At 42.5% G+C, this 72,089-nt stretch overlaps 1 protein-coding gene and 1 long non-coding RNA gene across 5 annotated transcripts; both read right to left on the minus strand.

The window, feature by feature from the left end:
• Positions 1 to 14,037: 14,037 nt before the first annotated feature.
• Positions 14,038 to 57,209, minus strand: LOC115202444 (up-regulator of cell proliferation). The gene is made up of 10 exons (XM_029766589.1): positions 57,102 to 57,209; positions 37,695 to 37,862; positions 37,109 to 37,225; positions 35,726 to 35,818; positions 30,807 to 31,104; positions 29,497 to 29,539; positions 29,027 to 29,296; positions 28,683 to 28,949; positions 28,202 to 28,471; positions 14,038 to 16,949 (listed from the first exon to the last, which is right to left on the minus strand). Exons 2-10 carry the CDS (start codon positions 37,799 to 37,801, stop codon positions 14,356 to 14,358), a joined length of 4,059 nt encoding a protein of 1,352 aa, XP_029622449.1. The 5' UTR covers positions 37,802 to 37,862; positions 57,102 to 57,209; the 3' UTR covers positions 14,038 to 14,355.
• On the minus strand, positions 31,120 to 33,036 carry LOC115202470 (uncharacterized). 4 transcript variants are annotated; one of them, XR_003879986.1, is made up of 3 exons: positions 32,934 to 33,036; positions 31,743 to 32,813; positions 31,120 to 31,658 (listed from the first exon to the last, which is right to left on the minus strand). It is a non-coding gene; the product is annotated as an uncharacterized LOC115202470 (long non-coding RNA). The 4 variants fall into 4 exon arrangements; XR_003879988.1 differs by lacking the exon at positions 32,934 to 33,036 and having other exon boundaries at positions 31,743 to 32,696; positions 32,736 to 32,881; XR_003879989.1 differs by lacking the exon at positions 32,934 to 33,036 and having other exon boundaries at positions 31,743 to 32,114; positions 32,154 to 32,881.
• Positions 57,210 to 72,089: the final 14,880 nt, after the last annotated feature.

Raw genomic sequence — 72,089 nt, forward strand, 5'->3', positions numbered from 1 at the left:
TCCCTTCTTTACCGTCCTGTCTCCCCACTATCTCTCTCCCTTCTTTACCTTCCTGTCTCCCCACTATCTCTCTCCCTTCTTTACCTTCCTGTCTCCCCACTATCTCTCTCCCTTCTTTACCTTCCTGTCTCCTCACTATCTCTCTCCCTTCTTTACCTTCCTGTCTCCCCACTCTCTCTCTCCCTTCTTTACCTTCCTGTCTCCCCACTATCTCTCTCCCTTCTTTACCTTCCTGTCTCCCCACTATCTCTCTCCCTTCTTTACCTTCCTGTCTCCCCACTATCTCTCTCCCTTCTTTACCTTCCTGTCTCCCCACTATCTCTCTCCCTTCTTTACCTTCCTGTCTCCCCACTATCTCTCTCCCTTCTTTACCTTCCTGTCTCCCCACTATCTCTCTCCCTTCTTTACCTTCCTGTCTCCCCACTATCTCTCTCCCTTCTTTACCTTCCTGTCTCCCCACTATCTCTCTCCCTTCTTTACCTTCCTGTCTCCTCACTATCTCTCTCCCTTCTTTACCTTCCTGTCTCCTCACTATCTCTCTCCCTTCTTTACCTTCCTGTCTCCCCACCATCTCTCTCCCTTCTTTACCTTCCTGTCTCCTCACTATCTCTCTCCCTTCTTTACCTTCCTGTCTCCCCACCATCTCTCTCCCTTCTTTACCTTCCTGTCTCCCCACTCTCTCTCCCTTTGCCCTCTCACCCCCTCTGTCTCTCTCTGTCCGCCACCTCTCTTCCCTTCTGTTTCCTCCCTCTCCCATGAGGTTGTTAGGACCCGACACGACCAGTCAGAGGAGAGAGGGAGACGAACACACAGAGAGAGAGAGAATAGGTATAATGCGGGTGAAGATTGGTTAGAAAAAGATGGATGAGAGAGATGGAGAAGAACAGAGGAAGAGGAAGGAACACACACAGAGAGAGAGAGAGGAGAACAGAGGAAGGGATAGGAACACAGAGAGAGAGAGAGGAGGAGAACAGAGGAAGGGTAGGAACACACACACAGAGAGAGAGAGAGAGAGAGAGAGAGAGAGAGAGAGAGAGAGAGAGAGAGGAGGAGAACAGAGGAAGGGGTAGGAACAGAGAGAGAGAGAGAGGAGGAGAACAGAGGAAGGGGTAGGAACAGAGAGAGAGGAGGAGAACAGAGGAAGGGGTAGGAACAGAGAGAGAGAGAGAGGAGGAGAACAGAGGAAGGGGTAGGAACACAGAGAGAGAGAGAGAGAGAGGAGAACAGAGGAAGGGGTAGGAACACAGAGAGAGAGGGAGAGAGAGAGAGGAGAACAGAGGAAAGGGTAGGAACACAGAGAGAGAGAGTCGTCATGATTGAGCCATCTGCTGAGAGAGGAGACCAATGAGCCTGTTACACACACACACACACACACACACACACACACACACACACACACACACACACACACACACACACACACACAGAGAACACCACTCTGGCTGTCTCTGACTGGCTGGCTCTCTCGCTGGCTCGCTCTCTGGCTGGCTGTCTCTCTCTCTCTCTCTGCTGCACCCTGCCACTCCACTCAGGTTTTATTGGCCTGACTGGCTGGCATCGTGGTGTGCCAAGCGGGAGATGAGACTGTTCGGAGTATCGACCGGTCTCTCTCTGGCTCTCCCTCTCTGGCTCTCCCTCTCTGGCTCTCCCTCTCTGGCTCTCCCTCTCTGGCTCTCTCTCTCTGGCTCTCTCTCTCTGGCTCTCTCTCTCTCTCTCTCTCTCTGGCTCTCTCTCTGGCTCTCTCTGGCTCTCTCTCTCTCTAAACTAACTGACACTAAGGACAATATGTAGCCAACCTTCCCTAAAACAAAAGTGACCAAAATAGAACACCATTCATTCATTGTAGTCCGTTGTCGACACCAAGCAGTGGTAAATGATGGGCGTTCTTATCCCAAACAACGTACTGAATCAACCTTTAAAACCTGTTGAGGATCTTATCCCGGTATTGGGATTCATTGTCATGTGACCATGGCGGGGAATTCAAAACTGCAAGAGTAATCATTTCAAATAATCAAATAATCAACTATTTTCCTCCATTTGAAAGATATATCTCCTAAATCTAACCACGCTGTCTGATTTTCAGAGGCTTTACGGAGAATGCATAAAGTTAGGTTATGTTAGGAGAGTACATTGACAATAGCTGTGTGTAAAGTTTAGCCAATTCAAAGAAGGGCATCAACAGACAGAAAACTAGCTAGAATTATGCACTTACCTTTGACAATCTGCATCAGATGACACTCATAGGACATTATGTTATACAATACATGCATTTTTAGTTCCATCAAGTTCATATTTATATCCAAAAACAGCATTTACAGTCGCGGTGAAATTCAGATTTTTTTTCGGCTCGAATGCTCCCAGTGAATCCAGCATTACAAATCACGTTATTACTATTCGAAAACATTGGTAAATTATAATATTGTCATTCAAAGAATAATATATTATCATCTCGTAATTGCTACCGAATGGCCAGATCTCAAAATAACTTTACTGGGAAATCACATTTTGCAATAAACGTGGTACTATGCTATTAACAATAAGCTAAGCTATAAGCTAAGCTATACAGTTAGCATCTTCTAATATCGATAATAACATTGTAAATATCCCCTTACCTTTGATTATCTCCATCAGAAGGCGCTGCCAGGGATCCCAGGTCCAGAACAAATGTGGTTTCTTTTGACAAAGTTCATAATTTATGTCCAAATAACACCAAATAGTTAGCGTTCAGTAGGCTCCCACAAAACGTGGTGGGTTGTGTAAAGTCACGCCGAAAAGCTAAAAAAAACCTAGTAAATAATCTATTTACGTTTGTTCAAACATGTCAAACGTTGTTTAGCATTAATCTTTTGGTCCATTTTTAACGTGAAACATCAGTAAACATCAGTAATATTTTCACACAACCTATCAAGTGTCTAGAATAAACGATTATGACAAAGACACTCTTCTCAGATTTATGCGCAGGCGCAAAAAATGAAGTGATGACGTGTCAACTTACAAGCATTCTAATTCGGTCTGTATTCATCACAGATGCTTCAAACAACTTTATAAAGATCGTTGACATCTAGTGGAAGCCGTAGGAGTTGCGAACTGAATCCTTTCTCACTATGGTATCTATAAAACAATGACACTAAATAGTACAGTCACAAAATTCACTTTTTTTTGTATCTATTTTTCACAGGTTTTTGCCTGCAGTATGAGTTTTGTTATACTTACAGACACCATTCAAACTGTTTTAGAAAATTCAGAGTGTTTTCTATCCAAACCTGAACAATAATATGCATATTCTAGCTTCTGAGTTGGTGTAAGAGGCAGTTAAAAATGGGCACATATTTTTTTCCAAAATTCTCAATACTGCCCCCTAGATCAAACAGGTTAATAGATTCCTGAGCGGGCTCGTCTAATTGGTCGGTTGGGGCTGTAATGGTGTTCCAGAGTGCCGTTTCATCCTTTTACAGATTAGCATGCGGCTAAGTGGAGGAAGGATCTCTTTATATGCTAATGAGGGGGTAATGTATGCACAGAGGACTACCCATACTGCACTGGGAGGGGATGAGAGGACTCAGTGTGGGCTAGGACTACCCATACTGCACTGGGAGGTGATGAGAGGACTCAGGGTGGTCTAGGACTACCCATAATGCACTGGGAGGGGATGAGAGGACTCAGGTTGGTCTAGGACTACCCATACTGCACTGGGAGGGGATGAGAGGACTCAGGGTGGTCTAGGACTACCCATACTGCACTGGGAGGGGATGAGAGGACTCAGGGTGGTCTAGGACTACCCATACTGCACTGGGAGGGGATGAGAGGACTCAGTGTGCGCTAGGACTACCCATACTGCAATGGGAGGGGATGAGAGGACTCAGGGTGGTCTAGGACTACCCATACTGCACTGGGAGGGGATGAGAGGACTCAGTGTGCGCTAGGACTACCCATACTGCAATGGGAGGGGATGAGAGGACTCAGGGTGGGCTAGGACTACCCATACTGCACTGGGAGGGGATGAGAGAACTCAGGGTGGGCTAGGACTACCCATACTGCACTGGGAGGGGATGAAAGGACTCAGGGTGGGCTAGGACTACCCATACTGCACTGGGAGGGGATGAAAGGACTCAGGGTAGGCTATGACTACCCATACTGCACTGGGAGGGGATGCGAGAACTCAGGGTGGGCTAGGACTACCCATACTGCGCTGGGAGGGAATGAGAGCGAGGGGTTAGCTGGGAAGAATATTTAAAACTGTGGTGTTTAGTCTGAATGAATATACACTAGAAGTATGTGGACACCTGCTGGTTGAACATGTCATTACAAAATACTGGGCATTAATATGGACTTGGTCCCCCCTTTGCTGCTATAACAGCCTCCACTCTTCTGGGAAGGCTTTCCACTAGATGTTGGAACATTGCTGCAGGGACTTGCTTCCATTCAGTCACAAGAGCATTAGTGAGGTCGGGTACTGATGTTGGGCAATTAAGCCTGGCTCCCAGTCTAACTTTGTTGTTTCTACTGCAGCTATTGGAGGAGTGGAGAGCCTAATAGTGGTGGAATCTCTAACTGTGGGGAAATGTGGTACAAGTCATCAGGCCAAAGACCATGGAGGGATTATGTGTGTTCCTCTTCAAAACAAAGGATCTGTGAAGAATAGGCTTCTCATAAGAACTTTCTCTGCACTGCTGATTAATGAACTCTCTTCTGTATGTTAATAATGGTCTGAAGACTGATTTTATAGAATGGTAGTCTAAACTAGGTCTGTTACGGTAACCGGCGGTCACAAGTCATGCAGTCAAATACAACGAGACCGTTTAGTCATGGTAATTAGGCTTCTCTAAGCTCTGATGCTGCTGATGGTCATTAGTAGTCTACCAAACTTGCTAACTGCCTGGTACTCAGAATTCTATTGTCCCTCTAATCACTCTGACATTAATGCAAATGTATTCGAAAATCTAATCAAACATTTCATGAGAGCCCATGAGCACATGTTGTTCAACATTTCTATAGGCTATGCAATTGCGTGAGAAAACAGAGTGATGGCCTCTACTAAAAAGAGGAGGATCCCATCAGCTTTCTATAGGCTAGGCCTACTATATTTATTTCTCAACATTCTTAATACTAAGCACATTGCTTCTCTTTACAACAGGAGTATAGCCTACCTGGATGGCATGAAAATGAACCACAGGAAAAGCGTCCTCCATTAGCTATTTAAGTGCATAGATGACATGTATTTTTCCCGCTGCCCCTGTTTAGAGACAGGTGCATGATAATGGTCCATTCTAAATCAAGACAAAGTTCACACATATACTATTTAGTATATGTAAAGACCAGATTAAATCAAATGTAGATGTTCCCAAGGTCTGCATCAGTGGAAGCCAGGAGATGCTAAATGTGTTTATGTTAATTAACAGTAAATTACCTTGAGACCGGCAGTTATTTGCTTGACAATCACCGGCTGATGAAATTGTGACCGCCACAGCCCTACTCTGAACTATGGGTATGAGAGAAACGCACACAAACACATTCAGAAACGCACATATACGCATGCACACACGCAGACACCAATGATGCATATACTACCTGGATTGCTGAGGCTGTATTGACCATTGAGAGGCTTTGAAGCCACCGGTCGGCCATATTGGCACTCCCCAGTAGGAGCAGTCCTCCATAGGAATTAATGGAATTCTACATTATTCAATGACAATATGACATGTATTTAAGTATTTTTGTTGTAGTGGGGGACAGCAACATTAGTACTCTAATTCAACTCATAATATAATTTACAATTATGCATTAAGGTGTCTAATAGAATAAATGTGTCAAAAACAAATACATACAAATACATCTATAGCTGTCAATCATCCAGGGTTTATAAACACACTGATCTGAACCAGTCTCCCATGGAAGAAACCAATGTCTTAATTAGACAAAGAGGAAACTCCTGTTTGGGCACGGAGGTGACACTGATTTTGAAGTCTCAGGCGGGGCTACCTCATCACGTGACCATGAGCAACCAATCATGACCAACTCATGTCAGCTACGCAAGCTGACACACAATTTATTCATATGTCAATCAATGAGGTGTAGAATAGGAAGATATCATTCAATAGCTGCTGTCAATCAGTTACTTTTACATTTCTAAATATATTTATAATGTCTGTTTGCTTCTTCTGCTTTTATTATTCTGAACATAAACAATGTGTACTTCCTGCTAATTCAATAAATAATTCAACCGAGATTAAAGAAACAATTTCCTATCTAGTACATTATTGTTCTCTACTCTGTTTTATCTAACATGGAATCTAGAAGGACAAGACACCTCTGTTTTATACTTTATCTAATATTAACATGGAATCTAGAAGGACAAGATACCTCTCTGTTTTATAGTTTATCTAAAATTAACATGGAATCTAGAAGGACAAGACACCTCTCTGTTTTATACTTTATCTAATATTAACAAGGAATCTAGAAGGACAAGACACCTCTCTGTTTTATACTTTATCTAATATTAACATGGAATCTAGAAGGACAAGACACCTCTCTGTTTTATACTTTATCTAATATTAACATGGAATCTAGAAGGACAAGACACCTCTCTGTTTTATACTTTATCTAATATTAACATGGAATCTAGAAGGACAAGACACCTCTCTGTTTTATACTTTATCTAATATTAACATGGAATCTAGAAGGACAAGACACCTCTCTGTTTTATACTTTATCTAATATTAACATGGAATCTAGAAGGACAAGACACCTCTCTGTTTTATACTTTATCTAATATTAACATGGAATCTAGAAGGACAAGACACCTCTCTGTTTTATACTTTATCTAATATTAACATGGAATCTAGAAGGACAAGACACCTCTCTGTTTTATACTTTATCTAATATTAACATGGAATCTAGAAGGACAAGACACCTCTCTGTTTTATACTTTATCTAATATTAACATGGAATCTAGAAGGACAAGACACCTCTCTGTTTTATACTTTATCTAATATTAACATGGAATCTAGAAGGACAAGACACCTCTCTGTTTTATACTTTATCTAATATTAACATGGAATCTAGAAGGACAAGACACCTCTCTGTTTTATACTTTATCTAATATTAACATGGAATCTAGAAGGACAAGACACCTCTCTGTTTTATACTTTATCTAATATTAACATGGAATCTAGAAGGATAAGACACCTCTCTGTTTTATACTTTATCTAATATTAACATGGAATCTAGAAGGACAAGACACCTCTCTGTTTTATACTTTATCTAATATTAACATGGAATCTAGAAGGGCAGGACAATTCTCCGATGACAAAATCACAATGACTTGCCAAAACAAAAAGATTTGCCAAACAAAAGGGATCCAAACAAACTGCAGGAAAACAACCTAGTTGGGAGGCTACTTTCATATAGCTTCTCTGATATGTAATCACCTGTCAATCATCCACATCTGAGAGCAACAGAGTTGGGGGTCAATTCCATTTCTATTCAGTCAATTCAAGTAATACACTGAAATTCCAATTCCACGGTGTTGATCTCAGGCTGTGTTTACAGTGGCAGCCCAATTCTGATCTTTAGGTGCACAAAAATGGAGGATATTAGATATGACGTCATCGTTTGAGCACTATCCACAGACTTTTCAAACTACGGCGCGTGACATGGTTCAATGTGCCTATAAATCAGCATCTCCTTTTTTTCTTTTTTTTAAATTGCTGCCGTCTTGGAGCTAGAATTGGGATCATGTATACTGTGTTAATTCCAATAGTAAAAAATAGTAACGGAGAGCACTGGACATTACGGTAAACAAATTAAGTGTTTGTGGTAAGTACGAGGGCTGCCATCTTTATGCCCCTTCGGCATTATTGGCAAAAAAGCTGATCTGATTGGTCAAAAGACTAACTTTGTCTCATTACTTTGGCTGCATTTACACAGGCAGACAAATTCTGATATTTTTTTCATTAATTGGTCTTTTGACAAATCACACACACATCACCTATTTTTCAGAGCGGTCCAAAGACCAATTATATATAAAAAAAAATATTCAGAATTGGGTTGCCTGTGTGAACGCAGCCATGGAGAAGCGTAGAGAAACGTGAATTTCAGTTTGTTCCTCCAAGAACTTGGCCCTGCCTGCTGCTGCCCCCTAGTGGGAGGATGTGAGTAGTGGAAATAGAGAGATGGAGGAGAGGGGAGAGAGAAGAGAGATGGAGGAGAGGGGAGAGAGAAGACAGAAGGGAGATGGAGGAGAGAGGAGAGAGAAGAGATGTAGGAGAGGGGAGGAGAAGAGAGATGGAGGAGAGGGGAGAGAGAAGAGAGATGGAGGAGAGGGGAGAGAGAAGAGAGATGGAGGAGAGGGGAGAGAGAAGAGAGATGGAGGAGAGGGGAGAGAGAAGAGAGATGGAGGAGAGGGGAGAGAGATGGAGGAGAGGGGAGAGAGAAGAGAGATGGAGGAGAGGGGAGAGAGAAGAGAGATGGAGGAGAGGGGAGAGAGAAGAGAGGGGAGGAGAGGGGACAGAGAAGACAGATGGAGGAGAGGGGAGAGAGGACAGAGGGGAGAGAGAAGAGAAAGGAGAGAGAAGCGAGATGGAGGAGGGAGAAGCAAGATGGAGGAGAGAGAAGAGAGATGGAGGAGAGAGAAGAGAGATGGAAGAGAGAGAAGAGAGATGGAGGAGAGAGAAGAGAGATGGAGGAGAGAGAAGAGAGATGGAGGAGATGGGAGAGAGGACAGAGGGGAGAGAGAAGAGAAGGGAGAGAGAAGAGAGATGGAGGAGATGGGAGAGAGGACAGAGGGGAGAGAGAAGAGAAGGGAGAGAGAAGAGAGAGAAGAGAGATGGAGGAGAGGGGAGAGAAGAGAGATGGAGGAGAGGGGAGAGAGGAGAGATGGAGGAGAGGGGAGAGATGGAGGAGAGGGGAGAGAGGAGAGATGGAGGAGAGGGGAGAGAGGAGAGATGGAGGAGAGGGGAGAGAGGAGAGATGGAGGAGAGGGGAGATGGAGGAGAGGGGAGAGAGAAGAGAGATGGAGGAGAGGGGAGAGAGAAGAGAGATGGAGGAGAGGGGAGAGAGAAGAGAGATGGAGGAGAGGGGAGAGTGAAGATGGGAGAGAGGACAGAGGGGATAGAGAAGAGAGATGGAGGAGAGGGAAGAGAGATGGAGGAGAGGGGAGAGAGAAGAGAGATGGAGGAGAGGGGAGAGAGAAGAGAGATGGAGGAGAGGGGATAGAGAAGAGAGATGGAGGAGAGGGGAGAGAGAAGAGAGATGGAGGAGAGGGGAGAGAGAAGAGAGGGGAGGAGAGGGGACAGAGAAGACAGATGGAGGAGAGGGGAGAGAGGACAGAGGGGAGAGAGGACAGAGGGGAGAGAGAAGAGAAGGGAGAGAGAAGCGAGATGAGAGAGAAGCGAGATGGAGGAGAGAGAAGAGAGATGGAGGAGAGAGAAGCGAGATGGAGGAGAGAGAAGAGAGATGGAGGAGAGAGAAGAGAGATGGAGGAGAGAGAAGAGAGATGGAGGGGAGAGAAGAGAGATGGAGGAGAGGGGAGAGAGAAGAGAAGGGAGAGAGAGGAGAGATGGAGGAGAGGGGAGAGAGAAGAGAGATGGAGAAGTGAGAGAGAAGAGAGATGGAGGAGAGAGAAGCGAGATGGAGGAGAGAGAAGCGAGATGAGGAGAGAGAAACGAGATGGAGGAGAGGGGAGAGAGAAGAGAGATGGAGGAGAGGGGAGAGAGAAGAGAGATGGAGAAGTGAGAGAGAAGAGAGATGGAGAGAGAGAAGCGAGATGGAGAAGCGAGATGGAGGAGAGAAGAGAGATGGAGGAGAGAGAAGAGAGATGGAGGAGAGAGAAGAGAGATGGAGGAGAGAGAAGCGAGATGGAGGAGAGAGAAGAGAGATGGAGGAGAGAGAAGCGAGATGGAGGAGAGAGAAGAGAGATGGAGGAGAGAGAAGCGAGATGGAGGAGAGAGAAGAGAGATGGAGGAGAGGGGAGAGAGATGGAGGAGATGGGAGAGAGAAGAGAGATGGAGGAGAAGTGAGAGAGAAGAGAGATGAGGAGAGGGGAGAGAGAAGAGAGATGGAGGAGAGAGAAGCGAGATGGAGGAGAGAGAAGAGAGATGGAGGAGAGGGGAGAGAGAAGAGAGATGGAGGAGAAGTGAGAGAGAAGAGAGATGAGGAGAGGGGAGAGAGAAGAGAGATGGAGGAGAGGGGAGAGAGATGGAGATGAGGGGAGAGAGATGGAGGGGAGAGAGATGGAGGAGAGGGGAGAGAGATGGAGGAGAGGGGAGAGAGATGGAGGAGAGGGGAGAGAGATGGAGGAGAGGGGAGAGAGAAGAGATGGGGGAGAGAGAAGAGATGGGGGAGAGAGAAGAGATGGAGGAGAGAGAAGAGATGGAGGAGAGAGGAGAGAGAGAGAGAAGGGGTTGTACCTCTGACACTATGGTCCGCACCAGTTACCTTGCCAGTAACACAGTGATGAAGATATTCAGGTGGTAGTCCACTGTGATGAGGGCAGAGAATGCCACACAGCTTCTGCTCCTAGATGTGCTGTTGGGGGTACTGGAAGAGGGCTGTTGGGGGTACATGAGGACTGGAGTTGGGCTGTTGGGGGTACAGGAGGACTGGAGTTGGGCTGTTGGGGGTACAGGAGGACTGGAGTTGGGCTGTTGGGGGTACAGGAGGACTGGAGTTGGGCTGTTGGGGGTACAGGAGGACTGGAGTTGGGCTGCTGGGGGTACTGGAGGACTGGAGTTGGGCTGTTGGGGGTACTGGAGGAGGGCTGTTGGGGGTACTGGAGGACTGAAGTTGGGCTGTTGAGGGTACTGGAGGACTGGAGTTGGGCTGTTGAGGGTACTGGAGGACTGGAGTTGGGCTGTTGGGGGTACAGGAGGACTGGAGTTGGGCTGTTGGGGGTAAAGGAGGACTGGAGTTGGGCTGTTGGGGGTAAAGGAGGACTGGAGTTGGGCTGTTGGGGGTACAGGAGGACTGGAGTTGGGCTGCTGGGGGTACTGGAGGACTGGAGTTAGGCTGTTGGGGGTACTGGAGGAGGGCTGTTGGGGGTACTGGAGGACTGAAGTTGGGCTGTTGAGGGTACTGGAGGACTGGAGTTGGGCTGTTGAGGGTACTGGAGGACTGGAGTTGGGCTGTTGAGGGTACTGGAGGACTGGAGTTGGGCTGTTGAGGGTACTGGAGGACTTGCAAAGAAAAAGCCATATCTCAGACTGGCCAATAAGAAGAAAAGATTAAGATGGGCAAAAGAACACAGACACTGGACAGAGGAACTCTGCCTAAAAGGCCAGCATCCCGGAGTCGTCTCTTCACTGTTGACGTTGAGACTGGTGTTTTGCGGGTACTATTTAATGAAGCTGCCAGTTGAGGACTTGTGAGGCGTCTGTTTCTCAAACTAGACACTCTAATGTACTTGTCCTCTTACTCAGTTGTGCACCGGGGCCTCCCACTCCTGTTTCTATTCTGGTTAGAGTCAGTTTGCTCTGTTCTGTGAAGGGAGTAGTACACAGCGTTGTACGATATCTTCAGTTTCTTGACAATTTCTCGCATGGAATAGCCTTTATTTCTCAGAACAAGAATAGACTGATGAGTTTCAGAAGAAAGTTCTTTGTTTCTGGCCATTTTGAGCCTGTAATCGAACCCACAAATGCTGATGCTCCAGATACTCAACTAGTCTAAAGAAGGCCAGTTTTATTGCTTCTTTAATTAGAACAACAGTTTTCAGCTGTGCTAACATAATTACAAAAGGGTTTTCTAATGATCAATTAGCCTTTTAAAATGATAAACTTGGATTAGCTAACATAACGTTCCATTGGAACACAGGAGTGATGGTTGCTGATAAATGTAGATATTCCATTAAAAATCAGCCGTTTCCAGCTACAATAGTAATTTACAACATTAACAATGTCTACACTGTACTTCTGATCAATTTGATGTTATTTTAATGGACAAAAAATGTGCTTTTCTTTCAAAAACAAGGACATTTCTAAGTGACCCCAAACTTTTGAACAGTAGTGTACATCAAGCATACCTGAAGAGTATTAATGAAGTTACATTACTGATGGTCACTAAGCAGTACTTCAGAACATACTGTATACATCAACCATACCTGAAGAGAATTAATGAAGTTACATTACTGATGGTCACTAAGCAGTACTTCAGAACATACTATATACATCAAGCATACCTGAAGAGTATTAATGAAGTTACATTACTGATGGTCACTAAGCAGTACTTCAGAACATACTGTATACATCAACCATACCTGAAGAGAATTAATGAAGTTACATTACTGAAGAGACCAATACATGTATAATACCTGTGTATGAAACAACAAATTATTCTCTAAATAAAAAATTACATTAAGATTAAAAAGTAAAAGGTCAAATAACAAATAACAATAACAAAAACAAAAACAAAGGGCAAGTCAACCACTAAATGATGCAGTTCCTTCATAATCTGTGATTAAGGCATGTCAAGCCATACTTTCGGATAGATGGAAAAGTAAATGAGAGAAATATAATTATTATAATTGAAAATATATAAACAATGTCAGACTAGCTCATTAGTTACCTGTGTATTGTGTTAATAAGGTCAAACAGCTCAATCTGTTGGTTAACCCATTGGTGTTGATGCTTACTTTTCTTCCATTTGTTTGATTACTACATTTACTTAGAATGATTTTCTTACTACAGACCTGCGGCAGCCAATAAGATGCTAGGCTACCTGCAGCCCATTCTTCCATTTTTATAATTACTACATTTACTTAAAAAATATCTTACTACATCATGAGTTTTATAGATGTACTTTGATTAGAATATTGTGTTCCTTTCACATACAATTCTATGTGTTAGCTATTTCATTATGGAACATCAGATCTGTAAATTGCTAAGAAGTCATATCGTTTATGAATGTATTTGTAAATATGACTGGCTCCTTTTATTTTGATTCAGTGATAAAACCAGTTATTTCTGGTTGTCAAGTCTTTGAATGTTCAGTTGTATGTTAACATGTTGGTTAACAACAGTCATTATATACAGTAAAACTCCACTTTATTTCATGTTGAAAGACTCTTTCAAGCTCTTCATTGCATCATCAGGTGTTAATGCCTTCCAGTCCTCTGGGATATCATGTACCCTTTATATTTCTCATATTCTTCATCTGTCAGGAGTTGTTTTAAAATGGAGAACTGGAAAGCCCCTCTTGTGCTGTAATCCTCTGACCCTTCACCTTTCTTCACTTCATCAACCACATCAGGACCAATCATTTTGGTCACATAATCCTGTACAGCTGGCTCTATACAGAGCTTTGTGAAGTCCTCAGCTATCTTTAGGCACTGGTCTGTTGTAAAAATAAGTCTCTGAACTCAGTAAGGTACTTGTTCTTAGACTGTTCCAGATACTTCCTTGGGTCATTGACTTCAATTAATTCATTATGCATCTTCTGAAACTCTCTGGCTGCTCTGCCACAGATGTGTTGTTTGAGAGAAACCTCACATTCCTCACTGGCTTTAACTTCTGTGTGTTGTTGCAATGTTTTGTTAATTATTCTAAGCAGTTCTTTGATGTGAGTGTCATGGTAATCGGTTTTGCTTTTCACCCTCTGGGTTATAAACTCCTGACACTGTCTTATGATGTCATCACAAAGATCTTGTAGTTTTTTCCTGTGATTGTTGGGATCATCATACTTTGCTATGTTTTTTGCCTGCTGCCACCAACTCTCTGGATCCAAAACAAAAGCTTTTCTCCCACAATTCACCAGACTGTTTCCAACCACCATCTTGTTGACATGACTCCCAATAGTTGTCAGATTATCACGTAACATGAGGAAGGTAGCTTGAGCCACATCTCTTCTTGGGAGTCCTTTGAAGTATATCTCAGACAGAGTGTTCCTCCACATGATTTCAAACTCTTCACTGAGTTCCTTATCTGATAGAACAGATTCTTTCTTTCTACAGTTCTGTAGCAGAGTCAGAATCTTCTTTTCCATTGTACTTGCCTGAGAACTTTTGATGTTGTCCAGTTCTGTCATTCCCTCTTTGATTTCAACAGCTTCTTGCAATTTGTTCTTCACTGTGTTTTCTGTCTCTCGTCTCAGTGTTTTAGCACTGGACACGAAATCCTCCTTGTATTTTTCCACCAGATTGACATGGCCATCTTGCTTTTCAAAGTATTTTACCAGATTGTCTTGGATTTCCTTTTCTCCCTCTGCAAGCTTCTCAGATGCTTCTCTCATCAAGTTTTGTAGCACATCTCTTATGAACCTCTGGGGATGTTGATCTGTCATGACAATACTGGATATTTTAGTTTCAGCACTCACCATCCATTTATAATACATCTCCTTCTGGAAGGTCCATTCCCAACAATTGTATTAAGAGCATAATCTGGAGTATGCATCTGCAACCAAGCTGTTTCTGAAACTGAAGATGAATTTCTCAAATTTAACAGACTCCCACAAGCTTTGTGTCCACTTCAGGAAATATGTCAAGTTATCTTTTCTCTGGCATTTTCTGAAATCTTTCATCAAGGTCTTCTTGAAGCCATACACAGCCTCACTGTAGCCAGCGTTGACTGGAGCCATAGGTGGAGTCCCATGCCAGAGTCCTGGGATGTACCAGCTACTTGTGTCTGGATCATACTCCATCACATCAGTGAACTTGGTGATATTCTCCTTCTTCTCCATTCTGGCTGCTGCCTGGGTCATTTCATTCAACTGTTCCAACAACTTCTTCCTGTCCCTCATGTTGTTGTCATGAGCAGACATGTCTGACACATTCTGGTGCACAAAATGACATACTGGCTTCTTCCCCACTTCCTTCATCCTGATAAAAGCATGAACAACATTCTGCAGAATGTCTTTCATCTCTGTGGAGTTCTCCATGGCGATGTTGATGATAGTGACATCACTGAGTCCTATCACCAGTGTTGCCAGTTCATTGTCATGTTCATAGCTATCATCTAGTTGAGCCAGCTGTGGTGATTTCAACCCCTCTGTGTCAATGATCATGATGAAGTCACATTTCAGCTCCTCCTTGAGTTCTTTATTGACTTTAATCAGTAGCATGAAGGCCCCTCTAGTGCATCTTCCACTGCTGACAGCAAACTGGACCCCAAACATGGAGTTGAGGAGAGTGGACTTCCCTGTGCTTTGGACCCCTAAAACTGAGACAACAAGGATCTTGCTGTCAGATTTCACAAGAGTATGAAGCCAAGTCAGAACAGCTGATATCCATTTCAGAGGGATATTTGATGCATCTCCATCCACAAGCTCAATGGGGAAGCCATCCAACAGCATCTGAGCACACAATCCAGGGAGATTCTCCATCTGTTTCCTTTGAGGGCTACTTTCAGGGAGGGAGCAGGCAGCTTCATATAACTGGCCCAACTCACGCAGGAAGTGTTCAAGACCTAAGGAACAGTCAGATAATTGCTTATCCAAATGTTTAATGACGTCTTTTTTCTCAGGAGAATGTTGGCAAAGGTCTTTGTACCGGTCCCTCAAGCCAGACAGGTTCTGAAGTGACAGATTTTCCAGATTTATCTGCATCCATTTGAGGAAATAGGAACGCTCAGGTCCTGAACTTGACATTCCTAAAAGGAAGTTTGCCATTGCATCTGACATGTTACATTTATATTGCTTCTTTCTCAGTTCTATTTCCTTTTTCTTCAGAGAGCTCTTGTAGTGTTCAATATTTTGATCCCCTGCTTTTCTCAGTCTACATCTCTCTTTCTCCAACTGGGAAAGCTCTTTCCAGATTTGCCCTTGTAAGGGTAGCTGCTTGTCTTTGAATTTAATTGTATCTGTGATGCTGCTGGTGATTTCATCTGCCATCTTCCTGGCACTCTGACACTCATCACAGTCTTCATCAACCAGAATCCCAAACTGATGAGCCACGTCAGCCATGTTTTCAATTGTCAATCTGTTTTTACTTTTTTCGATGATGTCACCCACAGATGACTGCAGGGTTTTGACGAATTCTGCATCATTCTGCTTCTTCTTCACAATCACATTTGTTGGGTTGATACGGCAGTTTGTGATAATTTTCTTCAATGTGTCCACCCTGAATGTTTTTTTCTGAGAGTTGACAACCAGAAACAACTCTGCTTTTGTGATTTTTCCTTCCAAAACCTTGAGATCTGCCTCCAAATCATCAGTGAAAATGTAAACTGCAGCTGATGTTTGACACAGAAAGGAGAACTGTTTTTCAAAAGACCTGATGTCTCCTCTGAGATTGGCTACAGCGACAGGTTCTTCGAACATGTCTATGTTTCTGTTCCCACATGGAAAGTACCAGCTGATTTCAACCAGACCATCTGAGATTCTATGAGGGAAATTTCCACATTCCATATCATGATGAACAAATGTGTCATGGTACTGCTGAGGGTTACTAAGCAACTTGTTCAAAATCTGAGACTTGGACAAGCTACTCTCTCCTAGCCTAACAAAGGACACCATAGGAATATCAGAGAGAACTATTCTCTCCTCCACAAAAGCCTTTGTGGCTGTTTGGGAAGAGAGTCTAAACTTCTTCACTATGTCCCTCAAGGCCCACAGCGTCAGAGTGCTTTGTTTTGTGTCACAGTTGGGCAGCAGAAGAGGAACAGCAAACTGACACGTGGACATTTTCTGGACCATCTCCTGCTGCAGGAAACCATCTGAACACAGAAACAGGGCTGTAATCAGGTCCAGTGGATTAATTACATTGCTACTATCAGTGTCAGTGTCTAGGTTGTCTACACCATAATAGGAAACCTCCTGGTCAGTGTTCAGACATTTCACACTCCTAGCATTCACATTTGCCATCATTAATTTCTTAAGGAAGGCCCCTGGAAGTGACTGCATAGTGGTAAGAGGTTCATCTGATGTAGTATTAGCATTTATCTCAAGGACAGTACTTAATGTCAGCTTGTTTTCATAATGATCTTGTAGTCCAGTCTTTGACAACAGCTCCCTGAGACAGGATCCTGTAAATAGAAAGGAAAAGATAGCCATGATTACAAATCCTCTTCAGCGTGTAGCAGAAAAGCACACTAACAGGTGTTTTACACTGTACTTTGGATGAAGTTAAAGCAAGCAGAGGCAGACCATCTCTGTGACACAGTGACTCACAGAAATGGAAGCAAGCATGTGAATTCAGATACAGTATGAGCTCTGAATCCATTGAGCTCCTAAACTCCAACGGGAGCTATTATGAGATCAGATATGGTATGGTAATTTCTGTTTGGATACATTTGGAAGCAGCCATTTTCCTGCAACACCAATGAAATATCCATTCAATGGACAAATTGCAAGCTAACTGTGTTTGTGATAGAACTATATCATATAGAACTCTATACATTACAGCATGGAATAAAGGTACAATAACATGTCCTGTTTCTAGAACTATATCAGTATCTCTATATATTACAGCATGGAATAAAGGTACAATAACATGTCCTGTTTCTAGAGCTATATCAGTATCTCTATACATTACAGCATGGAATAAAGGTACAATAACAGGTCCTGTTTCTAGAACTATATCAGTATCTCTATACATTACAGCATGGAATAAAGGTACAATAACATGTCCTGTTTCTAGAACTATATCAGTATCTCTATACATTACAGTATGGAATAAAGGTACAATAACAGGTCCTGTTTCTAGAACTATATCAGTATCTCTATACATTACAGCATGGAATAAAGGTACAATAACATGTCCTGTTTCTAGAACTATATCAGTATCTCTATACATTACAGCATGGAATAAAGGTACAATACCATGTCCTGTTTCTAGAACTATATCAGTATCTCTATACATTACAGCATGGAATAAAGGTACAATAACAGGTCCTGTTTCTAGATCTATATCAGTATCTCTATACATTACAGCATGGAATAAAGGTACAATAACAGGTCCTGTTTCTAGAGCTATATCAGTATCTCTATACATTACAGCATGGAATAAAGGTCCTGTTTCTGTAGCATGATGCAGCTTGATGTACAAGTAGTGTACACACCCTGGACAGGAAGCTAGTCTATCATAGAGCCTTACCCCCAATATATCTCCTTAATGCTGAGTGCCAAGCAGAGACTAATGTAGTCCCAGTTTTACACTGTTTGTTATGACTCAGCCAGGGATCAAACTCCCAATCTACCAATCTCAGGGTGGTTGGTCGAATGATAAACGTTGATAAACTTTCCAACAGTTATTGAAAGAATTATAGATACACTTCTCCTTAATGCAACCGCTGTGTTAGATTTCAAAATAGCTTTACGGCGAAAGCACATTTTTCAATATTCTGAGTACAGAGCTCAACCATCAAAGCAAGCTATACAGATTCCAGCAAAGTTCTGGAGTCAACTAAACTCAGAATTAGTATTATAAATATTCACTTACCTTTGCTGATCTTCGTCAGAATGCACTCCGAGGACTCCTACTTCCACAAGAAATGTTAGTTTTGTTCGAAATACTCCATATTTATGTCCAAATACCTCCTATTGTTCGCGAGTTCAGATCACTATCCAAAGGCATAATGCGCGAGCGTAAATCCAGACACGAAAAGTCAAAATGTTCCATTACCGTTCGTATAAACATGTCAAACGTTGTTTACAATCAATCCTTAGGGTCTTAACATAAAACATAGATAATATTCCAACCGGACAATAGCGTATTCATTCCAGAAGAAAAATAAGAAACGGTGCGCTCGCGGGCTCCTCAGACAGTCCACTGATTGACTGAGCTCCTATTCTCTGCCCAGTAACAGGAGAAGGATGAAACAAGTTTCTAAAGGCTGTTGACAGCCAATGGAAGCCTTAGGAAGTGCAACGTGACCCCACAGACACTGTAGTTTCGATAAGGATTCAAAAGAAAAACTACAAACCTCAGATTTCCCACTTCCTGGTTGGATTTTTCTCAGGTTTTTGCCTGCCATATGAGTTCTGCTATACTCACAGACATCATTCAAACAGTTTTAGAAACTTCAGAGTGTTTTCTATCCAAATCTACTAATAATATGCATATCCTACCTTCTGAGTCTGAGAAGCAGGCAGTTTAATTTGGGCACATTTTTCATCTGAACGTGAAAATACTGCCCCCTATCCTTAACAGGTTTTAACCTCTCTGGGGTATGTGGGACGCTAGCGGGACACACTATTCAACAGCCAGTGAAATACCAGGGTGGGAAAATTCAAAACAACAAAAATCTCATAATTCAAATTTCTCAAACATACAACTATTATATCCCATTTTAAAGATAAACTTCTCGTTAATCCAACCACATTGTCCGATTTCAAAAAGGCTTTACGGCAAAAGCATAACATTAGATTATGTTAGGACAGCGCTGAGACAAGAAAAACCACAGCCATTTTCCAAGCAAGGAGAGGCGTCACAAAAACCGCAAATACAGCTAAAATGAATCACTAACTTTTGATGATCTTCATCAGATGGCACTCATAGGACTTCATGTTACACAATACATGTATGTTTTGCTTGATAAAGTTCATATTTATATCCAAAAACCCAATTTTTACATTGGCGCGTGATGTTCAGAAAATGTATTGCCTCCATAACTACCGGTGAATGAGCAAATCAATTTACAAAAATACTTAACATAAACGTTGATAAAATTTACAACAGTTATTGAAAGAATTATAGATACACTTCTCCTTAATGCAACCGCTGTGTCAGATGTCAAAATAGCTTTACGGAAAAAGCACATTGTTCAATATTCTGAGTACAATATTCTGAGTACAGAGCTCAGCCATCAAAGCAAGCTATACAGTTATCCGCCAAGTTCTGGAGTCAACAAAACTCAGAAATAGTATTATAAATCTTCACTTACCTTTGCTGATATTCGTCGGAATGCACTCCCAGGACTCCCACAAGAAATGTTTGTTTTGTTCAATAAACTCCATATTTATGTCCAAATACTTCCCTTTGTTCGCGCATTCAGATCACTATACAAAGGCAAAATGCGCGAGCGCAAAACCCGAGACATAAAGTCAAAAAGTTCCATTACCGTTCGTAGAAACATGTCAAACGATGTTTACAATCAATCCTTAGGGTCTTTTTTATCGTAAATATTCGATAATATTCCAACCAGACAATAGCGTATTCATTACAGAGGAAAAAGAAGGAACGGTGTGCCTGTGTGACAGCGCAGTAAACAACTCATTGGTCTCAGGCAGTCCACTTGTTGAGTCAGCTCTTATTTTCCCCCCAGTAGTAACAGTAGAAGCATGAAATAAGGTTCTAAAGACTGTTGACATCTAGTGGAAGCCTTAGGAAGTGCAAAATGACCCCACAGACACTGTAGTTTGGATAGGCAATCACTTGAAAAACTACAAACCTCAGATTTCCCACTTCCTGGTTGGATTTGCCTCAGGTTTTTGCCTGCCATATGAGTTCTGTTATACTCACAGACATCATTCAAACAGTTTTAGAAACTTCAGAGTGTTTTCTATCCAAATCTACTAATAATATGCAAATATTTGACTCTGGGCCCGAGTAGCACGCAGTTTACGCTGGGCACGCTTTTCATCTGAACGTGAAAATACTGCCCCCTATCCCAAACAGGATAATCTGAGTACAGCGCTCAGATATCAAAACAAGCCATACAGACACCCGCCATTTTGGAGTCAACAGAAATGACAAAAATGACATTATAAATATTCACTTACCTTTGATGATCTTCATCGGAATGCACTCCCAGGAATCCCAGTTCCAGAATAAATGTTTGTTTTGTTCGATAAAGTTCATCTTTATGTCCAAATACCTTCATTTTGTTCACGCGTTAGGTTCACTATTCCAAATGTAAGGCACGCGCTTACTATGTCCAGACGAAAAGTCAAAAAAGTGATACTAAAGTTTGTAGAAACATGTCAAACAATGTACAGAATCAATCTTTAGGATGTTTTTATCATAAATATTCCATAATATTCCAACCGGACGATTCCTTTGTCTTCAAAAAAGAAAAGGAACACAGCTAACTCTCACGTGAGCGCCTGCCAATGGGCTCATGTAATTTTCTCACTCATCTAATTCCAGGAGCTCTTATTCTCCCTATTCACAGTAGAAGCATGAAACAACGTTCTAAAGACTGTTGACATCTAGTGGAAGCCTTAGGAAGTGCAAAATGAACCCTATGTCACTGTATACTGTATAGGCAATCACTTGAAAAACTACAAACCTCAGATTTCCACACTTCCTGGTTGGATTTTTCTCAGGTTTTTGCCTGCCATATGAGTTCTGCTATACTCACAGACATCATTCAAACAGTTTTAGAAACTTCAGAGTGTTTACTATTCAAATCTACTAATAATATGCATATCCTACCTTCTGAGCCTGAGTAGCAGGCAGTTTACTACGGGCATGCCTTTCATCCGGACGTCAAAATACTGCCCCCTACCCTAGAGAAGTTAAACAGCCATCACTAACATTGAGTGGCTGCTGCCAACATACTGACTCAAATCTCTAGCCACTTTAATAATTGAAAATTGGATGTAATGAATGTATCACTAGTCACTTTAACCTCACTAGGGGGTGTGGGACACTCATAATAAAAATTCATGAACTATACAAGTGTTATACATGGGTTTAAAGATAAACTTCTTGTTAATCCAACCACGGTGTCAGATTTCTAAACGGCTTTACGGCGAAAGCATACCATGCGATTATCTGAGAACAGTGCCCAGCAGACAAATCATTACAAACAGTAACAAGCCAAGTAGAGGAGTTACACAAGTCAGAAATAGTGATACAATTAATCACTTACCTTTGATGATCTTCATATGTTTGCACTCACAAGACTCCCATTTACTCAATAAATGTTAATTTTGTTCGATAAAGTCCATGTTTATATCCAAAAACCTCCGTTTTGTTAGCGCGTTTTGTTCAATAATCCACTGTCTCAAACAACAGCCGGTGAAATTGCAGAGTGTGGAATTTAACAAAACAGAAATTATCATAATGAACATACATAAAAGATACAAATGTTATACACCAGTTTAAAGATAAACTTTTTGTTAATCCAACCGCTGTGTCAGATTTCAAAAAGGCTTTACGGCGAAAGCAAACCATGTGATTATCTGAGGACAGCGCCCAGTAGACAAATCATAACAAACAGTTAGCAGCCAAGAAGAAGAGTAACAAAAGTCATAAATAGCTTTGATGATCTTCATATGGTTGCACTCCGAAGACTCCATGTTACACAATAAATGTTCGTTTTGTTCGATAATGTCCCTCTTTATGTCCAAAAACCTCCTTTTTGTTGGTGCATTTCGTTCAGCAATCCATTGGAACAAAGCGCGTTCACAACAGACAGATGAAAAATCGATAAAGTACAATAAAAGTTCGTAGAAACATGTCAAACGATGTTTAAAATCAATCCTCAGGTTGTTTTTGTCATAAATAATCAATAATATTTCAACCGGACAAAAGCTTCGTCAATAGAAAAGGAGAAACAAGAAAGGTGCGCTCCCGATCGCGTGCTGGACTCATGTCTGGAATTTCCACTGTCCACTCATTGAAAGTGCTGTATCTCCCTCATTTTTTCAGAGTAAAAGCCTGAAAGAATGCCTGAAGACTGGCCACATGTAGAAGAAGCCAGAGAGATCGTGAACTGGGTCCTAAGTCTTTGTATAGTGGATAGGCTTTCAATGGAAAAACAGCCTTTCAAAATAATAGTACTTCCTGGATGGAGTTCCTCAGGTTTTCGCCTGCCATATCAGTTCGGTTATACTCACAGACATTATTTTAACCGTTTTGGAAACTTTAGAGTGTTTTCTATCCAAATCTACCAATTTTATGCATATCCTAGCTTCTGGTCCTGAGTAGCAGGCAGTTTAATTTGGGCACGCTTTTCATCCAAAATTCCAAATGCTGCCCCCTACCCTAATGAAGTTTTAAACAATGCCACTTTAAACAATGTTTACATATCCTACATTACTCATCTCATATGTATATACTGTACTCTGTACCATCTGCTGCATCTTGCCTATGCCGTTCGGCCATCGCTCATCCATATATTTGTATGTACATATTCTTATTCATTCCTTTACACTTGTGTGTATAAGGTAGTTGTTGTGAAATTGTTAGATTACTTGTTAGATATTAATGCATGGTCGGAACTAGAAGCACAAGCATTTCGCTACACTTGGATTAACATCCGCTAACCATGTGTATGTGACCAATAAAATGTGATTTTATTTGGTTAGAAGCATTGGATTTAGTAAATTCTAATTAATTTGGATGTGTGTGGCAGTGAAAACTGTTTTCACAACGTAATGTAAGACACAAAAAGTCTGCATCCCCAACAAATAGACAGCTGGATTCAGGATTCTTGCAGGGTTTCAAGTTCAATGTCTAATTGAACTGTTAAATGTTTACCATATTATATAATGACAAACATAAATGTAGCCATAGGGCAGCACATATATTTGCTATCACTGAAACTCACTTAGATAATTCCTTTGATGATACAGTGGTAGCAATATATGGTTACAACAGCTACATAAGAAGCAGAAATGCCAATGTGGGAGGTGTTGCTGTATACACTGAGTCTACAAAACATTAAGAACACCTTCCTAATATTCAGTTGCACCCCTTTTTGCCCTCTGAACAGCCTCAATTCGTTGGGTCATGGACTCTACAAGGTGTTAAAAGCGTTCAGGGATGCTGGCCCATGTTGACTAATGCTTCCCACAGTTGTGTCAAGTCGGCTGGTAGTGGATCTCTACTCTGAATAGCTAGTTCCATTTCCTACCACAGATGCTCAAATGGATTGAAATCACTGTCATATTTGTGGAACCATTCTTGGACAATCCTAGCCTTGTGGCATGGGACGGCAGGGTAGCCTTGTGGTTAGAGCGTTGGGCTAGTAACCGAAAGGTTGCAAGTTCGTTCGAATCCCTGAGCTGACAAGGTACAAATCTGTCGTTCTGCTCCTGAACAAGGCAGTTAACCCACTGTTCCTTGGTCGTCATTGAAAATAAGAATTTGTTAACTGACTTGCCTAGTTAAATAAAGGTAAAATAAAAATGGGGCATTATCCTGCTGACAAAAATACATTAGCAGATGGATACACTGCTGCCATGAAGGGATGCACCTGATTGGCAATGATGTCCAGATATCCTGTGGCATTCAAACGTTACTCCACTTTTCTCAAGGGGCACAATGTGTGTCACAGCTCACACCACCACGTGTGTGTCTATATACTCAGTGTGCAGTGCCTTCGGAAAGTATTCAGACCCCTTGACTTCTTCCACATTCTGTTAGAACCCAAGACATGCAGGAGTGGCTTTGGGACAAGTCTCGGAATATCCTTGAGTGGCCCAGCCAGAGCCCGGACTTGAACCCTACATCTCTGGAGAGACCTGAAAATAGCTGTGCAGAGACGCTCCCCATCCAACCTGATGGATCTGCAGAGAAGAATGGGAGAAACACCCTAAATACAGGTGTGCCAAGCTTGTAGCGCCAAACCCAAGAAGACTCAAGGCTGTAATCGCTGCCAAAGGTGCTTCAACAAAGTACTGAGTAAATGGTCTGAATACTCATGTAAATGTGATGTTTCAGTATTAAAAAATTATACAGTTGCACAAATTTCGAAAACCTGTTTTTGCCCTGTCATTATGGGATATTGTGTGTAGATTGATGAGGGAAGAAAATAATTTAATCAATTTTAGAGTAAGGCTGTAACGTAACAAATTGTGGAAAAAGTGAAGGGGTCTGAATACTTTCCCAAATACACTGTCTCCTGTGTGTAATGGTCATATGGGCAGGTATTCCAACAGTTTCCAACAATCTTTTTACTGTTGCCTAGGTTTTAACTTGAACCCATATGCATGTATACAATCCTTTATGGTCATATGTACCTCTGTGATTAATTATCATTGATTGTGCACTAAAGTTAATTGGATTGTTCCCGCACCCACCATGTGTCATGTGCGTAATGGTCATATGAGATTAAATGTGTATATTTTGGGAAGTGAGCAATCAGTTTGTTTCTTTGAAATGACAAAGCTCAGTTTTGGATCAAAACGTTGTCGATAAAGCAGTGAATTGAGAGCTTTAACAGTGTTCAAACGTTTTCTTAACTGTAATTAAAACAGAACACAGGTAACCTCAGCTACACACTGTGAAAGGCTGCAGTGTAATAGCTGAAAAGTGACTTTCCAAACCTTTAGTAAACCCAGCTATACACTGTGAGGATAAACAGATAGTGTGATAGATCTGTCAGTTTCCAATTAAGGGATAGTTACTGTCTGAACTGTAACGGGTAACACAACTATGGTAAACACAGGTACAATCAAATCAAATGTTTTGTCACATTTCACCTTACAGTGAAATGCTTACTTACAATCCCTTAACCAACAATGCAGTTAAGAAAGAGAAGAGTTAAGAAAATATTTACTAAATGAAATAAAGTTTTAAAAAAGTAACACAATAAAATAACAATAATGAGGCTATATACAGGGGGTGCCGGGAGCGAGTCAATGTGCGGGGCTAAAGGTTAGCGGAGGTAATTAAGGTAATACGTACATGTAGGTAGGGGTAAAGTGACACTTGCATAGATAACAAACAGCGAGTAGCAGCAGAGTAAAAAAAGAGAGGGGTCAATGCAAATAGTCCTGGTAGCCATTTGATGAACTGTTCAGCAGTCTTATGGCTTGGGGGTAGAAGCTGTTATGGAGCCCTTTGGACCTAGTCTTGGCGCTCCGGTACCGGATTATTTGACAATTTTTAGGGCCTTCCCTGGTATAGAGGTCCTGGATGGCAGGAAGCTTGGCCCCAGTGATGTACTGGGCCGTATGCACTACCATCTGTAGTGCCTTGTGGTCGGAGGCCGAGCAGTTTTCATACCAGGCAGTGATGCAACCTGTCAGGATGCTCTCGATGATGCAGCCGTAGACATTTTTGAGGATCTGAGGAACCATGCCAAATGCTTTCAGTTTCCTGAGGGGGAGTAGGCTTTGTCGTTCACTGTTCACGACTGTCTTGGTGTGTTTGGACCATGATAGTTTGTTGGTGATGTGGACACCAAGGAACTTGAAGCTCTCGACCGGCTCCAATACAGCCCACTCGGTGTGAATGAGGGCGTGCTCGACCCTCCTTTTCCTGTAGTCCCCGATCAGCTCCTTTGTCTTGAGGGACAGGTTGTTGTCCTGGCACCACACTGCCAGGTCTCTTACCTCCTCCCTATAAGCCGTCTCATCGTTGTCGGGGATCAGGCCTACCACCGTTGTGTTGTTGGCAAACTTAATGATGGTGTTGGAATCGTGCTTGGCCACGCATTCTTATGTGAACAAGGAGCACAGGAGAGGACTAAGCATACACCCCTGAGGTCCCCGTGTTGAGGATCAGCATTGCAGATGTGTTGAGGCCTACCCTTACCACCTGGGGGTGGCCCGTCAGGAAGTCCAGGATCCAGTTGCAGAGGGCGGTGTTTAGTCCAAGGGTCCTTAGCTTAGTGATGAACTTTGAGGGTAATATGGTGTTGAATGCTGAGCTGTAGTCAATGAACAGCATTCTCACGTACATGTTCCTTTTGTCATCTGTGGATCTGTTGGGGCGGTATGCAAATTGGAGTGGGTCTAGGGTTTCTGGGAGGATGGTGTTAATGTGAGCCATGACCAGCCTTTCAAAGCACTTCATGGCTACAGACGTGAGTGTTGCGGGTCGGTAGTTATTCAAGCAGGTTACCTTGGTGTTGTTGGGCACAGGGACTGTAATAGAGCTGAGATGTGAGTTTCCATTGGAAACTATGACAATTACTATCTGTACTGTAAAATAGGGTAAGAGAAAACTATCGCAACCCAGCAACTGTGTGAATAAACAACAGTGTAATCTCACTATGGTGGCATAAACTCAGCCCAATATTGGAAAATGAAGCCAACAGTGTAATATTACTGTGTCTATAGTAAACACTGCACAATACTGTATGATAGTATATACTAAGACCCACAGTATCAGTCTTAGTCTCGAACACTCTCCGTGAAGGGACTTTCTACCTCACACACGATTATAGCTTATTTCTTGCTATATATGTGAGGGTTCAGGTTGGTAGGACATAAGGGAGTGTTTATAACTGTGCTTAGTCCTGCATTGGTCACCTCTCGTTAAACTAGCTACGTTGCGTCGCTCGTTCACCATGGAACTCACAAGAGTCTAGGCAAGATTTCTGCTCCCTGTGAGAGATGAAATATGGTGCTCCTCGCAACACCTAGCTCATTCTCAGGGGAGATCTGCAAGCCCGCCGGAGAGAAACAGTAGTACAGCGGCAGCTATTTAAGGGGGTAAGCATTATCACTACCCAGTACACAGGACTAATCTGAAATCCTTACTCAGAATGTATTCTGCTGAGCAGAAGGATATCATACTGGAGTGATCCAATATAGTGCAACATAACCCCCTGGACATCCTGGAAAAGAGCTGTAATGATGCCAACACAGTCAAGCAGACAAACTGGGCTGAGATGTTTCATGGCCTGGCTAAGTGAAAAGGGAACCATTTTCTCTTTTGAGATAACTACAAAAGAAGGGTTGAATACTATTCTGGGGGAGTTTTATGTCAGTGTGAGGAATATTAAGGTTGAAATGTACAGGCTGAGCAGCTACACGGGTCTCTGTACCCAGTTAAACTGCTACATAACGACCCCCCTCTGAACCTTTCCTGGTGTCTAATGAAAGACTCAACATCCAACAACATCTTCGTGGGCACCGTTAAGCAACTGCAGTGACGGGGGAAGGACAAGACAACGCACCATGCAGCCATCAGTGAGCAGGACCACGAGAACATAAAGAAGTTAACAGCAGTAGAACCAGACACACCTGGGGCTCGTAATGAAAGTGTGGTTCAACATCCAACTTTACCAGAAGAGGCACCGAGGGTAACTAACAACTGGCTTTTACCCGGACTACATTGTCTGGTGAAAGGATGAAATAAAACTAAGTTACTCATTAAAAGTACATTTTTTATGAAAACATGTTGTTCATCTTTTTTTAATCTGTTGGCAACCGTTTTATAAAAGCAATAAGACCCTCGAAACAGGGAATTATCATGAATAACACCCTCCTAAGAACAGCCCTTAGTCAGGAGTTATACACATGATAGTCCCCAGGTTCTCAAGCCTTATTACTTAAATATATATGAAAAGAATACTGTGATTATAAATCCTCTCCACAATAACAAGTGTTTCACCCTGTACTACTGATAAAGTTAAGTAATGTACTTCCTTACTTGTGGTCAAGGTTGTTGACACCAGTTGACTTTGCTTTCCATTTTCCAGCACAGTACAGACAGTGACAGAGTATTCAGTAGCAGGTTGCAGGTCAGAGAGAGTGATGCTGTGTGAAGATGTGGTAGTGATGTGTGGTTCTGTCCCTGGACAGCGGTAGGAGATCTGGTAATGATGTTGGGTTTGATCCAATCCTGGTGGCTGGTTCCAGCTAACAGCAGCTGATGTGGAGTCTACTGATTTAACAGTCATCTGGTCTGGAGCAGGAAGTACTAAGGGAAAATACATTATTGTCAGGGCTACAGTTTAACTCCAGAAATATACTACAGGAGGAAAAAGTTGAATAGTAGTTGAAAAAGAATTAAAGGCCAGCTGGAAGAAATAAGCTTAAAACACATGTTTGATTTGTAATGTAACAAAATGTCTGTTCTGGTTACTGGTAAAAAGATGATGAGCTGTAACAAGGTAAGGTAGATCTCTTACTAGTGCAGATGGTTGTAGAGACAGGTTCACTCTGTTCCCCATTCTTCAGCACAGTAGAGACACTGATGGTGTACTCAGTACCAGGTTGCAGGTTTGAGAATGTGTTGTGGCAGTCTTTAGTATTCTCTGCATGGAGGTCTGTTCCTGGGCTGCAGTAGGATATGAGGAAGCGCTGTGGGACTTTCTCCATTCCTTCAGCCTTGGACCAGTGGAGAGTGAAGGAGGTCTCTTTCAAATGGTCTATCTTTAAATCTCTGGGTGGGACCACTGGAACAAAAATATTTTTATGTTAAGAAGATCCATAACAATATCTCTTAAAACATGACTAAAACCAAACTCTTTACCTGTGGATAACGATGCTGAGACCCATCTGCTTTGTCTGCCATCTTCTCCCTCTGTGGCCACACTGAACTGGTACTTTTCACCAGGCTGGAGACTGTTTATTTTAAGATGATACCCGCCTTTCACTCTTGATGAGTCCGTTTCCCCCAGGTCACACCCCCAGGTCACTCTGAACTGGTGTGGCCCCTTCAGTCCCTCAGGAGAACCCCAGCTCAGAGACACGGAGTCTGATGTCACTGACAGGACCCGGATCTGCCCAGGAGGGGGCAGCACTGGTGAAGACATGACAGGAGAGAAAAAACAGACTTAATTGGAACCACAAATGCATACTACTTTATCAGAATTTAAGAAGTAACAAATTCTTAAACAATAATAAAACAAATGGTATATACATAATTGTTCACAAGTTATCACTAAAGATCTCAAAGAACAACTTTTGGGTCAATTCATTATTGATTGTACATGCACTTACCGTCGACTGACTCTGGCCTTAGGCGTTGCTCTCCATCAAAAGTCTTGAGCAATGGAAACAGAGTAAGAAATCATTTAATTGAAAAAACGAAATGTTTATGTTGCAAAACAAGCAATGACAAAGCTTGTAGCTTTAACTTGCATTAACCTGTATTGGCGTATCTTCTGTAATAAGTACACTACATTGCCAACAGTATGTGGACGCCTGCTCATCAAACATCTCATTCCAAAATCATGGGCATTAATACGGAGTTTCCACTAGATGTTGGAACATCGCTGAGGGGACTTGCTTCCATTCAGCCACAAGGGCAATAGTGAGGTTGGGCGATTAGGCCTGGCACGCAGTCAGTGTTCCAATTCATCCCAAAGGAGTTTGGTGGGGTTGAGGTCAGGGCTCTGTGCAAGCCAGTCACGTTCTTCCACACAGATCTCGATAAACCATTTATGTATGGACCTCGCTTTGTGCACAGGGGCATTGTCATACTGAAACAGGAAAGTGCCTTCCCCAAACTGTTGCCACAAAGTTGGAAGCACAGAATTGTCTAGAATGGAACAAAGGGGCATTGCCCGAACCATGAAAAACAGCCCCAGACCAATATTCCTCCTCCACCAAACTTTACAGTTGGCATTATGCATTCGGGCAGGTAGCGTTCTCCTGACATCAGCCAAACCCAGATTCATCTGTTGGACTGCAAGATGGTAAAGCGTGATTTATATATCCACTGCTCCAGAGTCCAATGGCGGTGAGCTTTATAACACTCCAGCCAACGCTTGGCATTGCACATAGTGATCTCAGGCTTGTGTGCGGCTGATCGGCCATGGAAACTAATTTCATGAAGCTCCCGACGAACATTTAGTGTGCTGACGTTGCTTCCAGAGGCAGTTTGGAACTCGGTATTTAGTGTTGCAACTGAGGACACGCGCTTCAGCACTCTGAGGTACCGTTCTGTGCGCTTGTGTGGCCTATCACTTCGTGGTTGAGCAGTTGTTGCTCCTAGACGTTTACACTTCCCAATAACAGCACTTACAGTTGACCGGGGCTACTCTAGCAGGGCAGAAATTTGACGAACTGACTTGTTGGAAAGGTGGCGTCCTATGACGGTGACATGTTGAAAGTCACTGAGCTCTTCAGTAAGGCCATTATACTGCCAATGTGTGTCTATGGAGATTGCATGGCTGTGTGCTCGATTTTATACACCTGTCAGCAATGGGTGTGGCTGAAATAGCCAAATACAGAAATTTGAAGGGGTGTCCACATACTTTTGGCAATATAGTGTATATTCAGGTATAATGAGGGGGTAAATCAACTACCTGTTTTCCAGCTTGTTTTATCTCTTCAATGATCGTGTCATGACCTTTGTGATTTGTCACTGAACACTCCAAGCAGATCAGCTTCTGGTCTGTCCTGCAGAACACCTCCAGAGCTCTGTGGTGTTCCTGACAGAGTCTCTCCTGCAGGTCTCCTGTCACCTCCACCAGGGTGTGTCTCTGTAGTTTAGGTATTGTGTAGTGCTTCCTGACGTGGGTCTCACAGTAGGACACACTGCAGGTCAGACAGAACTTCACAGCTTGGACCTCAGAGCAGATATCACAGGGTACCTCTCCTGGCCTGGTGGGAATTGAAAATAAGAACCTGATCCCTTCAGTTTAACACATAACGGCCTGATAATATAACACATGGTAACCTACCTATCTGTTATCATGATAATATAACACATGGTAACCTACCTATCTGTTATCATGATAATATAACACATGGTAACCTACCTATCTGTTATCATGATAATATAACACATGGTAACCTACCTATCTGTTATCATGATATAACACATGGTAACCTACCTATCTGTTATCATGATAATATAACACATGGTAACCTACCTATCTGTTATCATGATAATATAACACATGGTAACCTACCTATAACTATCTGTTATCATGATAATATAACACATGGTAACCTACCTATCTGTTATCATGATAATATAACACATGGTAACCTACCTATCTGTTATCATGATAATATAACACATGGTAACCTACCTATCTGTTATCATGATATAACACATGGTAACCTACCTATAACTATCTGTTATCATGATAATATAACACATGGTAACCTACCTATCTGTTATCATGATAATATAACACATGGTAACCTACCTATAACTATCTGTTATCATGATAATGTAACACATGGTAACCTACCTATCTGTTATCATGATAATATAACACATGGTAACCTACCTATCTGTTATCATGATATAACACATGGTAACCTACCTATAACTATCTGTTATCATGATAATATAACACATGGTAACCTACCTATAACTATCTGTTATCATGATAATATTACACATGGTAACCTACCTATCTGTTATCATGATAATACAACACATGGTAACCTACCTATCTGTTATCATGATAATATAACACATGGTAACCTGCCTATCTGTTATCATGATAATATAACACATGGTAACCTACCTATCTGTTATCATGATAATATAACACATGGTAACCTACCTATAACTATCTGTTATCATGATAATATAACACATGGTAACCTACCTATCTGTTATCATGATAATATAACACATGGTAACCTACCTATAACTATCTGTTATCATGATAATATAACACATGGTAACCTACCTATCTGTTATCATGATAATATAACACATGGTAACCTACCTATCTGTTATCATGATAATATAACACATGGTAACCTACCTATAACTATCTGTTATCATGATAATATAACACATGGTAACCTACCTATAACTATCTGTTATCATGATAATATAACACATGGTAACCTACCTATCTGTTATCATGATAATATTACACATGGTAACCTACCTATCTGTTATCATGATAATATAACACATGGTAACCTACCTATAACTATCTGTTATCATGATAATATAACACATGGTAACCTACCTATCTGTTATCATGATAATATTACACATGGTAACCTACCTATAACTATCTGTTATCATGATAATATAACACATGGTAACCTACCTATCTGTTATCATGATAATACAACACATGGTAACCTACCTATCTGTTATCATGATAATATAACACATGGTAACCTACCTATAACTATCTGTTATCATGATAATATAACACATGGTAACCTACCTATCTGTTATCATGATAATATAACACATGGTAACCTACCTATAACTATCTGTTATCATGATAATATAACACATGGTAACCTACCTATCTGTTATCATGATAATATAACACATGGTAACCTACCTATCTGTTATCATGATAATATAACACATGGTAACCTACCTATCTGTTATCATGATATAACACATGGTAACCTACCTATAACTATCTGTTATCATGATAATATTACACATGGTAACCTACCTATCTGTTATCATGATAATATAACACATGGTAACCTACCTATAACTATCTGTTATCATGATAATATAACACATGGTAACCTACCTATGTCACGTCCTGACCAGTAATAGGGGTTATTTGTTATTGTAGTTTGGTCAGGACGTGGCAGAAGGTATTTGTTTTATGTGGTTCGGGGGGTGGTTGTGTGTTTAGTGGTGCATTTGATTTATTATTCCGGGTTTTGGGCAATGTTCTATGTTTAGTCTAGTCATTTGTATTTCTATGTTTAGGTAATTGGGGGTTGGACTCTCAATTGGAGGCAGGTGTTTTCTTGTTGCCTCTGATTGAGTGTCCTATAAATAGGTATGTGTTTGTGTTGGTATTTTGTGGGAGATTATGTGCTGGGTATAGCTTTGTTGCCTTACCGGCCTGTTATTAGTCGTTGTGTTTGTTTTGGTTTCCCTTCAATGTCCAGTCAATAAAAGAAGATGCGTGCACATTTTCCCGCTGCGTCTTGGTCCACTTTACCCTACGACAACCGTGACAGAATCTCCCACCAATCAAGGACCAAGCAGCGGGGTAAGGAGCAACGGGATAATTATATGGACTATCGGGAGTTTTGGACGTGGGAGGAGATTATGGCCGGAGAGGGCCCATGGAGGAAGTCTGGTGAGGACCGGGAACGCTACCGGGGAACACGGCTGGCTAGGAAGCCGGAGCGGCAGCCCCAATAAATTTTTTTTTTGGGGGGGGGCACACGGGTAGGTTGGCTAGGCCAGGTAGTGGACCTAAGCCAGCTCCCCGTGCTTTTTATGGGGAACGTATGGAGTGGAGAGCACCGAGGTATGCGGAAGTACGCACGATCTCGCCCATACGCACGCACAGTCCAGTGCGAGTGATCCCAGCCCCTCGCAAATGCCGTGCCAGAGTGGGCATTCAGCCTGGTAGGAGGATGCCTGCGCAGCGCATCTGGCCACCGGTGCGCCTCCTAGGTCCAGGCTACCCTGCGCCTGCTCTACGCACGGCAAACATCAGGCCCCTGCACAGCCCAGTTCGCCCTGTGCCAGCACTTCGCTTGTGCAGGGCTACTAGTTCCATCCAGCCAGGACGGGTTGTGCAGGAGGTGTGATCGAGACCACCAGTGCGTCTCCACGGCCCGGTATATCCAGTACCAGCACCACGCACCAGGCCTCCAGTATGTCAGCCCAATCCTATTCAGCCTGTTCCCGCTCCTCACACTAGCCTTAAAGTGCGTGTCTCCAGTCTGGTAGCTCCACGGCAACAGTGTCCAGTCCAGAGTATCCGGCAACAGTGTCCAGTCCGGAGCCGAGTGAGTCTGCCTACAGTCCGGAGCCGAGTGAGTCTGCCTACAGTCCGGAGCCGAGTGAGTCTGCCTACAGTCCGGAGCCGAGTGAGTCTGCCTACAGTCCGGAGCCGAGTGAGTCTGCCTACAGTCCGGAGCCGAGTGAGCCTGCCTACAGTCCGGAGCCGAGTGAGTCTGCCTACAGTCCGGAGCCGAGTGAGTCTGCCTACAGTCCGGAGCTCATAAAGTATAGTACAGGGTCTACAGTGACATGTGTCAGGCCGAGGTACTTGGGAGGAGTGGGCTGGTCAGGGGGTGGTTTGAGGCCCGAGCCTAAGCCACCTCCAATGTAGGAGGTTTGGGGAGGGGGGGTGTAGCACAGGAGCCGTCGTTGACGGCAGCCACCCTCCCTTCCCTCCCTTTAGTTAGGGGTTTATTTTTGGGGTTTTTGTTGAGGTGCATACGAGGTCTGCACCTTTTGGGGGGGGGGGTGTAATGTCACGTCCTGACCAGTAATAGGGGTTATTTGTTATTGTAGTTTGGTCAGGACGTGGCAGAAGGTATTTGTTTTATGTGGTTCGGGGTGGTTGTGTGTTTAGTGGTGTGTTTGATTTATTATTCCAGGTTTTGGGCAATGTTCTATGTTTATGTATTTCTATGTTTAGTCTAGTCATTTGTATTTCTATGTTTATGTAATTGGACTCTCAATTGGAGGCAGGTGTTTTCTTGTTGCCTCTGAGGGTCCTATAAATAGGTATGTGTTTGTGTTGGTATTTTGTGGGAGATTATGTGCTGGGTATAGCTTTGTTGCCTTACCGGCCTGTTATTAGTTGTTGTGTTTTTGTTGTGTACGTGTTTGTTTTGGTTTCCCTTCTTTGTCCAGTCAATAAAAGAAGATGAGTGCACATTTTCCCGCTGAGTCTTGGTCCACTTTACCCTACGACAACCGTGACAACCTATCTGTTATGATGATAATATTACACATGGCAACCTACTCATCATATCATTATGTGCAGGTTTGTCCCACCGTAAGTCAAATAATTAAGAAAAAAAATGTATTATGACATAGGCTATGGTAAAATAATTATAAGATTATATAATACTGTTTATGCATCAAATAAGGTTTGATGAGTACTCTCATCTGTGTCTATGGGTTGAGTTGGGCTCTGGGGCTTGAGCTGACAGTTGACTTGGTGATAAAACCTACAGATGGCATTCCATAGATAGGATGTGGGATGGTTGTAAATGGGAGATTAAGCCAGGGTCGGAGGTTAAAATAACACCAGGTGCAGATAACAACAGGATGAACCCAGGGTGGCTTATGATGCCCCTTGATCTGCATGACTAAGAATTTTAGTAGAGCTATATATAAAAAAATAGCATTGTCTAAAAAGGTTAGGCTACTCAGCTCAACAGTCAAGACTGAGTTGACCGGTTTCATTATTGCAATAATTAATCGATATTAAATAGATATGATTGTTTGAAGAAATCTCTCTCACTTGAATAGAATGTTCCACCACAAGGATCAAAGGAGTATGTAAAATATTACCCTTTGAAATTAAAAGGTTGATCCATGGATTGGTCACTCTTCATTGATAAATAACCAGATGAAACAGACTCTGCCATCTCTGGTTGGGCCCTGCTAGTAGTACAAGACAGTCATGTAACATAATACAACACTGAATATTGAGTCAGAATTCATCATTTTAGTTGAACTCATTTCTACAGACGTAAAAATATTTTGTTCCTGTATCCGTTCATCAAATATATTGATGAACAGAATATTTTCTCTGCACTTTATGAACTTGATCTCTACTATAAAAATCATCTAGACATTATCTCACGTTTCTTTTAGACTAACATTTAGTTTTCAACAGTGGAGATTTGTATAAACCTTACGGTCTGTCTCTCCGACATTTGCACGATTGTTTCAATATTGAAATTCTATATCCTGCTGTCCCATAGTAATGAACATGTAGGGGCCAGGATGAGACAGACAGGCATCGTTTCTCAGCCAGTCGAAATCATGAATCAGCTGGCATAATTTTTATGGATATATACAAAGACATCTCAATTGAAAAAAGGTAAAACGAAACAAAATGCAGCTAGTTTAGTCTTTCGAGCTTCAGTTTGAAGTTATTGTGTTAGCTGTGTTGTTGGCTAGCTCCTCTGAACAACAGTGACCTGAAGAGAGAGCACATTTTCTATGCCATGTGAAATCACGCCTCATTAGCTCATTGTTATGGATGTATACAAATTAATGTCACTAGAAAAACAGTTTAAACAAATGCAAATGCAGCTACTGTTGTTATTCTGGCTGCACTGTTTGACGTGACATCCATTTAGACATTCAGCCACGATTCGGTAAAACATAAGATATTACAGTTTATGATGTCCCGTTGGTAGGATATTCGTTATCATACATCGTCTAATTTATTGTCCAATGATCGTACGTTGGCAAGCAATGGCAACAAGCGGTTCTGTGAAAATTGAATTTAAATCAGAAGCCACTGCCAGATTTCTGCAAAAGATAAGAGCATTGCCTACCAGTACGGCAATGGAACATTTAGAACGAACGACTGGGTCACGTCTCTGGCAACTGAACCAATAGAATGAACAATCAGCCGGCTTGGGTAGCAACCCTAGATTTGTGTCGGGACTATATCTTGTGGAATAATGAAATAGTATGAATAAATTAATCCAAATAAAGTTAATGAAAATATGTAAATCATTATTTGAACATGTTGGTAACCCAATGTATAAAAGTGATAATCCCCTCGAAACTGGTGTTCGCGCCTAACTTCTCTGGCATTCTCTGGCATTATCACTTAATTATAGAGATGGTTCTAAATATGTGAATTGCAGCTTCTCTTCTAGACAACTACATGTATTAGATAACTGTTCTACTTCCTGGTAACATGTAGAAACTCACCCTTTTCTTTGTGAAGGGGCCTCCTCTTTGAAATGAAGACGCGGATCCATTGATTCACCACTCTTCATTGATAAACAATCAGAGGAAACAGACTCGGCTCTCTCTGAATGGACACTGCTAATAATACAAGACAGATCAAATCAAATGCAGCATTACATAAGTGGATCTTGATGAGACCATGGACCCTGATATGAAGAGGTGTGTGTGTGTGTGTGTGTGTGTGTGTGTGCACACACAAGTGCTTGTTTAGGACATTTAGATTTGTATCATATTTTATAAGTAATGTATTTTTAGAAGGATACAGAGTTACTGCATAATACATTTAGCTGAAAATATGAACATTTTGGTAAGCGTAAATGACTGAGGACAAACCAAGGGCCAAAGGTACCAAGGGCCAAAACTACCTTTGGCCCTTGGTTTGTCCTCAGTCATTTACGCTTACCAAAATGTTCATATTTTCAGCTAAATGTATTATGCAGTAACTCTGTATCCTTCTAAAAATACATTACTTATAAAATATGATACAAATCTAAAAGTCCTAAACAAGCACTTGTGCGTGCACACACACACACACACACACACACACCTCTTCATATCAGGGTCCATGGTCTCATCAAGATCCTCGTTTGGTGACACATCCTTCTGTCTTTCTTTAGGGATGGCTTCACCCTCAGCCCCCTGATGATAACTCATTATAACTCTCAGAGAGGAGACCTCACAATCCTGAAGAGGACTGGTCTGGTCCCATATCAATCTGTAAATAAGAAGAGTTAATACAATACACAAAAGGAGAGTAGGCCTACTGTTGGCCTGCTGTGCTGGGGATTTACACTGACAACATAATGATATTCTGTAAAGCATTTGGTACAGAATGCAATTTTGAAAAAGTGTTTATGAATAATATCATTATGTAAAATAATATATACAGTTGAAGTTGGAAGTTTACATACACTGAGGCTGGACTCATTAAAACTTGTTTTTCAACCACTCCACCTTGTCACGTCCTGACCAGTAAAGGGGTTATTTGTTATTATAGTTTGGTCAGGACGTGGCAGGGGGTGTTTGTTTAGAGTGTTCCGGGGTTTTTGGTTATGTTCTATATACTATGTTTAGGGTTATTGGATGGACCTTCAATTGGAGGCAGCTGTTCCTCGTTGCTTCTGATTGAAGGTCCTATATAGAGGGGTGTTTTTGTAATGGGTTTTGTGGGAAGTTGTTTTTGCACTGCTAGGGTTAGCCTGCATTACTGTTCATTCGTTCAGTTTCTTGTTTTGTTTCATTAAGTGTTCTAATAAAAGTTAATATGAGCACTCAACCCGCTGCGCCTTGGTCCACTATATACGACGACCGTTACACTCATATTTCTTGTTAACAAACTATAGTTTTGGCAAGTCAGTTAGGACATCTACTTTGTGCATGACACAAGTAATTTTTCCAACAATTGTTTACAGACAGATTATTTCACTTACAATTGTAGACCTCCACAAGTCTGGTTCATCCTTGGGAGCAATTTCCAAATGCCAGAAGGTACCACGTACATCTGAACAAACAATAGTAAGCAACTATTAACACCATGGGACCACGCAGCCGTCATACTGCTCAGGAAGGAGACGCGTTCTGTCTCCTAGAGATGAACGTACTTTGGTGCGAAAAGTGCAAATCAATCCCAGAACAACAGCAAAAGACCTTGTGAAGATGCTGGTGGAAACAGGTACAAAACGATCTATATCCATGGGTAAAAGAGTCCTACATCGACATAACCTGAAAGGCTGCTCAGCAAGGAAGAAGCCACTGCTCCAAAACCCCCATAAAAAAGCCAGACTACGGTTTGCAACTGCACATGGGGACAAAGATCCTACTTTTTGGAGAAATGTCCTCTGGTCTGATGAAACAAAAATATAACTGTTTTGCCATAATGACCATCATTATGTTTGGATGAAAAAGGGGGAGGCTTGCAAGCCAAAGAACACCCTCCTAACTGTGAAGCACGGGGGTGGCAGCATCATGTTGTGGGGGTGCCTTGCTACAAGAGGGACTGGTGCACTTCAAAGTAGAAGGCATCATGAGGCAAGAAAATTAGGTGGATATATTGAAGCAACATCAAGACATCAGTCAGGAAGTTAAAGCTTGGTCACAAATGGGTCTTCCAAATGGACAATGACCCCAAGCATACTTCCAAAGTTGTGGCAAGATGGCTTAAGGACAACAAGTCAAGGTATTGGAGTGGCCATCACAAAGCCCTGACCTCAATCCTATAGAACATTTGTGGGCAGAACTGAAAAAGCGCGTGCGAGCAATGAGGCCTACAAAGCTGACTCAGTTACACCAGCTCTATCAGGAGGAATGGGCTCAAATTCACCCAACTTATTGTGGGAAGCTTGTGGAAGGCTACCCGAAACATTTGACCCAAGTTAAACAACTTAAATGCAATGCTACCAAATACTAATTGAATGTATGTAAACTTCTGACCCACTGGGAATGTGATGAAAGAAATAAAAGCTGAAATTAATCATTCTCTCTACTATTATTATAACATTTCACATTCTTAAAATAAAGTGTTGATCCTAACTGACCTAAGACAAGGAATTTCTACAAGGATTAAATGTCAGGAATTGTGAAAAACTGAGTTTAAATGTATTTGGCTAAGGTGTATGTAAACTTCCGACTTCAACTGTATATATTTAACCCAGCAATATAGACTATATTATCGGGTAACGGTTTAGCCCACTTTCTATGCATAATTATAGTCCATTATATAATTAGGTTATTTTGTTGTCTTTTTTTGTGTCGTCATCTTTTAGGAAATTGTATTGGCCTAGGCTGGACACAATCCACCCCAACCTGGTCATACAGTTCATGTAAAATTGACTTTTTTTTCTTCTCTTTTTGCATTTTAGTTAACCCTAACACTTTTCCTAACCTTAACCTAATTCTCCTAACCCAGTGGTTGCTAACTTTTTATAGTCCCGTACCCCTTCAAACATTCAACCTCCAGCTGCGTACCCCCTCTAGCACCAGGGTCAGCACACTGAAATGTTTTTTACCATCTTTGTAAGCCTGCTACACACACACTATACGAAACATTTATTAAACATAAGAATGAGTGTGAGTTTGTCACAACCCGGCTCGTGGGAAGTGACAAGCTCTTATAGGACCAGGGCACAAATAATAATTTAATAATGATCAATCATTTTGCTCTTTATTTAGCCATCTTACATATAAAACCTTAATTATTCATAGCAATTGGTGAATAACTCACCAAAGGTTAATGAGAAGGCTATGCTTGAAAGGAGGTCTCAGTCTTAAAATCATTTCCCACACAGTCTGTGCCTTTATTTAGTTTTCATGCTAGTGAGGGCCGAGAATCCACTCTCACATAGGTACGTGGTTGCAAAGAGCATCAGTGTCTTAACAATGCGATTTGCCAAGGCAAGAAACTGAGGGCAGCCCTATCCAGAAATCTGGATAGGGCAAGTAATACTTACAGTGAAGGCAGATTTCCCACATGCCGTCAGGCGGATCCTTACAAGTACACATTTCAGTTGAATGCATTCAGTTGTACAACTGACTACCGTAATTTCCGGACTATTAAGCGCACCTGAATATAAGCCGCACCCACTGAATTTAAAAAAATATCATTTTGAACATAAATAAGCCGCACATGTCTATAAGCCGCAGGTGTCTACCGGTACATTGAAACAAATGAACTTTACACAGGCTTTAACGAAACACGGCTTGTAACAAAAATAAATAGTAGGGTGACCATATTTTAGTTTTCAAAAAAGAGGACATGTCCGGGAAAAAGAGGACGTATGGTCACCCTAGTATCAGCTGTCTCATTTGGAGTGTTTTTAACTTCGACTAATTTACTTTGCACGCCACCATTCTTCCAATCAAAATACTGAATAAGCAGAGGGAATATTTTCACAGCACCGTGATTGCTCCCATCAGTAGAAACACCACAGTAAGGTATGTCTTCTAGTGCTTTCTGAGCTATGTCGACAGAATGTGGTGCCATCACAGCGTTAACAATTGCGTCGGTCTTAGTACGAGCGCTTGAACATTTTTGCGCAGTCTCGGAATCAGGGAAAGCCTTTTTTAACAAGGCAGACGTGCAGTCCATTGATCTGTAGCTATTGTGATACTTTGTGTTGTGGAATGCAAAAACTCCCTCCGCAGCAGTAACAGCATCTTCTGTTTTACCTGCTCTCACAAAATAGTAAGTTAATTTACCTGACGAACTCTCTCCTTTAGCTGCAATTTTGTGTTTTGCGGAGCTTATGTGGGCTTCTAGGTCGCTAGCACCTTTATTTGACACCGACACGTACATGCCAGCTTTGCAGGTCATGCATTCTGCTTCACACGGATCCCGACCAAGACGAAAACACGGGAATTTTCTCTGTAAATCGTCTGTGATTTTACATTTGCGTTTGGGCATTTTTACGCTGTTCTGGAACCATGCGCCACTGTTGACAAGCAAGCTGCTGCTCTGTCTCTTGGCTGTTGCCATGGTGAGGGTAATGATTGAGATGCAGTTTGACCAATGTTTGCGTAGGCCTACATGACCCACCAATGGTGGCGTGTGAGAAGGCGGGACCTAAAGAGAAAGGTCAAAGCAATGCAAAACCCCAAAAATGCACACATTGAATGGGACTGTAGAAAGCAAAAGCCGAATCCCGGACATTTTGGGCGATTTAGAAATCCCGGCCAGACGCATTTTTTTAGGTCCAAAAAGAGGACATGTCCGGGAAAAAGAGGACGTATGGTCACCCTATAAATAGGCTTTAACGAAACACGGCTTGTAACAAAAAATAAAACATTTGCCGTAAACAGTAGCCTACCAAGAAAGTCATTGGTCACTATCTTCCTCCTCCTGTGCACTGAACCACTGAAGTCATCTCCTTCGGTGTCGGAGTTGAATAGCCTCAGAATTGCTTCATCCGATATTGGATCGTTTTCATTGTCGCTCTCGTCACTTTCATCCGGAGGCAAATCCCCCGCTGAGCCCTCTTCAACACGCAGCAGTCCAGCCTTTCGAAACCCGTTGATGATAGTGGATTTTTTGACAATGCTCCACGCTGTCAGGACCCACTGGCAGACTTGACCATAAGTTGCTCTTCGCATGCAGCCCGTTTTAGTGAATGATTTAAAAAAAAAAAAGAAGGTTTTTCCCCAAAAAAATTGAAAGCGGGAAAAATCCATATATTAGCCGCGTCATTGTTTAAGCCGCAAGCTTCAAAGCGTGGGAAAAAAGTTGTGGCTTATAGTCTGGAAATTACGGTAGGTATCCTTTCCCTTGAACAGTTCTTGAACAGACTTTGAGGTATGTTTGCTCCCATTTGGTTGGTGTGGTGAAGTGTGGCTTGAAGCAACGAGTGACGTATTTAAAGGGCAGCGGCCATGCTGACAGTGTTCCCTAACCCACATGACCAATGACATAAGTCCACAACCCAAACTCTCACCGTTTTTCAACTGCTCATTCAGTACAGCACCGGTTCTGTGCAACTGAACATTCCAGAACGCAGCCCTGGCTTCCTACCTGGCAGCTGCATGTTTTGTCATCACATGACCATATGTTCAATCCCATGGTTTTATTTAAAGTATGATGGCAGCCTAGACAAGAAATAACTAATAGTGATAACCATATAGATGTCACATTGATACATACCAGAGGAGGCTGGTGGTAGGAGCTCTAGGAGGAGCTCATTATAATTGGCTGGAATGGAATTAATGGAATGGTATCAAACATATCAAACATATGGAAACAACATGTTTGACTCCAGTCTATGAATTCCATTCCAGACATTACAATGAGCCTGTACTCCTGTAGCTCCTCCCACCAGCCTCCACTGATACATACAGTCTGCTACTCAATGGGGAGGGCTTGAAAGGCAACAACATCCAGAACACAGTGCCTCTCGCTCCCACTACTGTCTGGCATGTGCGTGGGAACTAAACTCAGAAAAAAAGAAATGTCACTTTTTCAGGACCCTGTCTTTCAAAGATCATTCGTAAAAATACAGGGTTTAACTTCTTACATCTAGACGTTACGCTAGCGGAACACCGCTCCAATATCCAATGATAGGGCGTGGCGCAAAATACAAACTCCTCGAAAATCCGAAAACTTCCATTTTTCAAACATATGACTATTTTACACCATTTTGAAAGACAAGACTCTCCTTTATCTAACCACACTGTCCGATTTCAAAAAGGCTTTACAACGAAAGCAAAACATTAGATTATGTCAGGAGAGTACCCAGCCAGGAATAATCAGACACCCATTTTTCAAGCTAGCATATAATGTCACAAAAACCAAAACCACAGGTAAATGCAGCACTAACCTTTGATGATCTTCATCAGATGACACTCCTAGGACATTATGTTATGCAATACATGCATGTTTTGTCCATTAAAGTTCATATTTATATCAAAAACCAGCTTTTACATTAGCATGTGACGTTCAGAACTAGCATTCCCACCGAACACTTCCGGTGAATTTACTAAATTACTCACGATAAACGTTGACAAAAAACATAACAATTATTTTAAGAATTATAGATACAGAACTCCTTTATGCAATCGCGGTGTCCGATTTTAAAATAGCTTTTCGGTGAAAGCACATTTTGCAATATTCTGAGTAGATAGCCCGGCCATCACAGGCTAGCTATTTTGACACCCACCAAGTTTGGTACTCACCAAACTCAGATTTACTATAAGAAAAATTGGATTACCTTTGCTGTTCTTCGTCAGAATGCACTCCCAGGACTTCTACTTCAACAACAAATGTTGGTTTGGTTCCAAATAATCCATAGTTATATCCAAATAGCGGCGTTTTGTTCATGCGTTCAAGACACTATCCGAAGGGTAACGCGTCCGCGCGTATCGTGACAAAAAAATTCTAAATATTCCATTACCATACTTCAAAGCATGTCAAACGCTGTTTAAAATCAATTTTTATGCGATTTTTCTCGTAAAATAGCGATAATATTCCGACCGGGAGTCGTTGTTTTCGTTCAAAGACTGAAAATGTAAAATGGACTCTTCACGTGCATGCGCGCACCCGTCTCATTGTTCTCAGATCGACCACTATCCAAATGCGCTACTGTTTTTCAGCCATGGACTGCAAAGTCATCATTCAACGTTCTGGCGCCTTCTGAGAGCCTATGGGAGCCTTAGAAAGTGTCACGTTACAGCAGAGATCCTCTGTTTTCAATAAAGAGGCTAAAGAAGGCCAAGAAATGGTCAGAGAGGGCACTTCCTGTTTGGAATCTTCTCAGGTTTTGGCCTGCCATATGAGTTCTGTTATACTCACAGACACCATTCAAACAGTTTTAGAAACTTTAGGGTGTTTTCTATCCAAATCAAACAATTATATGCATATTCTAGTTTCTGGGCAGGAGTAATAAACAGATTAAATGGGGTACGTTTTTTATCCGGCCGTGAAAATATTGCCCCCTATCCATAACAGGTTAACTTCACTAGGGTAGGGGGCAGCATTCGGAATTTTGGATGAAAAGCGTGCCCAAATTAAACGGCCTACTACTCGGGCCCAGAAGGTAGGATATTCATATTATTAGTAGATTTGGATAGAAAACACTGAAGTTTCATAGACTGTTTGAATGATGTCTGAGTATAACAGAACTCATATGGCAGGCAAAAACCTGAGAAAAATCCAACCAGGAAGTGGGAAATCTGAGGCTCAAGTCATTGCCTATCTAACACACAGTGACTTGGGTTTATTTTTCACTTGTTAAGGCTTCCACTAGATGTCAACAGTCTTTAGAAAGTTGTTTGAGGCTTCTATGGTGAACAGAGAGCGAACAAAGGAAGTTGGAAGTTGTTGACTCAGGAAAGGACATGACATGACTACATTTGAGAGTTAGCTGTGTTCCAAGACATTGGAATCGTCCGGTTGGAATATTATTTTAGTTTTATGTTAAAAAGGCCCTAAAGATTGATGCTATACATCGTTTGACATGTTTCTACGAACGTAAATAGAACTTTTTTTTTAACTTTGTCGTGAAATTGTCGCGCTTCCTACATTTGGAGTAGCTTACTGAACGCGCTAACAACAAGGAGGTATTTGGACATAAATTATGGACTTTATCGAACAAAACAACATTTATTGTGGACCTCGGATTCCTGAGAGTGCATTCTGATGAAGATCAAAGGTAAGTGAATATTTCTAATGCTATTTATGATTTTAGATGACTCCAAAATGGTGGGTATCTGTATTGCCTGGTGTTTTTTTCTGAGCCCCGTGAAGCTTTTTTTAAATCTGTCACAGCGGTTGCATAAAGGAGATGTTCATCTATAATTCTTTGAATAACAGTTTAATATTTTATCAACGTTTACGATGAGTATTTTTGTAAATTGTTGTGCTGATTCACCGGCAGTTTTGGAGGCAAAATATTTTCTGAACATCACGCGCCAATGTAAAATGGGGTTTTTGGATATAAATATGAACTTTATCGAACAAAACCTACATGTATTGTGTAACATTGAGTCCTAGGAGTGTCATCTGATGAAGATCGTCAAAGGTTAGTGCTTAATTTGAACTGTATTTCTGTTTTTTGTGACGCCTCTCCTGCTTGGAAAATGGCTGAGTGGTTTTTCCTTGTTTAGGCTCTGTCCTAACATAATCTAACTTTATGCTTTCGCCGTAAAGCCTTTTTGGAATTGGACAATGTGATTGGATTAAGGACAAGTGTATCTTTAAAATGGTGTAAAATAGTTGTATGTTTGAGAAATTTGAATTATGAGATTTTTGATGTTTTGAACTTGGCGCCCTGCTATTTCACTGGCTGTTGGAAAAGTGGGACATTATCGTTCCACCTGCCCAAGAGAGGTTAAACACTGTTTCCCATGCTTGTTCAATGAACCATAAACCATTAATGAACATGCACCTGTGGAACGGACGTTAAGACACTAACAGCTTACAGACGGTAGGCAATTAAGGTCACAGTTATGAAAACAGGACACTAAAGAGGCCTTTCTACTGACTCTGGAAAAACTCCAAAAGAAAGATGCCCAGGGACCCTGCTCATCTGCGTGAACGTCCAGACATCACCGGCAACAACGTTGCCTCATGTCTTGGTTTTTGCTCTCACATGCACTGTCAACTGTGGGACCTTATATAGACAGGTGTGTGCCTTTCCAAATCATGTCCAATCAATTGAATTTACCACAGGTGAACTCCAATCAAGTTGTAGAAACACCTCAAGGATGACCAATGGAAACAGGATGCACCTGAACTAAATTTCAAATTTCATAGCAAAGGGTCTGAATACTTATGTAAATGTGCTATTTCTGTTTTGTATTTTGAATAAATGTGCAACACTTTCAACATGGTGTATTGTTTGTAGATTAATGAGGACAAAAATGTATTTAATCCATTTTAGAATAAGGCTGTAATGTAACAAAATGTGGAAAAAGTGAAGGGGTCTGAAAACTTTCCGAATGCACTGCATGTAAGAATGCTGTTAATTGACTACAGCTCAGCCTTCAACACCATAGTACCCTCCAAGCTCATCATAATGCTTGGGGCCCTGGGTCTGAATCCTGCCCTGTGCACCTGGGTCTGAATCCTGCCCTGTGCACCTGGGTACTGGATTTCCTGATGGGCCGCACCCCAGGTGGTGAAGGTAGGCAACAATACCTCCACCACACTGATCCTCAACACAAGGGGTCCATGCTCAGACCCCTCCTAAACTCCCTGTTCACCCATGACTGTGTGGCCACGCATGCCTACAACTATTTATCAAGTTTGCAGATGACAAAAGTGGTAGGCCTGATTACCAACAATGACAAGACAGCCTACATGGAGGAGGTGAGGGCCTCTCACTCAACGTCAACAAAACGAAGGAGCTGAACGTGGACTTCACAAAACAGCAGGGGTAGCACGCCCCCATTCACATCGACGGGGCCACAGTGCAGAAGTTGAAAATCTTCAAGTTCCTCGGCGTACACATCACTGACAATCTGAAATGGTCCACCCACAGAGACAGTGTGGTGAAGAAGGCGCAACATCACCTCTTCATCCTCAAGAGCCTAAAGAAATGCGGCTTGGCCCTTAAGACCCTCACAAACTTTTACAGATGCACCATTGTTGGGCTGTATCACCGCCTGGTATGGCAACTACACCGTCCGCAACCGCAGGGATCTCCAGATGGTGGTGCGGTCAGCTCAACAAATCACCGGGCGCAAACTACCTGCCCTTCAGGACATCTACAAGAAGTTCATCCAAGGACCTCAGCCACAAGTGCCACGGCCTGTTCACCCTGCTATCATCCAGAAGGAGAGGTCAGTACAGGTGCATCAAAGCTGGGACCAAGAGACAGAAGCTGTTTTTCAATCTCAAGGCCATCAGACTTAAATACCCATCACTAGCCGGCCTCCACCCAGTACCCTGCCCTGAACTTAGTCACTGTCACTAGCCGGCTACCACCTGATTACTTATGCTGCCCGATGTACATAGACATAAAACACTTTAATAAATGTTTACATACTGTTTTACCCATTTCATATGTATACACTGTAATCTAGTCAAGTCCATCCTATTCAACTATTACTGTATATACACTATTCTGTCCTACCTATTCTTCAGATATATGGATAGAATATGTAGTATACTGTCCATAATGTCAATACATCCCATATATATTTATATTGTGGACTCAGACCTAATTGCTCGTCCCAATATTTTTTAATTCCATTCATCTACTTTTACATTTCTGTGTATTGTTGTGTATTGTTAGATACTGTTTTACTTGCTATATTTACATTTACATTTAAGTCATTTAGCAGACGCTCTTATCCAGAGCGACTTACAAAAGACTTATTGTATTTACTTCGCCACCATGGCCTTTTTTTAACCTTTACCTCCCTTATCTCACCTCATTTGCTCACATTGTATATAGACTTATTTTCTACTGTATTGACTGTATGTTTGTTTTACTCCATGTGTAACTCTGTGTTGTTGTATGTGTCGAACTGCTTTGCTTTATCTTGGCCAGGTCACAATTGTAAATGAGAACTTGTTCTCAACTGGCCTACCTGGTTAAATAAAGATGAAATAAAATAAAATTACTGCACTGTTGGAGGTAGGAACACAAGCATTTCACTACACCCGCAATAACATCTGTTAAATATGTGTATGTGACCAATAACATTTGATATAATGGCGTTGCTTGACAATCCAGCTTTTGTCAAATTACCATCAGACTTGACTTTTCGTAGCAGGTTAGGAGAATTAACATAGCAGGTTAGAATAATTAGGTTACGGTTAGAAAAAGGGTTAGAAAAAGGGTTAGCTAAAACGTTAATTAGCCAAGTCCTTGCCCATGTTGGAACAGACGCTATAATGAATAGCACAGATACAAAAATGAGCCCTCTATCCATCTCTATGTTCCCAACGCTTTTTACGCATCTATTTTGGCTCCACCAGGAAGTCATAGGCCTCGTCCGAAATCCATATTGCCTACTACTTACTAAAACGACATAATGGGTACTACTAATCGTACTATATACTATTTAGAAAGGTACTGTTTACAATAAATGTATGCAGTAAGCAAAAAATACCAACGTACTAGACTCAACGTTCATTTGGGTACAGTGCGTACTGTTACTTCCTCAAAAGTGTGCAGCGAATTATAGCCAAAATTAGTATAATAACCTAGCATTTAAAGCATATTCGATTTTCCAAAATTCACATGTTAAACGATTGTATATTGTTTCTACATAAGTATGTCTTATTTTAGGATAAATATATTAATATATCTGCTAAATAGCTTACATCTCAGCGTCAGCTAACATACCTGCCCCTAACTTACCTGCCCCTGATTCACACCCTGATACCCCTTCCTCATCGTCTGCAACAGGAATGAGAAGTTGAATACTTGCTGAAAGGAAAAAGGTTGGAAGAGGTCGCTCAAAAGCATACAGAGATCTTAGTATGACAACTGTCAAACTTGATAATGCTTTACGGAAAGCTGAGAAATACAAAAAAGGTATGATCGACTGATGAACAAAATGGAGAGACAAGATTCCCCAAAGACAAAACAGCAAATGAAGGGAACTCCGAAGAACTTGAGAAGGATTTTATTGTTTCAACATGCCATCATTGCACAGTTAAAACAAAAGTATAAAAAAAATGTGCAGTGCCAAGGACAAACAAGTGGCTTCAAAAATGCTCAGAGGCAACATCCTGAGAAAGTATGGCCTGGTCAAAGCCGCAAACAGAGAATTTGGATTTTCAGCAAAAGCAATGAGGGCAAATGAAAACAGGCCATCAAGTCTTCAATACTCCAGGAACAATCAGTGTAACAGAATCAGCACAGCCACAGAAGAGAAAATCACTAGATTCTATGAACGTGATGACAACAGCAGAGCAACAACAGGGAAAAAGGACACACTAACGAGGAACAAGAAGAAAACGCAGAAGCGCTTCTTGAATGGCACAATTCAGAACCTTTATCAGAAGTTTAAGAGAGAATATTCAGAAATTCAAATTTCCTACTGTGAATTCTGCAAAAGACGTCCTTTTTGGGTTGTCAAGCCAACAGTCCAGGATAGGGACACATGTCTCTGCAAAACCCACGCCAACCTCCAGTTCATGGTGGACAAACTACAGTATCACAAAGTGATCAGCTGCAGCAACATTGAGAAACTCATTGAGTCTTTGTGCTGTGAGAACCTGCAGAAAGAGTGCATGTATAGAGAGTGCTCCCTTTACCAAGCAAAAGAGCTTAAAACATCTGACTTTGATGCTGGTGAGCAGACATGGTGGTTTGAGTGGAAAAACAAAGCTGAAGAGAGAGAAGAAAAACAAAGAGGGAAACATGGAGAAGTTCACTGTACATTTGACAGTAAAAGAAAAGGTATGTGGCACACTGCATATTCTACTGGAGGACTTCTCCAAAGGATTGAAAGAGAAGTTGGGGAAACACGTGTACAACTTTCGACACCAGTACTCCAAATTGAGAGAATTAAAAGAGAATCTGGGGAAAGAGGAGATCATTGTGCATATTGACTTTGCAGAGAACTACCTGTGTAAATACACCAGTGAAATCCAGGCAGTTCACTTTGGTGATTCTCACAAGCATGTGACCCTCCACACCTGTGTTGGATATATCACAAATTATACATTTTCACTTTGCTCACTGAGCTCTTCTATGCGGCATGACCCCTCTGCTATCTGGGCCCATCTCTCAAAAACACTGGCCTACTTCCTTGAGCTTTGCCCATCGGCTACTGCTGTACACTTTGTGAGTGATGGGCCTACAACCCAGTATAGGTCTAAAAATTATTTATACTATCTCTCCACCCTTCCCTTTGAAATGGGCTTCCAGAGAGTAACATGGAATTTCCTAGAAGCCGGACATGGAAAAGGCCCAGCTGATGTGGTAGGAGCAGCTGTGAAACGAAGAGCAGATGGAATTGTGGCACAAGGCAAGGACCTCCCAAATGGAAAAACTGGATTTGAGGAACTGTCAAAAGATCGGTCAGCTATCAAGCTCTTATATATCTCAGAGGAGGAGATAGAGAGCATCGAGGCCCTCCTACCGGATCACCTGGGGACAATCCGTGGGACAATGAAGATACACCAGGTAATAGTTGTGGGTTATTTTATGTCGAATTTCACATTTGTTATACAAACATATTATCACTACATTATGTATCACTAGACTTTGCTATGATTACATATTCTGAATGTGCATAACTGTGTTTCCAGATCGTCACCGACAGTCCAGGGGAGATAACTTTGCGGATACTCAGTTGCTTCTGTTCCTTTCCACATCACTGCAGCTGTTTCAGCACACAGACTGTGACTCTGGTTGAAAAAACAGAGGCAGACCAAGATGGAAAATTCAACTCCTCTCAAAGCACCGTCCAGCCCATTGAAGATCTAAGTGAAGCATTGATTGGAAAGTGGTGTGTGGTGGAGAATGATCAGGACGTTTACCCTGGTATCTATTAATTTGTTTTAGATATGGAAATCATATGGTTGTTATCATAATCTCACAAAAAGGTTGACATCGCTCAAACAAATACCGACTGGTAAACAGTTGGTTTATAGATATGTCAGTCAGGTGGCTAGATGCAGGCAGAGACTTCTATTACAGGAAAGTTTAAGGGCTCTGGCTAATAATACTTAGCCAGCTAGAAGTATGAAGTAAGAAACATTAAACAGAGCCTATCTCAGCAGGAGCAAAAAATACACTATTAAGTTATCATAATAACTTTGCAGAGAGTAGGCTACTGAGACATAGTTATGTGGCACTCAGTGTTGAGGCTGATACAGGCAATGCATGCAGGAGGAAGCAGAGGAGACAGAGGTTAGCACAGTGGTTCCCAAACTTGGGGTTGGGCCCCAAGAAAATCTGTACTAATCTTATCAAACAAGTTACAAAAAAAAAAAAGAAAAGATGTTTCAATATGAACATCTCCACATGGCCTGTCCTCCCCATAGGCCTACATTAAAATTGTCAACAACCGATCTGTTTCACCTGTCATTGTGATTGTCTCCACCCCCCTCCAGGTGTTGCCCATCTTCCCCATTATCCCCTGTGTTTTTATACCTGTGTTCTCTTTTTGTCTGTTGCCAATTCGACTTGTTTGTCAAGTCAACCAGCGTTTTTCTCAGCTCCTGCTTTTTCCAAGTCTCTCTTTTTATCGCCCTCCTGGTTTTTACCCTTGCCTGAGCCTGTCTGCCGTCCTGTACCTTTACCCCACCTCTGGATTACTGACCTCTACCTGACCTGACCCTGAGCCTGTCTGCCGTCCTGTACCTTTACCCCACCTCTGGATTACTGACCTCTACCTGACCTGACCCTGAGTCTGCCTGCCGTCCTGTACCTTTACCCCTTTACTCTGGATTATCGACCCCTGCCTGCCTTGACCTGTCATTGCCTGCCCCTGTTGCTGTAATAAACGTTGTTACTTCGACAGTCTGCATCTGGGTCTTACCTTGATTCCTGATCAAAATGTGATCAAAATGCAACCAATGTGGTTTTAAACATGTCATATGGGTTTGTTCTGTCGCTGGTGCTACATGTCAGTGTGAATCATTTCACATATCTCCCCTCTTTCAGGGGTATAACGTTACAGTTGTATAGCTAGGCTATGTGTTTGTAGATCGATTAAGGTCAATGAACGTACAGCAGATAAGGTGATAATAGCTGGGGTCATTTTTACTTGTTTTTCTGCAAATAACGTTTTTTTTATTGTATATAAATGCAGTAAATGAGCTTCAATCTTAAGGGAAACTCCTCCATTCACCTACCAGATTACACTTTCCTCAACCTCTGACCGCTTATCGGTTTCCAGGAAGATGGAAGGAAGATGGAGGAGTCAAGGATAGGACACACTTTTTCTAATTGAGAATCTCCCATCAGTGTTCACTACACCTGTACCTAACTAGTGCATGCATAAAGCATGGAATGGAATACTGAGTGCATCAGTTATCAGTGTAATGAAATCATGGACTGGACTACCAGTAATGTTCACTAGTAGGATACACTACAGTAGTTATCAGTATAATGAAAGCATGGACTGGACTAACAGTAATGTTCACTAGTAGGATACACTACAGTAGTTATCAGTATAATGAAAACATGGACTGGACTAACATTAATGATCACTAGTAGGATACACTACAGTAGTTATCAGTATAATGAAAACATGGACTGGACTAACAGTAATGTTCACTAGTTTTTGTTTTTATTTTTATTTCACCTTTATTTAACCAGTTAGGCCAGTGGAGAACAAGTTCTCATTTACAACTGCGACCTGGCCAAGATAAAGCAACGCAGGGCAACACAAACAACAACACAGAGTTACACGTGGAATAAACAAATGTACAGTCAATAACACAATAGAAAAATCTATACAGTGTGTGCAAATGAGGTAAGATTAGGGAGGTAAGGCAATAAATAGGCCGTAGTGGCGAAGTAATTACAATTTAGCAATTAAACACTGGAGTGATAGATGTGCAGAAGATGAATGTGCAAGTAGAGATACTGGGGTGCAAAGGAGAAAAAAAAATAATAATATGGGGATGTGGTAGTTGGATGGGCTATTTACAGATGGGCTGTGTACAGGTGCAATGATCTGTGAGCTGCTCTGACAGCTGATGCTTAAAGTTAGTGAGGGAGATATGAGTCTCCATCTTCAGTGATTTTTGCAATTCATTCCAGTCATTGGCAGCAGAGAACTGGAAGGAAAGGCGGCCAAAGGAGGAATTGGCTTTGGGGGTGACAAGTGAAATATACCTGCTGGAGGGCGTGCCAGAGGTGGGTGCTGCTATGGTGACCAGTGAGCTGAGATAAGGCAGGGCTTTACCAAGCAAAGACTTATAGATGACCTGGAGTCAGTGGGTTTGGCGACGAATATGAAGTGAGGGCCAGCCAACGAGAGCGTACAGGTCACAGTGGTGGGTAGTATATGGGGCTTTGGTGACAAAACGGATGGCATTGTGATAGACTGCATCCAATTTGCTGAGTAGAGTGTTGGAGGGTATTTTATAAATTACATTGACGAAGTCAAGGATCGGTAGGATAGTCAGTTTTACGAGGGTATGTTTGGCAGAATGAGTGAAGGATGCTTTGTTGCAAAATAGGAAGCCGATTCTAGATTTAATTTTGGATTGGAGATGTTTGATGTGAGTCTGGAAGGAAAGTTAACAGTCTAACCAGACACCTTGTTATTTGTAATTGTCCACATATTCTAAGTCAGAACCGTCCAGAGAAGAAATACTGGACGGGCGGGCAGGTGCGGGCAGCGATCGGTTGAAGAGCATGCATTTAGTTTTATTTGCATTTAAGAGCAGTCAGAGGCCACGGAAGGAGAGTTGTATGGCATTGAAGCTTGTCTGGAGGTTAGTTAACACAGTGTCCAAAGAATGGCCAGAAATATACAGAATGGTGTCGTCTGCGTAGAGGTAGATCAGAGAATCACCAGCAGCAAGAGCGACATCATTGATGTATACAGAGAAAAGAGTCGGCCCGAGAATTGAACCCTGTGGCACCCCATAGAGACTGCCAGAGGTCCAGTCAACAGGCCCTCCGATTTGACACACTGAACTCTGTCTGAGAAGAAGTTGTGAACCAGGCGAGGCAGTCATTTGAGAAACCAAGGCTGTTGAGTCTGCCGTTAAGAATGTGGTGATTGACAGAGTCGAAAGCCTTGGCCAAGTTGATGAATACGGCTGCACAGTATTGTCTTTTATCGATGGCGGTTATGATATCGTTTAGGACCTTGAGCATGGCTGAGGTGCACCCATCGCCAGCTCGGAAACCAGATTGCATAGTGGAGAAGGTACAGTGGGATTCGAAATGATCGGTGATCTGTTTGTTAACTTGGCTTTCGAAGGGCAGGATAGATATAGGTCTGTAACAGTTTGGGTCTAGAGTGTCTCCCCCTTTGAAGAGGGGGATGACCGCGGCAGCTTTCCAGTCTTTGGGGATCTCAGACGAAACGAAAGAGAGGTTGAGCAGGCTAGTAATAGGGGTTGCAACAATTGCGGTGGATAATTTTAGAAATAAAGGGGCCAGATTTTCTAGCCCTGCTGATTTGTAGGGGTCCAGATTTTGCAGCTCATTCAGAACATCAGCTATCTGGATTTGGGTGAAGGAGAAATGGTGGAGGTTTGGGCAAGTTGCTGTGGGGGGTAGGTTCTGCCGTTATCAGTATAATGAAACCATGGACTGGACTAGTGTAATGTTCACTAGTAGGATACACTACAGTAGTTATCAGTATAATGAAAACATGGACTGGACTAACAGTAATGTTCACTAGTAGGATACACTACAGTAGTTATCAGTATAATGAAAACATTGACTAGACTGCCAGTAATGTTCACTACTAGGATACACTACAGTAGTTATCAGTATAATGAAAACATGGACTGGACTAACAGTAATGTTCACTGTAGACTACAGTACACACATAAATAAGAGTGTCTTAACAAATCAAGGTATCTATCCAGCACTGCCTCAATACTCTCATAATATAATGCTGATGGCTGCTGTATTATCCTAGTGTGATAAATCAGTTGATTTAGGATAGACTACTTATAAAGGAGCACCATCATCATGTGATTTAGTTGATCCTTTTCATGTCAGTCATTTTTTATGACATTATTGTTAACAATTGTAGAGCACATTTTTTTATAGACAGTCTACCACACCGCCATTTTAGGCCATATTTATCTGACACAGAACAATGAATATTATCCTCAGGTGGCTGCGCTGCCCTGCCCTTAGTCTGCCTCCTGTCCCTCCTATCACCATGGATGCACCTTCTTCAAAACAATGGTACTATACTTTATTTAAACCTGTTCTGCCAGTTCATGTCCTTAAAGATTAGAATGTTCCAATGTGGTTAGTCAAAAAGATGACAGTTCCCACAGACACCATCTGCAGTTGCTATCAAACAGATATGTCATATTTCTGGTTCGTCCATAACTTGTTTCCTGCTTGTAGCAGGGTGCGGTTACAGGAATCGTTCTAACTATAAGTCACATGATTTCTTGAGAAAAGTTTTCTGCAGTGAGGGTGTGTAAAGCAAGTCAAGGTGTCGTTGGATGAATGACAACAAGATGCATAACCAGCATTGATAAAATAACTATATTTTATTTTAATTCAATCTGACCATACAAGTTCATGCCTTAAAACCCTCAAATTCTGGACCTCAAAGCAAGTTTCACTGCTTATCGCCCCCATTCTTCCCCTCTATCAGGGACTGATTTATACCTGTGACACCAGGTGGGTGCAATCAATTATCAGGTAGAAGAGAAAACAGACCCATTTCAAGATTTGAATTCCCCTGCCCTAAAATAATAAAATGTTCAAATGTAGTCCATGAAGAGGTAGGCCTATTAGGATTATGTGCACAGCTATTAACCTCACATGTAGCTATAGCAGTTGGGCCAGGAGTATTCACATTTTACCCTACGAGGACTACTGCTGGTTTTCTGTTCTACCTGATAATTGATGGCAGCCACCTGGTGACCCAGGTCTAAATCAGTACCTGATTAGAGAGGAATACTTTTAGAAAAGCAGTGGAAATGGTTTAGAAGTCAAGATTTGAATTTAGGCCTACAACTAACTACATTGAGAGAAAGAAGACTCTCCAGATCGTCTTTTTCAGCATACAAACATTATCTCACAACGCCTAGAGAAGTATGCATCACGTCAGGAAACCCATTCATGTGACATATTATTGCAATCTTCTGAGACTCGCAGCGCAACTGCAAAAAAAAAGTACCTGGAACGCTGCCAAACAGTTTGCAAGTATTTAACAAAACATATCTTAACCTGACACTTTTACAGTGGTGTAAAGTACTTAAGTAAAAATACTTTAAAGTACTACTTAAGTAGTTTTTGGGGGTTTCTGCACTTTACTTTACTATTATTTTTGCCAACTTTTACTTTTACTTCACTACATTCCTAAAGAAAATAATGTACTTTTTACTCCATACACTTTCCCTGACACCCAAAAGTACTTGTTACATTTTGACAGGAAAATGGTCCAATTCACACACTTATCATGAGAACATCGCTGGTCATCCCTACTGCCTCTGATCTGACAGACTCACTAAACACAAACGCTTCGTTTGTAAATTTTGTCTGAGTGTTGGAGTGTGCCTCAGGCCATGCACCAATAAATTAAAATAATGAAATTGTGCTGTCTAGTTTTCTTAATATAAGGAATTTGGAATGGTTTATTCTTGTACTTGTATTTTTTATACTTAAGTATATTTAAAACCAAATACCTTTAGACTTTTACTCAAGTAGTATTTTACTGGGTGACTTTCACTTTTACTTGAGTCATTTTCTATTACGGTATCTTTACTTTTACTCAAGTAGTATTTTACTGGGTGACTTTCACTTTTACTTGAGTCATTTTCTATTACGGTATCTTTACTTTTACTGAAGTATGACAATTGAGTTATTTTTCCACCACTACACTTTTATAAAACATGTTGACTTACCATTTTCCTGCTGCATTCAGAGTAGCCTGGAGCATGTACTGACACGGTTATAATAAAAGGGTTGAAACCTAAGATGCTGTTCCAGAGGTGAGGTGAGAAAAACAGGCAGGAGGTGAGGGGAGGAGCATCTGCGCATGCATCACATGGGACAACTTTAGCAAATATGGAGAGCATGCTTTTCCCGCGTGAGCTCACGGTTCTGCCATTATATTTGGCATGCTCACGCGAGACAGAGAACAGCTGGCTCTGGTCTACTTATTGTCACATCATGCTCGCCCCACCCACACTGCCCCGACCAGGAAGAATTTGCCAGTGAGAAGTGATTCAACATTTTGTTTAAAACGAATAGTGTATTTTCAATGTCTACTTCCAAATGGAGCACACTTTGTTAATAACATGCATTAAATCATATGAAATATGTTGACTCACCCACATAATTTTACCTGGATGCACATGTATCAACTCTGAAACATGGTTTTCATAGTTTGGGCTAATGGCTATGCTCATGTGGCTTCTACCTGAGGACATGGCACTTGGTAATAGCCTGCAATTTACATCTCCCATTTATACTGAATAAAAATATAAACGCAACATGCAACAATTTCAACAATTTTACTGAGTTACAGTTCATATAAGGAAATCAGCCAATTTAAATAAATTCATTAGGCCCTAACCTATGGATATCACATGACTGGCCAGGGGTACAGCCATGGTTGGGCCTGGGAGGGCAAAGGCCCACTCACTTGGCAGTCAGACCCACCCACTGGGGAGCCAGGCCCAGCCAATCAGAATGAGTTTTTCCCCACAAAGGGCTTTATTACAGACAGAAATACTCCTCAGCACCCTCCGCTATGACAATCCCGCAGGTGAAGAAGCCAGATGTGGAGGTCCTGGGCTGGTGTGGTTATACTGGTGTGGTTAAATGTGATTGTGAGGCCTGTTGTTTGTACTGCCAAATTCTCTAAAACGACGTTGGAGGCAGTTTATGGTAATCATTTTAGCAATTGAACACGATATTAGTCTCAGCGGAGGGAGATGGCAGCAGAGGGTCAACCTCTCACGGCCCCTGCTCTCTCCTTCCTTTCCTCCGGTGAGACTGACCAGAGAGAGGGGACACTGATGGCGAAACTCTAGTCGCACCGCATCCGCATCCGCCTCATTGCACACATGCATGTTGTTCCTATGGCCAGAGAAAGGGAAATACTCCTCCATATCAAAATATACTGGGCTGCTAATAATAATTCGAAAGCGCAGGGCTATCGATACACTTGGCTGCTCATTCATTGCAGCTGCAGCGCAAGTGATAGTAAGGCGGAGTCTTTCTTTTCTTACAAATGAAACGGTTCATATTGGGAACACTGTCTACCAGGTGCGCAGGGCTTCTGAAACAAGTGCACCTACCACCTACTGCGCAACACCAACAAACAAAAAAGGAGCGCAAGCCTTCATAGTCGGCTTTTCTGAAGAAATGTTTGGTGATCAACTAAGAATGCAGTGAAGATCGACCAGTTGATCAATTGGTGACGACTGCTTTATGCTATAGCGTGTTTTCTGGTAGGGAAACTGAGCCAGATGCATTTTCTGGTACGGAAACTGATTCGAATGCATTTTCTGGTAGGAACAAATGTCGGATGCACTCTCATGCACAAATTAAGATCATAGCTACAAAGCATTCTAAGCAAACAGTTTGAAGCACAACTATTCAATCTTCCATAATCAAAGTTATACCAAATCGTTTATTTAATTTTCGGCCTTATTTAAAATGACTTTGATATTGGGGTAAAGTGAGGTTAGTTTAACGGGGGTGCTGTTTAGCAAATGTTAAATTGTGAAAGCAAGATGTGTTACAGTCATGACATACAAACACAGTACACACACATACGCACACAGCTTCACAGCGAGATCTAAATGAGCTTGAAATGTTTTTTTTTGTATTTCATTAGAGATATTATCAATTTAAAAAAGTGTTCAATGGCTACATTTATTTGGTCTATCCCCACATTCTTTATCTTTCTAACTTTTTAAGTAGCTATATTACAGTGATTTCTGAAGACCCTATGTAAAAACAACAATCACTGTAATAATGGCTGGTAGACTTTATTTGTGTGTCACTAGTAGATTATTAATCCAGTGTGATGACTATTGTATACTATAACATGTCCATATTATGCTTAAACATGCCATTTTCGTTGATGTTGGTGATGGAGATGATGAGTATGAAGTTGAAACATTTTAATATTAACAGTTAAAGATGTTTTGAAGTAGGTCAATAATCGATTGTCATTAACATTGTAAAGCATGACATCACACTGTATTATATTATGACAGCTACAAGACTGGAGCAACACTAGAACTTTGAGGTAAAATAATTGAATTTTAACAATACAGTGTGATTAACATGACACCACTAGTAGATCAATAATACAGTGTGATTAACATGACACCACTAGTAGATCAATAATACAGTGTGATTAACATGACACACCACTAGTAGATCAATAATACAGTGTGATTAACATGACACCACTAGTAGATCAATAATACAGTGTGATTACCATGACACACCACTAGTAGATCAATAATACAGTGTGATTAACATGACACACCACTAGTAGATCAATAATACAGTGTGATTAACATGACACCACTAGTAGATCAATAATACAGTGTGATTAACATGACACACCACTAGTAGATCAATAATACAGTGTGATTAACATGACACCACTAGTAGATCAATAATACAGTGTGATTAACATGACACACCACTAGTAGATCAATAATACGGTGTGATTAACATGACACACCACTAGTAGATCAATAATACAGTGTGATTAACATGACACACCACTAGTAGATCAATAATACAGTGTGATTAACATGACACACCACTAGTAGATCAATAATACAGTGTGATTAACATGACACACCACTAGTAGATCAATAATACAGTGTGATTAACATGACACACCACTAGTAGATCAATAATACAGTGTGATTAACATGACACACCACTAGTAGATCAATAATACAGTGTGATTAACATGACACCACTAGTAGATCAATAATACAGTGTGATTAACATGACACACCACTAGTAGATCAATAATACAGTGTGATTAACATGGCACACCACTAGATCAATAATACAGTGTGATTAACATGGCACACCACTAGATCAATAATACAGTGTGATTAACATGACACACCACTAGTAGATCAATAATACAGTGTGATTAACATGACACCACTAGTAGATCAATAATACAGTGTGATTAACATGACACACCACTAGTAGATCAATAATACAGTGTGATTAACATGACACACCACTAGTAGATCAATAATACAGTGTGATTAACATGACACACCACTAGTAGATAAATAATACAGTGTGATTAACATGGCACACCACTAGTAGATCAATAATACAGTGTGATTAACATGACACACCATTGCCTCCTCGTGGTCTTCAGGGAGACGATGAAGAAGATGAGAGGAGAGGAGGCTTAACACCATTGATGCCAACGAACAAGAGAAGAGACTCCAACCTGACTGCTGGAAGAGAGAACCAAGTCGGTGAGGAGAGGACACACACTAATTCAATATCTAACAAAATGTCTGTTCTGGTTACTGGTGAAGAGATGATGAGCTGTAATAAGGTGAGGGAGATATCTTACTAGTGAATATGGTTGTAGACTGGTTCATTCTCTTCAGGACCGTTGAGACACTGACAGTGTACTTGTTGCCAAGTTGCAGGTTTGAGAGAGTTTTGTGGCAGTCCTTAGTATTTGCTGCGCTGGTCTCTGTTCATGGTCTACAGTAGGATATGAGGAAGCGCTGTGGGACTTTCTCCATTCCTTCAGCCTTGGTCCAGCTGAGAGTGAAGGAGGTCTCTCCCAAATGTTCTGTCTACTTCTAAGTCCCTGGGTGGAAGATTTGTTTGAAGAATGTTTTCACTGTGACAGATGAGTCCATAACAATATCTCTCTTAAAACACAAAGTATGTTATTAAAACAAGACTAAAAGCAAACTCTTTACCTGTGAATACAGATGCGGAGACACGGATAGCCAGGGGCTACATAACCCCATCACTATTGACATGGTAATGTGTGTAATGTATGAACTGAGATCGCTGGTTAACTTGTGTCGACCCACATTGGTAACGGAGCTGAAAACGGAGCGCGCGGGGGGGGGGGGGGGGGGGGGGGGTGAGTGTGTGTTTTCTCTTACCATTTATCAATCGCTCATTAAATAGCCAACCATTCTCAAAAGTAAATAGACATGAAGTCTGACAGTATGGGTAGGCTACAATATTGCTGTGCGATGAACATGACATAATTAAGTATTAAGGCCAGATGGGGTGTGATATAAGGCCAATATAATGTACCATGGATAAGGGCTGTTCTTATGCGCAACACAACGCTGAGTGCCCGGATATAGCCCTTAGCCGTGGTATATTGGCCATATACCACACACCCCCGAGGTGCCTTATTGCTATTATAAACTGGTTGACAACATAATTAGAGCAGTAGAAAGTAACGTTTTGTCATACACCTGGTATACAGTCTGATATACCACGGCATTCAGAGCCCGAACCACCCAGTTTATAATAGCCAATTAATCTCAGGGCCTATACCAAGACAGGAGATAGAAACACAATAATGTATTGATGAATGAAATATCAACAATTCGTATTTTGCACATTAATGTGGGCTGTAGGCAGCATTTACTTTTAAATGATTCAATAAACAATCAGTCTTGCAGAATGAGCGGGCAGTGTTTGGCACTCACTATATATATATAGGTTTTTTAAATCAAATCAAATAAAATTTATTTATATAGCCCTTCTTACATCAGCTGATACCTCAAAGTGCTGTACAGAAACCCAGCCTAAAACCCCAAACAGCAAGCAATGCAGGTGTAGAAGCACGGTGGCTAGGAAAAACTCCCTAGAAAGGCCAAAACCTAGGAAGAAACCTAGAGAGGAACCAGGCTATGAGGGGTGGCCAGTCCTCTTCTGGCTGTGCCGGGTGGAGATTATAACAGAACATGGCCAAGATGTTCAAATGTTCATAAATGACCAGCATGGTCAAATAATAATAATCACAGTTGTCGAGGGTGCAACAAGTCAGCACCTCAAGAGTAAATGTCAGTTGGCCTTTCATAGCCGATCATTGAGAGTATCTATACCGCTCCTGCTGTCTCTAGAGAGTTGAAAACAGCAGGTCTGGGACAGGTAGCACGTCCGGTGAACAGGTCAGGGTTCCATAGCCGCAGGCAGAACAGTTGAAACTGGAGCAGCAGCACGGCCAGGTGGACGGTGGACAGCAAGGAGTCATCATGTCAGGTAGTCCTGAGGCATGGTCCTCGGGCTCAGGTCCTCCGAGGGAGAGAAAGTAACCGAAAAGATGCCCACACCTCTAAAGAAATGTTTTCAAATTTGCCTTTGGGCTTTAGAAACTATCATGGCCCAGTTCCAACATCTCCACATCATACAGTAAATGAGGGTGTTTTTTGTACCATAAAAGGTGAATGAAAGGTGTTTTCCAGACATGGTTGTAGTGCTCATTCACGAGCGCATAAATATAGTATGGATCTGATTTATTAATAAAAACATGCTTACATGTTGCGTGTGACAGTTTGATAAAATTCCAATAATTTGTTGCCCACGCAAATCCTAGAATCACCACCCAAGCCAGAATGTAGTGAGAAATGTAGGCACAGTTGATAAATGAGGCCCCAGAGCTCAACCCAAGAGTTGAACACTTAACCTGTTGTGGTATAGGGGGCAGTATTTTCACGGCCGGATGAAAAACGTACCCAATTTAAACAGGTTACTACTCTGGCCCAGAAACTAGAATATGCATATTATTAGTAGATATGGATAGGACACACTCTGAAGTTTCTAAAACTGTTTGAATGGTGTCTGTGAGTATAACAGAACTCATAAGGCAGGCAAAAACCTGAGAAAATGTCAAGCAGGAAGTGTCAGGTCTGAGAACTGTAGTTCTACTTTTGAATCCCTAGAGAAACTACAAATACTTATGGGTCACGTTGCACTTCCTAAGGCTTCCATTGGCTGTCTAAAGCCTTCAGAAAGTGGATTGAGCCTTCTCCTGTCTCTGGGCAGATTATAGTAGCTCAGTTTCTGAGTGGAGTGCCTGGGGACAAAGAGATTGGATAAGCGCGTTCCCGCGAGCAAGGTGTTTTTTCTTTTCCTCCTTGAATGAATACACTATTGTCCGGTTGGAATATTATCGCATTTCTATGAGAAAAATACCATAAAAATTGATTTTAAACAGCGTTTGACATGCTTCTAAGTACGGTAATGGAACATTTAGACTTTTTTGTCTCGAAATGCGCTTGCGCGTTACCCTTTGGATAGTGACCTGAACGCACGAACAAAACGGAGGTATTTGGACATAATTATGGATTATTTCGAACAAAAACAACATTTGTTGTGGAAGTAGCAGTCCTGGGAGTGCATTCTGACGAAGATCAGCAAAGGTAATACAATATTTCTAATACTAATTCTGAGTTTAGGTGACCCTGAAGTTGGCGGGTGTCTGAATAGCTAGCCGTGATGGCTGAGCTATGTACTCAGAATATTGAAAAATGTGCTTTCTCCATAAAGCTATTTTAAAATCTGACACAGCGGTTGCATAAAGGAGCAGTCTATCTATAATTCTTAAAATAATTGTTATATATTTTGTCAATGTTTATGATGAGTAGTTTTGTAAATTCACCGGATGTTTTTGGTGGGAAATACATTTTCTGAACATCAAGCGCCAATGTAAAATGCTGTTTTTGGATATAAATATGAACTTTATCGAACAAAACATACATGTATTGTGTAACATAATGTCCTAGGAGTGTCATCTGATGAAGATCGTCAAAGGTTAGTGCATAATTTAGCTGTGTTTTCGGTTTCTGTGACATATTTCCCTGCTTGGAAAATGGCTGTGTGATTATTTGTGTCTATGTACTCTCCTAACATAATCTAATGTTTTGCTTTCGCTGTAAAGCCTTTTTGAAATCGGACAATGTGGTTAGATTAACGAGAGTCTTATCTTTAAAATGGTGTAAAATAGTTGATTGTTTGCGAAAATTGAATTGTGGTATTTGTATTTCGCGCCATGCGATCCCATTGGCTGTTGGCTAGGTGTCCCACTGGCGGAGCGGGGTTCCGCTAGCGGAACGTCTAGATGCAAGTTAAGAGAGATTCTGGAGCGACAGCGTTTCCAACACCATCAACAAAACACCAAATTATGGAATTTCTCATGGAAGAAAGTTGTCGTATCCCTCCAATAGATTTACAGACGCTTGTAGAATCTACGCCAAGATGCATGTTCTGGTGGCTCGTGGTGGCCCAACCCACTATTAAGTCACTATATAGGTGTTTCCTTTATTCTGGCAGTTACCTGTAGCTGCTTTTGTCTGACCTAATGTACGCTGTAAACCTATAACGGTGTTGTACTTATACACCTATAACGGTGTTGTACTTATACACCTATAACGGTGTTGTACTTATACACCTATAACGGTGTTGTACTTATACACCTATAACGGTGTTGTACTTGTACACCTATAACGGTGTTATACTTGTACACCTATAACGGTGTTGTACTTGTACACCTATAATGGTGTTGTACTTATACACCTATAACGGTGTTGTACTTGTATACCTATAACGGTGTTGTACTTATACACCTATAACGGTGTTGTACTTATACACCTATAACGGTGTTGTACTTGTACACCTATAACGGTGTTATACTTGTACACCTATAACGGTGTTGTACTTGTACACCTATAACGGTGTTGTACTTATACACCTATAACGGTGTTGTACTTGTACACCTATAACGGTGTTGTACTTGTACACCTATAACGGTGTTGTACTTGTACACCTATTACGGTGTTGTACTTGTACACCTATTACGGTGTTGTACACCAATAATGGATGTATAAAGGGTGAAATAACAGTGCTGTTTGAAGGTTGCATTGCCAAATGCAAAAACATAACCCACTATGTCAATTCTCAGAAAGCTGTGCTTTATAAATAGTGACATAACGCATGCTAACTAATGCCTAATGTATGAAAATACGCAACACAAGAATGCAGGTCAAGTTACATTTTGGGTGGCACAATTTTACATATTTCTGTAGTGCAACTACACTGGACAACACATAGCTCATTGCGTTCTTGCGTTGTAAACTTGCATAATTGGTCTAATACTTGTATTGCAGAGCCAACAGGTTTCATTTGAGCCTCCATTTGCTTTGATAAGGGGTCTCCAGCCCTCTCCTCTGGTCCCTGCATGAAGGCTCTGATGTCAACAACAGTTTGACAAACACTCTTACGTCGCACGTTGCTTTACTCTTGATTGACTGAAATACATTTAAAAGTGGAATGAAGATCAACAATATAATAATTACCAGAGAATATTAATGTTCCTTGAATAGTTTCAAGTTGAATTGTCTACATGCACAGTATATCTTAACTTTTAACAATCTTTGCCATTCTCCCTGGCACCGTTTTGACGGTAGACTGAGGGTCACTTTAATGACACGTTAACTGTTTGATCAACAACAGTAAAAAAAATTACTAATTACAAAACACGTTAGAAACGCATTAGAAACAATAAATAAGATGAAATGCCTGTCATGAAGGTCAAGTTTTAGTAGTAAATCACTTTAACAATCAACTACATATAGTTCATGTTAATTATTTATCCCATACATACCTGGGAGAAGCCCACCCGGTGCCCCTTCCTCTTAACCGACTAGTTGAGCTTTACTTGTGAGTTCTCTGCTAACATTGACTGTAAACAGAGCTCTAGAAACTATAGAGTATGAAATGTGTTCCTTCAAAACAGGTTGGGTTCATGAGACTGTACCGCCATAAATGTTATCTGTTTTTCTCCTCCACTAATCCCTCTCTACTTCCAGTCAATGGCATTTTCCCTCTAGGTGGCGGCAGAGTGACCTTTGTGGACTTTGTGGAGATGATGGGTCAGAATTTAGATGTTGGCAGAGACAGCAGACATGATAGGAGCAGTGGTGACCCGTCATTATGAGCCCCACATTTTTTTTGAGGGGGGGGAGGGGGTCTTACCTGTTTGGCATGTTATTTTGGCATTAATACTTGTTACATATCAGTTTGCAAACAATGTAAAAAATAAATAAAAATAATTGAGTTAATAAAGCCGCATACAAACATTGTCTCTTTTTTGCTTTCTTGAGTAAGGCAGCTCCAAAATGCAGGTGTTTCAGCCTAGCTCAGTGCTTTCTGTGGTGGTGGGGCAGCCAGCAAAAAATATGGAGCGTAGGTGTTGGTAAGGCTCTAGGTCATTGGCCACAGATAAAATGAAGTCAAATCACGTTATATCTACAGTAGCTTTGATTGGACTGATTGTGTTAACATAATACTTTCAAAATATTAGCTAGCAGTCATCATCATGAATCAAGTCGACAATCTACTGGCAAATACTTTTTAATCCTTGTCATATGAAGAGAAATAATGAAGGGAAATTATAGATAATATCGGCGCTCATAGGCCATTGGACATAAACATTACACAAGTTGGAAATCGCAAATTCAACAATGAATGGTTTGGAAGGAATCAGAGACTGTGGGTAACTGCAAGCCTTGCAAAATAATCACTAACCTGCTATTCAGTGGAGTGGCTGTGTGGTCCCAAATCTGGGATTAAGTGTCTCTTTTCCAATTTTAAAATGATAAACATTCAACATTTGCCATGCTGTCAATGAAGCAGGATTTGTGCCGCGCTCAAAACAACTTAACTCAGAACTGCAAAAACTTGACTTCAGTGGGTTCAAGACAACTGGGAATTCCTGAAAAAACGAGCTCCGACTGGGAAATTAGTTTTGAATGGTCATCCAACTTGGAATTGTAAGTCGGGAACTCGGGCCTCTTTCTAGAGCTACGAACTGAAGATCAATGACATCATCATGATTTGACCTTTTTTTATTTCCAGAGTTCCCAGTTGTCTTGAAAGCACCATAAATCCAGAGATTGCCAAACTTTGATGACACAATTTGCCCATGAAGGACTGCCGTGCCACCTTCATGTTCAAGTGAGCACAGCACAACAAGGTGAGCCAAAAAATGACTTGCATGCTGCTGCATAAATGATGTAATATTCCAGGGAGATATGTATACTGTAGCTAAGAAAGTAATACTAAGTGTATGTTGTGTAGTATGCTGTTAGTAGCCCATGTGCCTCACCCTAATATTTTGGTCTATTTACTCCTCTTAATTTCGCCTACTGTTCTGACTTGGTGGTGCACATGTAGCCTATAACCTGTTTTAGAGAAATGTAATCATCAAATTTTGTAAGAGCTTTCATTGTTTGCTTATATGCCCCCTTTATTTATCCTACAGTTCTGACTTGGTGTAGAGGGAGAACACTGTAAGAGTGGCCCATGTTCTGAACTATGTCGCTCTACATTTCAAAAGTGCTAAACAAATAGTTATATTGATTACGTCCATCCTAGCTTGCTCATTAATGTCTTAATAGAAATTACAGATTGCCTCTTATCCGCTTATTGTCCCCTTATGCCATAGTTTGTACATCTCAATTGTCATTAGAAACCACATTTGTTTAAGCAAGTCAGCCAAATCAGCTATGTTTTTTAAAAGGCAGTAAATTAGGCTGAATGAACTGTTTCGCTGCCAGACAAGGCTCCTCTGGTAGCCAGGTGTAGCAGTTGTAAGATGATGGGACAGCTTGATGTAGGCCCTAAGAGTTTGTGGGCACCGTTTGTCACCGTTATAGTGCAATTAATGTATTGTTTAGTGTTGTGTTGTGCAGTGTCTTTGCTGGTATGCAGCCCGCATTTGTTTTCTTTTTTTTGCCCCACCAAGATTTACCTGTTAATTTCCCCACTGGATAGGAGTGAATGGATGCTTTCAGAGGTATGGAGTCAACATGCCTGTTTAAATCTGTTGATCGTGTAGAATCACCTAATATCAAAACTGTTCACTTATTTCCTCTCTCAACCTGCTCTTCCTCTACTTCTCTCCTTCTCTCCTTCTCTCACTCACTTTCATACATTTGTGGGTGTATTTGTTCTTACTGATTTTCATTGCTATAGAAACAATCCCTAACAATACTTATGTTTTTTAAAAGGCAGTAAATGAGGCTGAATGAACTGTTCCGCTGCCAGACAAGGCTCCACTGACAGCCAGGTGTAGCAGTGGTAAGATGTTGGGACAGCTTTATGTAGGCCCTAAGAGTTTGTGTGCACCGTTTGTCTCCGTTAAAGTGCAATTAATGTATTGTATAGTGGTGTAGTGTCTTTGCTGGCATGCAGCCCACTTTTTCTCTTTTTTTTGCCCACCAAGATTTACAAACTAAAATCCCCACTGGATAGGAGTGAATGGATGCTTTCAGAGGAATGGAGTCAACATGACTGTTTAAATCTGTTGATCGTGTAGAATCACCTAATATCAAAGCTTTGGCCGCTCTGGCAGCTTGGGGCAGTCTGGCCGCTCTGGCAGCTCGGGGCAGTCTGGCCGTTCTGGCAGCTCGGGGCAGTCTGGCCGCTCTGGCAGCTCGGGGCAGTCTGGCCGCTCTGGCAGCTCGGGGCAGTCTGGCCGCTCTGGCAGCTCGGGGCAGTCTGGCCACTCTGGCAGCTCGGGGCAGTCTGGCCACTCTGGCAGCTCCTGACTAGTGGGTGGCTCTTGCGACTCCTCACTGACGGGCGGCTCTGGCAATTCCTTACTGACGGGCAGATCTGGTGACTGTTGACTGACGGGCAGCTCTGGTGACTGTTGACTGACGGGCAGCTCTGGTGACTGTTGACTGGCGGGCAGCTCTGGTGACTGTTGACTGGCGGGCAGCTCTGGTGACTGTTGACTGGCGGGCAGCTCTGGTGACTGTTGACTGGCGGGCAGCTCTGGTGACTGTTGACTGGCGGGCAGCTCTGGTGACTGTTGACTGGCGAGGCTGGGTTTACGCACTTGAAGCCTGGTGCTGGTACTGGGCGTACCAGATTGGGAACACGCACCTCCAGGCTAGTGCGGGGAGCGGGAACAGGACGAGTCGGACTGGGCTGACGTACTTCTGGATCCGCACGAGAGACAGGAGCTGGAAACCTAGGGCTATGGAGGCGCACAGTCGGTCTTGATCTTACCTCCTGCACAACCCGTCCTGGCTGGATGGAACTAGTAGCCCTGTACGAGCGGGGTGCTTGTACAGGGCGGACTGGGCTGTGCAGGGGCCTGATGGTAGCCGTGCATAGAGCGGGAGTTGGGTAGCCTGGTCCTCGGAGGCGTACCGGCGACCAGATGCGCTGCGCAGGCATCCTCCTACCAGGCTGGATGCCCGCTCTAGCACGGCACCTGCGAGGGGCTGGAATAACGCGCACCGGACTGTGCGTGCGTATGGGTGAGATAGTGCGCTCCTCAGCGAAACATGGCGCTCTCCACCTCATACGCTCCTCCATATAACCACGGGTAGCTGGCTTCCGGCTCTTCCTATGCCTAGCCAAACTACCCATGTGCCCCCCCCAAAAAATGTGTTGGGGGTGTCTCTCGTGCTTCAACGCCAGTCTTGATCCTCGGAAACGTACCCGGTCCTTACCAGCCATACTCCATGGGCCCTCTCCGGCCATAACCTGCTCCCATGTCCATCTCTCCCGATTGTCCAAATCAAAATTCCTCTGCTCCTTCCTCTGCTGCTTGGTCCTGGTTAGGTGGGAGATTCTGCGCAGGACACAGGGATCAATGTAAACAAACGTGTTTACTTAAATAATCAATAAGTCTTCTCCGAGGACAATACATATCGCGGAGAAAACACCTCCGTTCACATACAACAGGAAACAATTACCGACGAGACAAACAGGAAATGCAAAGGTTTAAATAATAAACATAATTAGGGAAAATCAAAACAGGTGTACACAGTAAAGACAAAACCAAACGAACAGTGAAACTGTAACGATCGTCGTGCACGAAGGAAGAAGTGGACCAAGGCGCAGCTGGGAGCGAACACATGTTATTTATTTCAGACTGAAATAACACGGTCAAAACAGAGAATAAACGTATCGCTACTGCTCAAACAAAAAGAGACAACAACCCACAAACATCGTGGGGGGAAAAGGAACTTAAATATGATTCCCCAATCAGAGGCAACTAGCGACAGCTGTCTCTGATTGGGAATCGACAGAACCCAACATAGAAATACGCCCCAAAGCAAGGCTATACCAAAACATAGAAAATAAACTATAGAAATGCCACACCCTGACCAAAATAGAAGAGTTCACCTGGTCAGGGCGTGACAGTACCCCCCCTCCAACGGTGCGTACTCCCGGCGCACCAACCTAAAGTCTATTAGGGGGGGGACCCGGGTGGGCGCCTCACCCTCGGTGGAGGCTCTGGCCCCGGGCGTGTTTCTCCCCCTGCCTCCACCCTAGCCCTACCCCTCTGGCCCGGACTGGACCACGGTGGAGCGGCATGCTCAGGCTTCGGAGCGGAGCCGCCGACCGGAACAGGACTGGTCACCGGTGGACCGGACACAGGCCGTGCCGGACTGTGGACACGCGCCGTGGGCCTGGTGCGGGGAACAGGGACGGGCCGGACAGGACCGGGGACACGCACCACCAACCTGGTGCGGGGAGCAGGGACGGGCCGGACTGGCCTGGGGACACGCACAACCAACCTGGTGCGGGGAGCAGGGACGGGCCGGACTGGACTGGGGACACGCACCACTGGCTTGGTGCGGTGAGCAGGGACGGGCCGGACTGGACTGGACACACGCACCACTGGCTTGGTGCGGGGAGCAGGGACGGGCCGGACTGGACTGGGGACACGCACCACTGGCTTGGTGCGGGGAGCAGGAATGGGCCGGACAGGACTGGGGACACGCACCACTAAACTGGTGCGGGGAGCAGGGACGGGCCGGACTGGACTGGGGACACGCACCACTGGCTTGGTGCGGGGAGCAGGGACGGGCCGGACTGGACTGTGGACACGCACCACTAACTTGGTGCGGGGAGCAGGGATGGGCCGGACAGGACTGGGGACACGCATCACTGGCTTGGTGCGGGGAGCAGGGATGGGCCGGACAGGACTGTGGACACGCACCACTAACTTGGTGCGGGGAGCAGGGATGGGCCGGACCGGACTGGGGACACGCACCACTAACCTGGTGCGGGGAGCAGGGACGGGCCGGACTGGACTGGGGACACGCACCACTGGCTTGGTGCGGGGAGCAGGGATGGGCCGGACAGGACTGTGGACACGCACCACTAACTTGGTGCGGGGAGCAGGGATGGGCCGGACAGGACTGTGGACACGCACCACTAACTTGGTGCGGGGAGCAGGGATGGGCTGGACAGGACTGGGGATACGCACCACTAACCTGGTGCGGGGAGCAGGGACGGGCCGGACTGGACTGGGGACACGCACCACATTCGCCCGGCAAGGGCGAGGTGCTGGCACAGGACGTGCTGGACCGTGACCGCACACCGGCAACACAGTGCGCATAAGCGGCGCCGGATATCCTGGACCGAGGAGGCGCACTGGAGGTCTGGAGTGCACAGCTGACATCACCCGTTCTGGCTCAACGCCCACCTTAGCCTGGCAAGTGTGGAGCGCTGGCACAGAACGCACTGGGCTGTGCAGCCGTACCGGAGACACAGTGCGCGTCCTCGGCGCAGGATACATCGGGCCGAGAAGGGGCACCGGAGGCCAGGAGCGCTGAGCCGGCACAACACGTCCTCGCTGAACACTCCCCCTAGCCCGGCAAATGTGGGGCGCTGGCACAGAGCGCACTGGGCTGTGCAGGCGCACTGGCGATACCGTGCGCACCTCTGCCACCCAAGGCTCTTCCTCCACGCTGTCCCTACGCAGGTCCTCCAGGACCTGCCACATCTCTGCCTCCTCCTTCGCCGTTATCCCCCACGAGAGCAGTGGTCTGGGCTCTTCCTCTGCCCTTCCGGACCACCCCAAAAAAATTTCT

This window comes from Salmo trutta, chromosome 11 (assembly GCF_901001165.1).
Source record: "Salmo trutta chromosome 11, fSalTru1.1, whole genome shotgun sequence".
Classification (NCBI taxonomy): domain Eukaryota; kingdom Metazoa; phylum Chordata; class Actinopteri; order Salmoniformes; family Salmonidae; genus Salmo; species Salmo trutta.

Bases quoted from the DNA above. Each gene is read 5' to 3' on its own strand.
- LOC115202444 (XM_029766589.1), bottom strand. From the start codon at position 37,801: ATGAGTTATCATCAGGGGGCTGAGGGTGAAGCCATCCCTAAAGAAAGA. The intron at 37,226-37,694 runs GTGTGTGTGTGT...TTGTATTATTAG, and splicing joins ATGGACCCTGATATGAAGAG to CAGTGTCCATTCAGAGAGAG. The intron at 31,105-35,725 runs GTAATATTTTAC...AATTCCCACCAG, and splicing joins CAACCTTTTAATTTCAAAGG to GCCAGGAGAGGTACCCTGTG.